This window comes from Rattus rattus, chromosome 13 (genome assembly GCF_011064425.1).
Source record: "Rattus rattus isolate New Zealand chromosome 13, Rrattus_CSIRO_v1, whole genome shotgun sequence".
NCBI classification, from domain to species: Eukaryota; Metazoa; Chordata; class Mammalia; order Rodentia; family Muridae; genus Rattus; species Rattus rattus.
This window is the reverse complement of record NC_046166.1, coordinates 16568302-16640390: the sequence shown is the minus strand read 5'-3', so window position 1 is coordinate 16640390 and position 72089 is coordinate 16568302.

The following is a 72089-nucleotide window of genomic DNA, read 5'->3' as shown; positions in this document are numbered from 1 at the left end:
TCCAAACCAGGATGACAGTCTAATCATTCAGTCAACTTGCAGAATTTCTATCATAGGCTATGGGTGGGACTTTTTTTTCTGTGAACTTCAGTTCATGTGAAATAATAATTTCCCTAAGCTACATTGCTACTCCAGGCATAAGATATGGAACTGAGTTTGAATGTGCTTGACTCCAAAGCCAATGGTTTTTCCTTAATGAGGACATTCTCTCCTTTCTCAGTCCTACAGCAGCCATCACAGGAGCCTCACCACTCACATCTATAACCTCCCTAAGCTAACTGCCCATGGACAAACCTGAGCTATACAAAAAGGAAATACCAGCCTTGCAATGGGAATAAGAAAGTCTGCCTGTCATGCCAGGGAAGTGTGGTGACCCCCCCCCAAAAATAGACAGCAGCCAATCTGATGTAACTTACAGCAGGGTCTTTATTCTATTCGAGCTAGCCTGCCCATTCCCCCATCGCACTGCTCTCATGCAGGATGGTTTTGGTGCTGGGGGAACCCCAGATATCTATTGGGGCAAGCAGCAAATGGGGATAAGTGTGCAAGCATGTAATTGGAAAGCCACTGTGACCTTTAACAGAATTGGCTGGTGCTGATTGTGTATCCTAAACTGAATTTCTGCTTCTCTCTCCATTGGTGGTCATTAGGCAAGGAGCAGGATTGTAACCTAGGGGTGCAGGTTTGTTGGGGGAATAACCTGGAGACTCTGGTCTTGTTGAGGATGAAACCTAGAGACACTGGTCTTGTTGGGGATTATCCTAGAGACTGGAGTTAGGCTCGGGTTTTGTTGATGGGGGCAACTTGGAAACTATCAGCCTGTTAGTTTACCTGAATTCAAACTTAGGTGAGGTTCTCTGAAATGGAGTCTAAACTTATGTATTTGAATAATTAATGCCTAGTTGGTGGTAATGTATGGAGAGTTTTAGGAGATGTGGTCTTGTGGGAGGATGTATATCACTTTAATCGTTCAAGACTCACTATCTCCAGTTGTTTTCTCTGCTTTGTGTTCAGGGTTCAAGATATGAACTCAGTTTACTATCCCTGCTTCAATGCCTGCTGTTTGATAATATGGCTGATCTGCCATCACAGACTCTGATCACCCTGAAAATGTAATTCCAAATCCACCTATCCTTCAATATTTTGTCTTGGTCATGGTGCTCTGTCACAGCAACAGAAAGGTAGCTATTACATCTGCTGCAGCTGATTTTCCTTCTCAGGACAGTAAGTGACCCACAGGAACAAACTGCATTTGAACCAAGGAAAACCTAGGGCAGTGAAAACTACTACCAATTATTGTTTATGATGTAGTGAGTGGAATAATTTTCTTGCATATTATGCAACTTTCTTATCTTTCGAACTGAGTAGTTGAATTCCATTTTCTCCAACAAGTTCTTCCAAATGTAAAAGGCCATATGACTTTGGAGAACATTGAATTTGAATCTATACATAGGAGAACTCCCATTAGATTTAAAGAATTCAGACAAAAAGGTAAAGTGAAGCCACGGGATGGGGCAGCAAGGCTACACTGCCTATGATATTGATGATGTCTAACATGCTGGGATTAGACTTGTCTACCTAGGACTGGTTTAGAGAGCTGTGGAGTGACCCTGGAATGGTATAGATCTTACCTCCTCTCACCGTGATGAAGATTGCAGAGCTGCAATTTTAGAGGAGCCAATTAAATCAACAAGGTAAGGGAAGAGAAATGGAGAAAGCCTAACATCACAGAGTGCAAGATTCCAAGCAAGAACATGAAGAGTGGGAAAACACTGGCTTCTCACTACTTCGTGTCTGCTCAAATAAGAAATGTCAAACTGTAGACACAGCCCCTTCCACAACATTTTCTGGTTTCAGAGACAAGGGGCCATGGAGGAGAGACGGGTGAGAAGACGAGGGGAAAGCACCAGGTACCAGGCAGGTTGGGGGAAAGGGTCCACAAGGTTCCTCTGCCATATCAGAACTAAACACAGTGGACTCAAAGGCTGCTGAGAAAAGCCAAAGTAAGCACAGCCAAATCCTAAAGGGCTGCAAAGATTCACTGCAGCAGACAGAAAGAACCATGAGTTATTTCCAAACTGATATCCGGCTCTGTCCAAGAAGGCTTGGGGGTTTTATTTAGGAACCTATATGCGTTCACACGGAGCTCAACCAATCCCTAACCATGCTCGGGTGAGGAGTATGTTCCTGAATTTGCCTACTTTAAGTCTATACTCTAAGAAGAAAAGAGGAGACAAATTTGGGGGCATGCTTAACCTTCAGATACTGGCATGAGTATTTAAACAGTGGTTCTCGACCTTCCCAAGGGCTGCGTTGTTACTTCGTAAATGTACTTTGGCTACTGTTATGATTCACAATGTGAATAGTTTTGGAGATAGGCTGACAAAGGGGCTGTAAACCAGAGATTGAGAAGTACTGGTTTCAAAGGTGGAAAGGCTGAACAGGAAGTGGACATGCTTGGCTTGCATTGTTAGGATATACCTGAATTAGGAAGGGACACTTGAAGGTGCATTAATGTAGGAATTTGCTCCTGTTGCTTAGCCACAATGGCAAACAAAGTAGTCCTGAAGACTCCTGCATAAGACCTCAGATACAAAGACATAAGGCCTCAGATGAAAAGACCTAGGAATGAAAGCATACACACACACACACACACACACACACACACACACACACACACACACACAGATAGATATAGATGTAGATGTAGATGTAGATAGATATAGATATAGATATAGATATGGATATGGATATAGATATAGATATAGATATAGATATAGATATAGATATAGGTATAGGTATAGGTATAGATATAGATATAGATATAGATATAGATATGAGAAGGTGGGGAACAGCCCAAAGAACCTGTTCCCATCACTTGGCTCCATGCATACCAAGTCTAATACAGAGAGCAGCTGACTTTCATGATGTTACAGTAAAGAACCACTGTAATTCCTAGGCCAGGAGTAGTTTTAACCAGGAACTACACTCCTCAAAGCCAACACTGTTGAGCTGTCAGAGAGAGGACAAAACAAACAAACCCACAATTGTCTTCCCTTCTTCTCACATGAAGTTCATACCCAAGGAACTTGCTTTGTTCAAAGAGGCCTATTTTGTCTCCTTTTGTATTCATTTTACTGTGTGTCCTCACCAAATTCCTACTTCTTCCTCGGCAATTCTGTCATGGTTTCAAACTTATTTAATACAGGGTAAGAGCTATATAAAATTTGCTAGTCCTGCCCTTTTCTGAAGAGAAGAGGAGGAGTGGACAGAAAGCTGGAAAGTGGGTGTTAGGGTAAGGGCTGTGAGGAGAAGATATAGGGGGGACTGTGGTGGGAATGGAAATAAATACATAGCTAGATATATAAATAGATAAATAAATACTAATTGCTTTTAAAAATTAATGATCCAGATTGTTTCTGTAAGTTTTTAGTTTCTAGTGTTTTAGTTACTGAATGTTGAAATGAAATAATCTGTGCATAACGAGAATTACTTAATTCCATGAGACTGGATTCTTATGAAGTTTAATTACAATGTGCCTATGTGTGATATGGCATGGGGACATGAGTGGCTACAGGAATTGTTTATGCATTGACAGAGATTACTCAACAACTCATACATACCCTTTCTATGTATGTTCCTCATGTCTCTGATCATTGGAATCTTAGTATTTTATCTTGAATCTAGAATAATATCTGGGCCATCATGGTTACTTATTTTAAATTTTATGAATGAAATAATGAAGAAAATTGCCATTATATGAAATATCTCTTAGTAAAGTTAAATATTTAAACTTCCTCCATGGTAAACTGATAAATATGTATTTTATGTTCACGCTGCATGTTTAAACACTGGGAAAACAAGATCAATTGTTCTCCTGTGGCAAAGTATACTCAACTATTAGCCTTCTGTCTTTGTTCTGCCCCACAGTTACCTGGTAACAACCAGATATGCCTGACACTATAAAAGGGGCTCCTTGCCCCCTCCTCACTCTCTTGCTTTCTTGCTCTTACCCTCTTCCCCCTTTGCCCCTTCTCTACCCACTCCCTCCCCTCTTCTCCTCACATGGTCATGGCTGGCCTCTATTCCTCTTCTCTCTCTCTCTCTCTCTCTCTCTCTCTCTCTCTCTCTCTCTCTCTCTCTCTCTGCCTTTCCCTGCCTTACTACCCTCTTAACTCCTCTCCCCATGCCATAAATAAACTCTATTCTATACTATACCATCATGTGGCTGGTCCCTCAGGGGAAAGGTATGTCTTAGCATGGGCCCGCTGAGGCACCTCCTTTCTCCATACCTCACCACACCTCCATAGAACACATACCCCCTCCTCTCTTTATCTTCATATAAACACATCACTAATCAAGGGCAGGAAGACAAATTATTACCTCCAGTCACCTCACAGGTGGCCTGGAGCCCTCACTAGAACCCCAGTTGTTACTACAAAGCTCCTATCCTAAGGTCAAAGATTTCTCTCCTGAATTGAACTCTCCACAAGTTTCCTTGAATCTTTCAAACTCGATTCAACTTTTGGACTTAACATATTCATGTGTGTCATCATCCTGCTATATCAATTTAAGGAGGACCTCCACTTTGATATTTGATTGGATTCCTAGCCCAAGATCTGTCTGGTGATTTCTGGTTCCTTTTGCTTGTCTACAACAAGGAATCTGGTGAATAAGACAGCATCTACTGTTTTTCGTAGCAGTTTTCCACATTGTTCTCCTACTGTGAATTCCCAATTAACCCTGTGAATTTAAAACACAGGAACCAGTCCTTGTCTGAATTCCCATAACTCAATAAATCTGAATAAATGTGATTTAATTATGGATCTGCTTGTGTTCTTCTTTTCTCTGTTAACAGTAAAAAGGAAGGCACGGACTTCTCTTTCCCATGAATAATAATTTCTCAGTTTGTCTTATTATAAAAACACATACTCAAAGAGAGCTATGAGTATGTATTTGAAGGTGATGAATTGTACAACACTTATTGTTGAACTGTCCCAGAACTGAGATATGTTCTATAAAGTTTTTTTATTTTATATTTTAATGAAGGGAAATCGATTCTTTGAGCATCTATTCTGCTTTACCTTATGTTGTTTTAGACTCTCTGAGTCCTCGTATTAAGCTCTGTTATTGGGCTTTTGTTCATGGAGTTCGCGGTGGGAAGCCTGATACTTACTGTTTCAAAATTAAGTCTATAATTTCACCAAGAGATTTTGAGGCTGTTTTGAAAACCGTGCTTCGTGCTACTGAATCATGATTACATCTCTTAGATTTAGTTTAGAAAGTTAAAGGGAAAATAAATTGCACCATTTAGTGCAAAGTATTTTCTGTCACCATTGTGTATTTCCCATTACTTATATATTAACCATGGTTACCTAGAATTCTATTTCCAACTCCTAGTTACTTTAACAAAATTCCTGTTGGATTTGCAAGGTCTCTCTTCACTAAGTAGAGACGTAAGCTAATGCTCAGGTTTCGTAAAAGCTCTGTAGACTATAAACTCGATATTGCTGAGCTGTGGGGACATATTTCTACCATTATTGGATAAAGTCAAAAAGAATCTATAACTTTAATAATAACCGATTTTAATAACACTAAAAACATTTTAAAAGTTTCTAAACTTGTCTATATAGTTTTAAAATTGATTTCCATGTGATTTTATGTCTGTAAGCCATTTTGAAATTAATTCATTTTTTTGAGACAGGGTCTTACTTTGTATTCCTGCCTGGCCTAGAACTCACTATGTAGACCAGGCTATCCTGGAACCCATAAAATTCTTAGTTCTTTTTGCCTTTGACTGAAAAGTGCTAGAACCAAAGGTGTGTGCTTGTACCATTATCTACCATATACAAATATATGTGATTTATTTTTATTGTTTTTAGTCTCTTTTGGTGTGTGTGTGTGTGTGTGTGTGTGTGTGTGTGTGTGTGTGTATGTGTCTATATGTATCTGTGTATATGTGAGTACAGGTGGCCACAAATGTTTCTGTGAACCTGGAATTAAAGGTAGTTTTGATCAATTTGATGTGGGTACTGGGAAGTGAACTCATGCCTTCCCAAGAGAAGGAAGCACACGCTCTCATAGCTGAGACAGCTTTTCATCCAAGAATTGATAACTCTTAGAGAGACTATTTACAATTATTTTTGTAAATTTTGTGTGTCCTCAGTTATACAGTCTTCAGATAGCAATTTTTTTCATCCCTTCTTTCCAGAGTCTTTGATACTTATTTCTCATTCTTGATGCTACTTTGCTTTCCTGAGACGTCACATTGTGAATAGATGCTAAATTATATAGAAATATTTTTTAAACCTGATGAGATTATTTTTCTCTCTTAATACAAAAAATTTGACTGATTTGATTTTCAATGTTAAGTAAACCCAGCTTGGTGTCAAATATTATTTCTTTAAAATACAATGTAATTGTGTGACAAGGTTTACTTAATATTGCATATACTCTGAGCAAATTTTTTATTCATTTTCCTTGATTACAGCATGGAGTTTTATTATCAAGCTTCCCCTGACTGAATACAGTTATTTTTTACTACCTTTAGAGATTTCCGTAATAGAATAGTCTAGAAAAAGGAAGTAGAAACAATGTTTGGCAGACCTGATAGGCCTGTTGTACACAGTAACTGTCAGCATGCAAAAACAAAAAAAAAACCAAAAAACCAAAAAAACAAAACAAAAGAAAACAAACAAAAACAAAACAAAACAAAAAACCTGCATAAGATAAAGTCAGTCAAAAGTTTGGTGGGAAGACTAACAAGGTCCTACCTCTCAGCTGAACAACCATTGGCAGTTGATAGAATGGAACATTGGTTCTGCTCAGTGAGGTTCTCTGTAGAACTTTGGTTCCAGTGGATGTCTGGATACCTGGATACCAGTTGACCCAATTGAATCTGTTAACTTTTAAAAGAACAGTGCATGAATCTGGGAGATTCTGGGAGAATCTCACAAAATGGGTCTGGGAAGACTTTTAGGGGAGGAGGAGGGAAGTGGATTTTAGTCAAAATGCTATGAACACATGTATGAAAGTCACAAAGAACAAATAAAAATGTGTTTAAAAAGAGGTTTTTGTGTTACTTCATAGTATTATTTCATAGTATGGTTTTGATAAAAAAAACCACCTTTATATGGGATATTTCTTTGTAGGAAATTTTTAAAATATCTTACTAGATACAGTTTTTCTGCTTTTATATTCATTCATCAGATCAGCGAATGGTAAGAGCCCTGGCTTTTAGTTTAGATTAGTTTTACTAGCCATCAAACATCTTATAATGTAGGTGGATCCTTCAAATACTATTAACGATGAATAATTAATTATATGTTGCATGCAGTCACTTGTTATAGTGAAAGAAAACTGGGCTTTTTCTATGGTTCTCATCATAAGCTTCTAAGCCATAAGCTGTCTGAATTTATTAATAATGAGCCTGAGTTTATGTTGATATGATGAATCTGAGTATCTTTTTCAAAATGGAGGGGGAATTGCGAGATTAAAAGAATTTTCTAGTGAGAAGGAAGACGTTGGACTGTTGAGCTCGAGCACCATTGGGATTTGATAAGTCATTCATTCCTCTGTAAAGGAATTGTCATTGTGACAACTTGGTGATGGATACATGAGGTACATGCAGGGTAATATGTCCAGGGAAAGCAGGGGAGTTCTGCTTCCACTCTTCATCATCTTATCCCATGCATCTGTTCTACATGGCTGTTCCTGAGACGCATCTTAGGACCTGGTGAAATGTTCCCTTAAGTCTTAAGAATGAACTACCACTCAGCTATTAAAAACAATGACTTCAGGAAATTTGCAGGCAAATGAATGGAACTAGAAAATATCCTGAGTGAGGTAGCCCAGTCAAAGAAGAACATACATGGTGTGTGTTCACTGATAAGTGGATATTAGGCAAAAAGCTTGGAATACCCATGATATAACTCACCAATCCTATGAAAAAGGAAGACTAAAGTATGGATGCTTCAGTCCTTCTTAGAAGGTGGGACAAAATACTCACAGGAGGTAGAGGGTGGGAGGGACTTGGGAAGAAAAGAGGAGGGGGAGGGAAAAGGGGGAAGGATCAGAGGTATGGGAGGAGATGGGGATGATATACAGAGGGTCAGGAAACTAAACAGAGGTGTGTAGCAATGGGAGATGGAGAACTAGGGGTAGCCACCAGAAAGTCCCAGATGCCAGGAAAGAAAGAGGCTCCTTGGACCTCAAGGGGATGAGATTAGCTAACGCCCAACAAGGGGAAGAAGAAACTGTAGAGAGCATATCCAGAGGTTAGACAAGGTCCCCAGGTTGAAGGATTGGGCCACCCACTCATCTCCAAATGTTTAACTCAGAATTGCCCCTGTCTAAAGGAAATACAGGGACAAAGCGGGGAACAGACAGTAAAGGAAAGGCCATCCAGAGACTGTCCCACTTAGGGATCCATTCCATACACAGACACCAAACCCAGACACCATTGCTAATGCCGTGAAGTGATTGCTGACAGGATTCTGATATAGCTGTGTCTTGAGAGGCTCTCCCAGAGCCTGACAAATACAGAGGCTAATGCTCGCAGCCAACCATTGGACTGAGCACGGGGACCCCAATGGAGGAGCTAGGAAAAGGACTGAAGGAGCCGAAGGGGTTTGCAACCCCATAGGAAGAACAATAACAACCAACCAGACTCCCTGGAACTCCCAGGAACAAAACAACCAACCAATGAATACACATGGAGGAACCCATGGCTCCAGCCACATTTGTATCAGAGAATGGCCTTTTCTGGTATCAGTGGGAAGGGAGGCCCCTGGTCCTGGGACAGCTTGATGCCCCAGCATAGGAGAATGCCAGGTAGTGAGGTGGGAGTAGGTGAGCAGCGCAAGGGGAAGGAGATAGGGGGTTTGTGGAAGGGAAAGGGAATAACATTTGAAATGTAAATAAACAAAATATCCAATAAAAAGGAGTGAATTTATAGAATTACTCCACTGACAGCGCTGTCATATGAAATTCCAAACTCTAACTATTCCTGCAGCAGTGCAGGTAAACTAGTACTCCCTTTCTGACTGGAATAGGAGCTGGACCATCCTGATGAGCCTCCTTCATTAACCTCTAAGATCTGTCTAAATTTAGGTATTTGGTCTCTGAATTGAATTAAATTATTGGATACCTAGTGGTGGTTAGTGAGAGAAAAGATTTCTCAAAGTAACAACTTTTAAATGTTATATGGACACACGATTAAATAGCAATATTGTTCTCTGTTCTGTCTTCTATGAGACTATGTCAAACATTCAGAAAGTTTTTCTCTGCTCAAATTGTGTACCTGTGACACTGCAGACAGCAAGTGACGTTCAGATGACAATCTGCATCATATCCTAACTGAATGAATATCATTTATGTTATGTCCCACCCAGTTGCTATATCTGCATTCATTGATCATTTTTGCCAGATTACATATGCACCCCTGAGGTCAAAGACAGTGTTGACAAAGCTTTACTGTTTGTCAAGGAGCATAACAGTATTCCAGAATATAAGCAAGAGATGTGTGTCAGTTGATGAGAATAATGTCAGGTTCTGTAATGGAAAATAACGATTTATATTGCTGTCCTATTTAACCAGTCTTGAATTATACTTTATCCCTCAGCACATGATGCACTCTAGGGTTCTCAGATTTTCCTGTCTTTTTATGCCAAATGAGGTTGATGGTATTCTGTTGATGCTGAGTTGAAGGGAGAGGAAAGTTATACATCAGATAGCCTCGGTCAAGTTACATAGCCTCCCAGAAACTCAAGTTCTTCAGCTGTCAGATATGACATGGTCTAGCAGCATAAATTCTATGAGTTGTACTTAGAGAAAGTGAAAATCCTCACATAAATATAAATAACTGTTATCCGGTAGGCATTAAATATGCCTGTATTTCTCCTTTGGGAAGATAATAGTTCTTGCTATTAGTGTGAACTGTGCTGAAGGTATTATTTAAGTAATCCATTACCACTGATTTTGTTTTTGTTTTATTGCATACTCACAACTCTATTTAGTTGTAGAAACTCATTCAAAAATATTAATTTTTTTAAATGTAAGCCCCAATGATTTGCTTGTAAAGTGTTCCTAGGAGGGCAGAACTTAAAGCTAATCCGCACCATCAGTATTTGGAGTTTTTTTCTCTTTATCTGCATACAAAAGAGACACAACAGGCAACATTATAAAGATCAAGCCAGGAAATGTCATTCTGTTATTTTGGAGAGACAGAAGTGCTTAGGGAAGAGTCAGGTAGTAATGGACTTTCAGAAGGCTGAAATTACCAATAGTGGTTGGAATTTTACATTTATGTTTTAGACTCTAAATTCTAAGTTACAAAAACAAATATATGCTATTTAAGATAGGGGACACTGGGAGGCAGTGATTATATATTTGAGATTATTAGTGTTCAACATTACTTTCATCAGGACTTGCAGACCGCTAGTAAGTTTATGATTTAACTCTATAAAATAGAGCTTCAAAATGTGGGAATATCACCTGAAAGATTACCATTTGATTTTACAGTAAAGAGCATATGTATGACTATGTACAAACACACACACACACACACGCACACACACACACACCACACACACACACACACACACACACATACACACATACACACACATACCACACACACAAACACACACACACACACCACACACACAAACACACACACACACCTTAGTCAGTCATTGCTTTGAAGAGCTATCATGAGCGCGATGACTCATGAAAGAAAGCATTTCATTGGGGCTGGTTTACAGCTCAGAGGTTTAGTTCATTATCAGCATAGCAGGAAGTGTGGCAGCACACAGGTAGACATGGTGTTGGAGAGGTAGCAGATAATTTTACATCTGGGTCCATAGACAGTAGGAAGGGAAAGTGCCACTGGTCCTAGCTTGAGCATCTGAAATCCCCAGAGACATATCTTCTCCAAGGCATTAACATTTATAGGCCTTCAAGTCACTACACACACATACACAGTCACACAGACACACAGACACACAGACACACACACACGCACGCACGCACGCACGTGACGTACCCTACATTTATATATGTTAACAGGCTAAGAAGGTATCAAAACCAAAACTACAAAGTATAAATCACTAGCAGCATACAAACATTAAAATGTTAAGAGCAGGAAAAGTAAGTCTTCCACAGAGAAGAGCACACCAATTGGTTACCTAATACTCAGTGGACAACCTTGAAACATATACATAAAAATAACATACAGACTGAGCAGATTGAATTTATATATGCATGACTATAGGTATTCATGCATGCATGTGTGTGTGTGTGTGTGTGTGTGTGTGTGTGTGTGACAATAATTTCTAACAGGCATGAATCTGAAAGAATGCAAAGGTTTTGTGGGAGGGTTTGGAGACTATAAAGTGAGAGGAGAAATGATGTAATTATTATATAGTCTCAAAACATCTAGAAACTTTTTACTACAGCAAAAGTTTGCTAACACTTACTCTCCAATATTCTGAGTAAAATTTTTCAAAAAGGCATCTACTTAGCATCATTTAAATATTACCATATTTGGGTTTATATGTGGTACTAGTAATTGATCAGAAGTGCCAGTAAATACATCAAAATTAATTATTATTTTTTGTCCTCTCTGTAACAATATTCTAATACTTAAACATCCAATAAACATATATTTGTACTGTTTTGAAACTTAGTCTATTATATTTCTTGCCTTCCTTGAAGTTATCTTCTGCTTAAGATTCATTATACTCTACTATATGATTTCGCTACCTTAAATTTTCTCTTACTATTGAGACAAAAGTGAGTGTTTTATGTATCTTTAGGTTATTCACACTTTAATTTTAATGGCATTGTGAAATTTAGCTGCAACACTAGGCATTAAGTTTATCATGAAATCTGGTTGATGTCACCAGATGATGCTAAAAGAAATTCTGCTCTGTGCCTAGTAAAGCTAGGGTCCTAGTTTTAATTTTATTTCTTAATACTGGATATCTAAGTTCCTGTGTCATTCATTCTAGGGACATGCTTTACTATTGAGTTGTAGCTGAAGCTCTCTTGTTAAACTGAAGACAGAGCAATATTAACTTACTATAGCTGGTCGTGAATTCACTTTAAAGCTCAGACAGAGATAGATCTTAATTCTCTTACCTCAGCCTCCCGAGTAGCAGGACTGATTACAGTTAGGCATCACCAGACCCAAGTACAAATTTGATTTTTATTAAATGTTTTGTCTATATATGTTGATAGATTTATAAAAAGTTCACTTATTTTTAATTCTATTATATTTTATTAATAGGAGAATTATCTAAACTTATTTAGAGTTTTAAATAATCCTTTTGTAGCTCAAATGTGTTCAGCTGGGCTCAGGCTTATAAGCCTTTTTTCATGAGCCCGATTATTTTATTTTATTAGTCATAAAATTTTTACTGTGGATCTCATCTTCTGGCTAGGATATTCATGTGTTTTTATGTAGTATTACACAGCAGAAGCAAATTCTTATTAAGATACATAAACTTATTTCAGTCTAATTTCATATATTTTTAAATAGCATCATTCTTATTTTGAAGCATTTATTTTTTTCTTTTCATGTATATCAAGTTCTTTAGCTATCTTATATTTGTGTTACTTGATTTCAGTGTGCATTTCAAAGGCTGCATGTATTGTTCACATGATCAGCGTGGTCTTAAGCTTTATATCTCAGTGCAGTATCAATGCAGTACATACATCCTTTCCTGAAACAAAACAGTGTTTGTGCTGAACATCTTCGCAACAGCCATGGCTCTTTGGCACTGTTTTAATCTCACTGACAGGACAGCAGTCCACAGCAAGCTTTCACAGCGTTACCTCTGCTCTATACCCAAGGCCAGTCACTCACTGATATGAACAGATCTGAGCGATACAATCTGAAGTACTAAGAGGGCTGTCGTCTGGACACTGAGGACGAGCGGTCCAGAGACTGCACACGTGTGAGACAGGGGAATCCTGAAGCAAGATTTATGGGACTCAGGCTTCTATCTGGTGGAAGTCAGTCTTCCTGAGGTTGGTTCACTGTTAACTCCACCATTGACAATTTGAGCAGCAGAAAGATGAGCAGATGTCATGTACTGGCTTAGAAGAAGATCTGTTCAAATCCACTTGTCTGATGGAAACAATTTCATGGTAGCGGAGACACTGGAGGCTGTAGAAAAAGTAGTAATTGGAGGGAGAGTGAACTGAGCATAGGAGAATGGCAGCCTTAATTGAGAGCAAAAAAGAGAAGCAGATTGGGCGGGAGGGCTGGCTCCAGCTAAACTAGGATATTCATGTGTTTTTATGTAGTATTACACAGCAGAAGCAAATTCTTAAGATACATAAACTTATTTCAGTCTAATTTCATATATTTTTAAATAGCATCATTCTTATTTTGAAGCTAAAACCAACTAAACTTGGGCTAAAACTAGTTCCCACTTTTGCAAAACATTTAACCCACATGTGGCTCATGTACTCATCTGTAACTCTGGTTCCAGGAGATAGGATATCCTCTTCTTGTCTCTGATAAAGTAGGCACAAATGTTGAATATAAACACACATACGGGCAAAATACTTATACACATAAAATTTTTAAAATAAATCTTTTTTAAAAAAGATAAGAAGAATTGAATTTTTTTCAAGTATGGTGATATCCCTGATATGGCTTTATAGAGCATAAGATTTGTGTGTGGGGGAGATGGGGGTTTGGAGGAGGTATTACAAGGTTCATAGCACACCATTTTAAAAATAGTATACAAGCATTAGCTATGATTATGCATATAGTTTTTATAGATCTAATGTTTATAATGGTCAAAAAGTAGAAATAATTCGAGTGTGGCCTGTCAGCCTAATTTTGCCTCCTAAGGCAGATTTCTTTGAAGAAAATGAGAATGGGACATTTACTTGGTTACAATGCAGCATTTGCAACGTGGAGGAAGGGAATCAAGAGTTCAAGGTCTGCTTTGGCTCTGTGGTATGTTTGAGGCCAGTCTGAGCTTCCTGAGACCTGTCCCCAGAAAGTTCAAAGCAAATCTTTCTGACTTCACTTGTCACCAGTGTTCTCTCACTAATTCCTCTCCGGAATTACCACATCCCTACAAAGCATGCAGAGGCACCCCATCCCAAAAACTTTCCCTTACATGGTATTTATATTCCCTTTTTTCTTTACAAAAATTGCTAGGGTGTCTTTTCATTTCCCTGCGATTTACTGAACGTAAACCTGTCAACAGAATTTCTTTGATCACCTTTTCTGAAATTGCCATCTCCGTCAACACAAAGTTCGTTTCATAAATTGCTTTCAGAGTAGTAGAATGTATTCTCTTCCCCAACTATGGGCTATATTAGTCTAGGGAAAAAGTAATCCAAACCTCATACAAAACACTGTAAGTCCTTAAGTGCTGGTGCTACAGTCTCCCACCCGATGTAGGCAGCAGGTAATCTAATTATTCATAGAAAGCAGCACTGTGAATAATTTAACAAGTGTTTGCCTTCGAGAAAATATTGAATTCGCAGCATTTTGCAAATAATTCAATAAACAAGAACAAATACTACAATACTTACTTTTAAGGAAAAATGTGGAGACCTAAAAGAAAGCTCCTGCTTTTCTACACTCTAGTCTCTTACTCCCCCTGGAGCTAATCAAAGGAATGCACAAGTGCTGGGGTTTTATGATTAGCAGATATGATAAAAGGATTCAAGTCAATTTTCCTGCTGTTGGTTGTAGTACATAAGCGCTGGGATTGACCGTCCTGTGCAGTATTTGATGGAGTACAGGGCGCGGCATCTAACTGTGTACTAATCTAGGTGTTGTTGAGAAAATGATCTGTAGTCGTGCTTTACAGTTACGTTCAGTTCTTAAGTAAAGATTATCCTCGAAAATCCAGACGGCACAATTCCAATGAGCTGTGAAGCCTCAGGAGGGGAAACTGAAGATTTCCTGAGGAAGAATGACTCTCTCTGAGCTCCTTCCCAGAGGTTTCCAGCTTCCTCTAAGGGGCTTGCATTTGTCTGTTGCTGCAAAGGAAAGCTTTGTAGAAGTCAACCTTCTCTCTCTCTCTCTCTCTCTCTCTCTCTCTCTCTCTCTCTCTCTCTCTCTCTCTCTCACCTTCTCTCACTGTGCGTGTGTCTGTCTATGAGTCTGTATCTGTGTGTTCATATTTCATGTGTCTACTAAATATATGTGTGTATGCATGTGTGTCAACCTCTCTCTGTGTGCATGCTTGTGTATGCTCATATTCTATGTTTGCTAAGTGTGTGTGTGTGTGTGTGTGTGTGTGTGTAGACACATACATTCATGTGAAGTTAAGACTTTCCCAAGAAAAAATGGTGTGTATACCAAATAAAATCTTCATTTTTAAAAAAAAGTATGCATACCTATGGGTTTGTGTATTTTCAAAATTTATTTTTTTATGTGTATTTGTGAGAATGTATGCCACATGCGTTCATTAAGGTGCACCACTGAGAGTCTTATATGCCTTGGATCAGTGGCTACAGAAAATTGTTAAGACCTGTAGATACTGGCAAGGTAAGGGACCTTCAGAAGAGTGGGTGGTCTCTTAGTATCTGTACTATCTGCCCAGCATCCATACTGATGCATGATGCATTTTCATTTGTAAATATATGTATATATATATATATATATATATATGTGTGTGTGTGTGTGTGTGTGAATAAATATTTCATCTGTGAATATATATGTATGTATATATATGGTTTGTAAATGCTTAGCCCAGAGAGTGGCACTATTAGGGGGTTTGTTCTTGTTGAAATAGGTGTGTCACTGTGGGTGTGGGCTTAAGACCCTTATCCTAGCTGCCTAGAAGTCAGTCTTCCACTAGCAGCCTTCAGATGAAGATGCAGAACTTTCAGCTCTGCCTGCACCATGCCTGACTGGACTCTGTCCTGTTCCCACCTTGATGATGCTGGACTGATCCTCTGACCTGTAAACTAGCCCCAATTGAATGCTGTTCTTTATAAGACTTGCTTTGGTCATGGTGTCTGTTCGCCTAAGACAGAAGTTGGTACCGGGGACTGGAGTATTGCAGTGATAGGCCTGCAATACATATATTTATATCTTTGTTTAAAAGTCAAACTTTCCCTACTATCAAAAAACCGCTATCAAAAATGGCTAAGGGAGTTTATAAGGAGGAATTCTGACCTGGTGAAGTGACATCTCAGGTAAAAGAACTTGCCACCAAGCTTCAGTTCCTTCTCTGTCACCCACATGATGGGAAGACAGAACTCTCACAAATTGTCCTTTGACCTTTACATATGTGCTATTGTACATACACACACACACACACACACACACACACACATTTATACATATGCTTACACACATGCATGTACACGCACAAAACACGTACAGACATGTAAAGTAAATAAAATGGCTTTAAAGGTTTATAAAGTAACATTTAAATTAAGAATTGTTCTCCAGCTTCCTGATCAGATAACCCTGAAAAATAAAAAAAAAGCCTCTTGGGAAATGATAGATTTGCATATATATATATGCATATATTTATACAGTGCATATATATATATCTTTATACAGTGCATATATATATATATATATATCCTTCTACAATGTTTCAGAGACCACACTATATGCTTGATTATGTTATATAAAAATTAATTCTTTTACAAAGTATACAGTATTGTTCCATAGAGATGGACATGCTAGACAAGAATAAAGGAAGCATCCCATATACAGTGAACTTGCAGAGGTATCAAGCAAATATGCATGGGGATCTACTAGCTCCCTTTGTTAGGGGTATGTTTTAGACATGTTACTACGATTTCCATTAATTGTAACAAGCGTCTGAGATAATCAACTTGAAAAAAAGTCAAGGTTCATTTATCCTCACAGTTTTGGAGGTTTCAGTCTTTGGTTAGTTTCTTTCTGTTGTTTGTGAGCACAAGGTAAGGCATGGCATCATGAAAGAGGACACATGGTAGAGGAAAGCTTCAAATTTATGAGAGCTGGGACATAAAAGGATAAAAAGGAAGAGCCACGATTCCAATATTCCTTTCAAAGCCACGCTTCCATGTGAACAGAAGACCTCCTATTAAGCCCACCTCTTGAAGGTCCTGATATCTTCCAAGGTCACCATAACCTGGGACAATCTTTTTATACAGGAGCATTCAGGGAGCATATCCAATCCCTAGCACACACCATGTGAAACTGGGTTTCCTCATTCTGAAATGAGAATGACAAGACCTCTCATTCTCCTTCATGGTCATCACCATGATGAGTTATCATGTAAAAAACTCTGCCATTTGTCAGACACATTGAGTAAAGGTTCAGCAAGCATCTGCTAGCTCAGGTTTCTAGACATGAAGACCTTGAACAACGACCTGTGGTTTTCTGTGTTTCTGCTGGCTTCCTTGCTAGGCCCATCTTGGATCACAGTGGGCACACAAAAGAGCCAAGTGCCTCAGTGTCCTCAGTTTTCCTTTTACCATCAGAAACAATAACTTTCCTTATTTCAAATGGCTAAGGGAGTTTATGAGGAGGAGTTATGTCTCTCACTATTTCTCAAACTTTTTAAATATCTTTTTCTAAAAAGAGGCTTCTAAGAATGAATGCTTTACTATTTTGTAAAAACACATTATCAGGCTCATGAAAAAGACATTTTGTTGGACTGATATAGAGTTCTGTAATGATTGGTTAAAACAAAGAGGAACTAATCTATCACTGTTAGGTCCTAATGAATTACATTTTTCTTATTTATTATCCAACACATGCAGTCAGATTTTATCTATGAAATAGTTGGTGATTATTTTTTACTCACATTCCTCTGAAGGGTAAAAAAAAAAAAGTCTATCAATAAAAAGTAGCTTCTCGATTGTGCTCCACCCACCCACAACACCCACACGCTCTTCGAAGGGAGGGGCTGCGTTGGTTGTGAAAGGACAGCACGTAGGGCCTGCGAAAGCATGCCTTTAGACAAATACTTCATATCATCTCTAGAAAGTGAAAGCAAATGAGAATGCAGTCAGTTCTATGTGGAGAGAAAGAAGTAGATTAGCATCTTACAGCATTAACTTGTAGGGTCCTCAACCTTCCTCATGCTGCAATCCTTTAATACAGTTACTCACGTTATGTAATAAGAAGTTTATTCCATTGCTACTTCATAACAGTCACGTTGCTACTGTTATTAATTGTAATGTAAATATCTCACATGCAGCTCTTATGGAAGTCATGACCCAGGGAAGGGAAGTTGGTGATCTGATTTGTGTTTAATTTCCTGGCTTTTAGCTGTTATTTCCAATTCACTGAAGTTCTAAGGACTCTCAGAAGAATTTCATACTGAGCCTCAGGCCTTGTCCCTGCTTCACAGTCACCTGACAAAGGGAATATACACTTTCTTCATGTAGAGACATCTTGGCATTAGCCAAGGGGATAACTTATTGTGCTATGGACTGGAATGCTATACATGATTCAGGATGGCTAGTTTGATGCCTCAGTGGGACATAGCATTCATTTGATTTTCCACTTTCTAAAAGTAAAGATAAGTAACATGATGGGAAGTTTTCAGTGAGATGTGAGAAATATTTAAGGAAAAGGAAGGCAGCATGTTAGGTATTTGTATTATTTAAAAAAATGTTTAAACGGTTGCAATCAAATTAATCCAATTGTCAAAGCCAGGTCTTGTGCTGTGTGAACCAGAGGTCTCTTCAAGAATTAGTTACTTCATCCACACACTAGTGAGCATCATTTATTCCCTGACTGTTCTAAAAATTAAGAAGTGAACCAGCTTCCAAGGGTGAGCCCTATTACCTAACTCAGGCCCGAGAGTTACAGTCACACCAATGATACCTTTAGTGGAAATTGGGGCATATCATATCCATGAACATAACCCATAGCCACTCACCTGATAGAAGAAAATGTGAAATAATTTTTCTTTTTCAATTCATAACTAAAGGTGTTTGTGTGACAGAGCTTAAGGCCTGATCTACTGAAGAATGACAGTCATTCCAGACTTGAGCCTATTTCTATATAGTCCCTTGTCACCAATGCATTGTGTGTCATACCTTCAAAATAAACAGAGAATCTGGTTACTTGTTTCTACCTACATTAAACTTCTCCATGCCAACCCATCACTATCTCTTAAATACAAAGCAGCTCAATTTATAAAGAACACACACACACACACACACACACACACACACACACACACACACGAAGCTCCAAGTCCATTATCTGGTATGTGGTCATAACAAAATAAATTTGTTATAAAATAAGATGTTTTGTAGAAGGATGTATGTACACACATGCACATACACAAATACACACTCACACACATATATGTGTATGTGAGAGTGAGTATATGTGCTAGTGTGTGTATCTGTGTGAGTGTATGTATGTGTGTGTTATGTATGTGCATGTATAAATGTGTGTATGAGTGTGTATGAGTGTATGTATGTGTGTGAGTTGTGTATGTGTGTGTATATGTATGAGTATATGTGTGATTGTGTATGTAAGTGTGTGCATGTATATGTGATTGTGTGTATATGTGTGTGTGTATGAGTATGTGTGTGATTATGTATGTAAGTGTGTGCATGTATATGTGAGTGTGTGTATATATGTATGTGTCTAGAGCCTCATATGTGCTATGTAAATGTTCTATGACATACCTATGTCCTCGCTCCTTTTTCCTTTTTGTGACATGGTCTTATTAAGTTGCTGGAATTGCCTGTATACTCACTCTTTTGACCAAAAGCAAGACTTGAATTTGCAATACCCTATCATCAGCCTTCAAGTAGCTACTATTATGGTCCTGTGTCTCCAGATCCACTTAGTCCAAACTACTTTCCTTGTTTTCTTCATATGAAGGTAAAGTCTTAAATATTTTTTCAGTTTCCAGAGATGTCCTCTGGCTAATGGGAAGAGCTGGCCATCATTGTATGAGAAAATAGTCTGTATTCTCTGAGGAAAAGAACTTCTGTAGAAATAAATAAATAAATAAATAAATAAATAAATAAATATTGACTGTGTAATAGAACAAATATTTCCTGTTGAAAGTATTTCTTGTGTTGTTCGTAAAATGAACTGCTTTTTATTCTAATGTTATTTTAGAAACTGTGCTTGTAAATTCCACAGACTCTCACACAGGAGAGCGCTCTTCATTGCTTCTGCTAGAGAAATCCTGAAGCACACAACACTTTATATTCAGATGCTGAGTCCCAGTTGACAGTCTGGAGTAATGCAGCTTTCAGCATCCATCTCAAGAGATTAGCCAATTGTCGGAAACCTGTGATTGTTGAATAAAACGCTGCTATCCATGTGCTCAAATTGTTACCTGCTAGAAAGATTTTCCCCCTATGCCATGGCTTATAAAATTCTTCCAGACAAAAACTCTAATAAGAACCTTTCTCTGTTACCTCCTCTCCTTAACTTAACCAAGTCTCCTTTCTGCCAGTCATCATCTACCTCATTTATGTCTTTAGAGCTCATAGTGAGTAAGTCCAAATTAATCAACTGATTACGAATTCTTTAATTCTGTGCAGCATATCTCATTCGTCTCAGTTCCCTTAAGGAGAGCTGAGCACCCGACTCCTGGGGCTGTCCTATCATTATCAGGTAGGTGTTCAATACAGGCAGTTCTACATTGTTTCAGTGCCTCTGGGAAGTTTCTAGAAAAGACTAAGTTTCATTCATTAAATATATGAATTACTTGCAAGATGACTAGGACTCTGCCTGGTCATCCCCTGAGAAACTCACATATTTATTGCTTCAATGTTCTCTCAGTGTTTCATTGAGAAATTAACACACACACACACACACACACACACACACACCCCAAAATATTTATCAATTCTCCTTCTTGGTTCTATAACTATACAGAGTATGGGGTCACTATCTCATTCATTCATTAATTCATGTAATAAATTGTATGCTTCTTTTGTGTCAGTTATTGTCACAAATCCTAGTAAAAATAAAAGTCTCCTGGGTTGTATATAGTAAAGGTCAAGTAACATTAGATACTCTAGAAGAAACTAAAGAAGTGAAAGATATTCATATGGAAGCAAATCTGCTGTTGTATATTACAGTAGTGTCATTTCTTTACCAATGCTGTGCGCTCTGTGAGTGCTTTAAAGCAAACAGGCAACCAACGATAAGAAAAAGTTCAAAGCAGTGATGAGGGAGTGTAAAATGTCCCACAGAAGATAAGTTTATGATATGTGCAGAACAACAAGGTAGCTGGTCTGACTAGAGAGAAATGCTGAAGAACTGGGTCTCAGAGTAAAGGTTATATGGTCAGTGAGGGGCAGGGAATAAAGGTCCTATAGCCCAGAGTAAAGGGTTGCCCTTATTCGGAACATAATGAGAAGCTACTAAGAAAACCTTGCACTAATTTTCAAGGACCCATTGGTTTCTATAATGAAACTAAGGCCTACAGATGAACTCTGGGTCAAGGAAGCTTTGAATAAGGCTTCTTCAATGGTACAGCTATTGTTCAGCTAAGGCACAGTTAAGGTTACATTGACAGGATCTAGTTACGTAGGGCTGTAGTATTATCTACTTTGGATTTTAAAAATTAAGGTTAAAAGGGCAGAGCCCTAGGCTGACGGTCAGTGGTCTAGAGCCTAGATGTTATGCACGAGGCTCTGGGTTCCACTCCCACCTAGACGACAAGAAGAGAGATAGCTAAGAAGAAAACAGAAAAGAAGGAGATTTGCATTTTTGTCTGCATCAAGTTAGAAGCACCAGGAAGTATATTGGTCTGAGTATTATTTCCATGAGAACACTTAGAGCAAGGTTTAGAAAAAGCAGGAGCTCAGGTTTCCCCCACAGGGATTCTCATTCAATGTCTTGGGAGTAAAGGGTAGATATTGGCAGGATCAATAAACTTTTTATATAAAATATTTGTATTTATTCATATGAAAATTTCATACACACACACACACACACAATGCATTTAATCACATTTTGACATGTCCTCTCTCCATTTCTTTCTGGATCCCACCCCAAAATATTTCCTTCCAAGTTCACATTATATATTTTTTTTTATTCTTCTCTCATCATACATACCAAACTCAGTTTTCCAACCACAGTTTTCCCCTCTCACACAAACATCTCCTACCCTCTTCTTCCTATCTTCCCCAGATCTGCATCCTCCCTGCCTCCCCTCATAAAAGAGCAGGCCTTGCAGGAACATCAACCATGCCCTGCATAAGATCTCAACAAGCTACAGTAAGACTAGGCACATATCATATCAAGGCTGGACGGGGGGAAATCATTAGGGAGGAAAGGGTCCCACAAATGGACAAAAGAATCAGAGATAGCTCCCTCTCTCACTGTTAAGATTTCCACAAGAACACCAAGCAACTCAGGCACAGCATGTAGGTAGAAGACCTAGGTCAGATCCCCACAGGTTTCTTGAGCTTTCAAATCCCTGTAAGTCCCAAGCAGACCATTGATTCTGAAGGCCATTTTCTCTTGGTATGTCCCTGAGCTCTCTGGTTCCTCCAATCCTTTCTCCCTTCTTCAACAAGGCTCCCAAGCTCCACCTAAGCTCTGTTTGACTGTGAGGCTCTACACCTGCCTCTTATCAGTTATTGGATAAAGTCTCTCTGGACTCTTCGATGACTGCCGCTTCTGGAAGGTTCTGGTCCCAGTACATTCTACAAGCAGAACAAACTAGAGGTTGAAGATTTTGTGGTGGGCTGGTGCTCCAATCTCTCCACTTGAGGTCTTGCCTGGTTACAGAGATGGCCAGTTCAGGCTCTGTGTCCTCCATTACTAAGAGTCTTGGGAGGATCACTTTCTTAGGTTCTATGGAATTTCCATTGCATTATGTTCTACCTGCCTTTCAAATGCCCCCAATTCCAGTCATTTCTCCTACTGTTTTCACTTCCTCACTCTACCTGATTCCAGGTTGAGAACAGAAGGATCTCTAAAGTCCAGCTATTTCTAGGTTCACTATTCATTCATGAGGGCAATGTTCTTACCCAGAAAACTGCATTGCCACCCCCAACCAAATCTATGTTCAGAGCTTGAAGTGATTTGCTGTCATCCCTTTCTTCTCTAAGTTTGTGAAATGCTAAGGGTGTGTGAGGGTAACAGTAGAAAGATAAATATTGTAAAACCAACAGGAAGGATGATCTTGACATGGGGCAAGTACTCTCTGCAACAACTCTGGGCCTTTATGCTGTGGCCCTAACTGAGCTCGTCTATGGTGGCTCACAGTTCTTCATTGCTATGTATCTGCACATCTCAGTGCTAGCTGGAGAGCTAGATGATCCAAATCGCAGTCTTGCCCTGTGAACTCAGAAGCTGAGATGTAGTGTACATAGTGGGAACTGCCTGTGAATACACAATCCACATTGTAGCTGTGACATACACCACCGAAGCAGAGTGTACACTACCTCCCCAGGGCTCACTGACTTTGCTTATCTTTCATTGATACATGTACTTTTACTCTTTTAACACAGTAATTTAATATTTTCTTTTCTATACAGTCATTATAATAAGAGGTTATTGTTTTTGGAGCTTCTTCTCCTCATAAATGCAGTAAATTTCTATAGTCTACCTATTTACAATACTACATATTTTTTTATTCATGACAATTTAAAGTATACAAAAATATAGGCTATGATATAGGTTTTCCTCTAGATGAATTGCAGACAGCTGAAGTGTACCTGTTAGTCCCCTGTAAATGTTTCAAAAGTGTCTCTTCTTCACTTCCACTTTTATACTAGCTGACTTCACCATTTTGTGTTTTGGAATTTGGCAAAAGCAGTACCAACTAGACTATTCTATTGTACATATACACATTAGAGAAGGTGCTAATTATCCAAAAGCCATGTAGGGACACAAAAATATTAGGCTATTAAATATAGCAGGTAGCTGTCAGGAACCTAACACCATGTGGAAGTGTTACACAAATGGTGCTTGATCAAAAATAGTCTATATAGATGTGGTGATTCACTTTGTTATGTTATTGCACATAATATGTGGAATACACTTTCAGCATAGAAACTCATACTGCCATTTTTAAATATGAAAAAACCTTAACAGATTTCATGATTTCTGTGTTGTCTACTCAGTAACTAAAAGAGATTTAACTTTATAAAATCATGTTATTTTAACAATATTTGGCAAATTAAAGAGTAATTAGTAAATATGTTAAATTAACAACTCATTGCTGCTCCCCAGAGTTATCACCCTACAACCTTGAAATATGCAAGTTATCAAAGCAACGAAGTGCTTCCCTTTACCTTGAGGGAATAGAGAACATCTAATTTACCTAAGCCTGCTCACTTATTTAGTACCAAATTAATATTGATGAATAGCCAATGTAATTCTATGCTTTGCTAGAACTTTTCTTAGATTACATATCAGCTGGCTCATGGTTTGCTTTAATAGATACTTTCAAAGTTAAGTTCAGGGATTTCACCAAGTTCAGAAAGAAGAATGACAATTGGGTGTCTGCTACTTTGCAGAATATTTGCAAGAAGTTACAATGTATACAATAAAACTGGTAATATGTCTCTCTGCATGGCCCTCTGCTGCTCTTAACCTTTTTGTTGCTATAAGTGACAGAATCTAAGGTGAAATTGTTGACACAAATGTTTTACCGTTTCATTATATGAATAAATGAAATGTTTTCCCAGGTATTGGTAATTCAGGATGGTGGTCTGCAGGAATAGGCACCCTACCATGGAGAAAGAAGAGTGCCACTATATTAATAGCCCAGATGTGGTTTCCAAAGTCCACTTTCTGCCACATACAGACATGTAAAACTTTCCCCTGTGTTAGCTGGGGTTATTTAATGGATTTACCATCTAAATGCCATCTTGGAGTCAGATCATTCATGAGTCTCACCAAAGGTGGGAAAAGTGAAATAGAGCCAACTATGTGCAATGACTGTCAGTACCAGACACACTGTGGACAGTAACTAGTGACTGGTGGTCTTTGCACTGCAAGTGCTGGTCTGTGCATTTGCATTCAGTATTTTGTTGAAGATCAGAGGTCAAAGCACATATACTTTACCACTGCGCTGTGCATCCCTAGTTACTGTTAAATGTAGTTTGTTACTCTAAGGTTTTATCACTATTCAGTCTCTTACAGCCATGTAAAAAGGGCAGACTTTATGCACAGACAGAAGGTTCCAATTTTTATTTCTGAGTAATATATTATTCCAGTGAGTTAAAGTTTTTTTAAAATTTACTGCCTACTCTGGGGAAAATACATAAGCAGCATTAGATGATGTCCTAGCAAGGGTAAGAGACACTTTTATTTCATATTCCAATAATTTTTAAATGACCATCAAATATCATACATTATTTCCTTGTGCTGTAAGATAAATTCCTACTTTAGAAATGTAAGACTTAACATATTAAATATAAAGGAAATATCCATTTAAAGAAACGAAATATAAGACTGTAAAAAAAAATAAAAGTACTAATCAGAATCAGTGGAGCAAAGTAATTGATTTTCTATGAAATTAAGAGTACAACAATTTCTCCTAAAAGAATTGACCAGGTTTGTTGAAAGATTTTACATCATTTATTATCCTAAATATTATATTGAACTATTTATCCAAGCCTTCATGACATTTGCAATGCTCTAGTTCTACATCTTTTTCCTAAATTATTTTATTAATTTATTTATTCACTTACATTACAATTGCAGCCTCCCTCTCCTCCCAGTCCCCCCTCACATGGCCCTTCCCCCAACTCTGCCTCCCTTTCATCTCAGAGAGGGAAGGTCACCCTTCCCAGGGAACCAACCTACCCTGGCATCTCAAGTCACTGCAGGACTTGAGGTTCATGTAAGCTTAATGTTTTTTTCAAAACCAACTTTTAATGATTGCTCTTAATGTTTTAACCTCCCTTCTAGCTCACCACCCACCAGAGACAGTGGAAAAGAAATGATATTAGGGAAATGGACCTGTTTAGAAATGAGTCTTTGCTGCAGATCCCACCTGTATTGTCAGGAAATCAGCAAACACTTCACAGATACACCAGCAGTCCAGTTCAGTAGTGTCCAGAGAGAAACAGCAGTGGCATGGCCTAGCAGGAATAGCCAGGCCTCAACCAAATCAGCACAAGTCAGCAAGAAGGACCAACACCAACAGTAATGGCAGGAAAAGTTCTCAGCTGTGCTACTCTTAGTGAAGCAAAGATCACCAAATATGTGAGACCAACAAGTATTGCACAGGTACCTTTATGGCAAACCCTGCTAAGCTCGTCTCACAGTCTGTGGAGTCCTACTCATACTCCCACAAAGCATCATGTGTCCTCCATGGGTCTTGTCTTACCACATTGAGAGAACCTGCCCACCTGGTTTCATCTCTTAGAGATAGTTCTCTTCACTCACCAGCCTAGGTGGGATGATTGCCAAACGCTCTTTCAGGTTCTCTTCACCATAGACAGAGGCTAGGAAACTGGTTCCTGGCCTGATGGGGGAACTCACCTTTAACCCACCCAGATCAATACAGATAAAGAGAGAGGAGAAACTTTTTTTTTTGGTCTTTTTATTTGACATTTATTTTTTTCTATCTTTATTAAATTGGGTATTTCTTATTTACATTTCAAATGTTATTCTCTTTCCTGGTTTCCAGGCCAACACCCCCCAACCCCTCCCTGTCCCCTTCTCTATGGGTGTTCCCCTTCCCATCCTCCCCCCATTACCGCTCTCCCCCCAAAAATCCTGTTCATTGGGGGTCCACCTTGGCAGGACCAAGGGCTTTCCCTTCCACTGGTGTCCTTACTAGGCTATTCATTGCTACCTATGAGGTTGGAGCCCAGGGTCAGTCCATGTATAGTCTTTGGCTAGTGGCTTAGTCCCTGGAAGCTCTGGTTGCTTGGCATTGCTGTTCATATGGGGTCTCAAGACTTTTCAATATGCCAGACTCTGTTGGCAGGTCTCAAAGGGGCTGGGAGACAGCCGCTAATTTGGCCAAAGATAACTAAAAGCAGTAATAACTCTAGCTATCAGGCAGCACCAGATATTAAAAGGGAAACAACAACAACCACAACAACAAAAACAACAACAACAAACCAAACTTAACCAAACCAAACAAAAAAACTCCAAAAGGGTTCAGGAACTAGGAGGAAAGAGTTTTAAGAGTGAAAGCCACACATTCTCAGTCTGGCAAAGATCTTATTGGTAGCCATGGCCAAAACAGAGGACTGTAGAAGACATCTGAAGCAATTGGTTTCTAGAAACCAATGTGCTTAAACATGTTCGGCTTAAGCTTCATGTTCTCTATGAGACCGGTCCCACTTTAGCCAGGAGCAGCATGAAAAGGCCCCTATGTTAGCACACCCATTGGCCTGAAGGTCAACAGGATTGCAGCATGGATCCATGGATCCATCACACATGGACCAGCAGGAGGAAGCTCAGCCTCAGGACTCCTATCTACCACTGTTAGGGTCCCTACCCAAGCCCAAAGGACAACATAAGAACTGGACAGTGACAACTCCGACCCCCTCTAGATTATGATGGTCCAATCCATCCAGGTCACCAATACATCCAGACCTGAGTTAACTGAGTTATAAAGACATAGCCCTGTTACTAGCTACTTTTATGAGATTATATATCCTATCACTCCCTCCATAACAAAGCCTATGAGTTCCAGAAAGCCCCATTATTGGGTCTTCTAGTTACCAGAGAAAGGAAGGGGGATGAGAGACCAGATCTTTTGGGTTCAGACTCCATCTTAGAGACCCCAACTTAAGGTTGAAACAAGTTAGCTATCAGACCAGTACCTAGCACCAATTTTCAGGCTACCCCTCAACGAAACCTGTGTCTAGCACCGGTTTCCATGTTATTGCCCAACAAATTTGCACCTCCAGGTTACAAGCCTGCCCCTGATATTTCACTTCCTAACAGTGAACCATCAGAATAAACATAGAAGTGAAGTTTATGGCTTGGCTCCCAGCACCAGCTAATTATGTTAAAGGTCATGATTGTCCCTCAGTCAAATGTATACCAGGTTAGAAACCCACTTCTTGTCTTTGTACACACTTGCCTAAAGCTAAACTCAGGCCTCCACTTTCCTGCTGTGCCAAGGTTGGCCAGGAGCCCAAGCTCGAGCTTGAATAATGAGGCTCTAATCCAATTGTATTGGAATTGGCTCCTTGGTGGTCTTTTGTAGTTCGTGAATATTTCTTGGCACAACAACACGTGTTGCCTCAGTACGTGAGTCTGTTGCAACTGACATCACTCTGCCAATCAGCCTAAGTCCGAGAAATCAGCAAAAAACCAGGCATATCACCTGACGTATTTTATCATATTTCTCTATGTGGAGACCCAAAGAATGGATCTCAACTATGCAATGTAAGGCAGACCAATACATGTATGCCATTAGTGAAGAATCCTTCATCATATGTCCTTTCATGTGCTTGCTTTAGCAGAACATCCTTTCACCTGTGTCTACTTCAGCAAAAACATTCCTTCACATATCTACTTTAGCAAAACATCCTTTTCTCTCGTATCTGCTTCAGGAAAACACTCCTTCATGTGTTTGCCCCAGCAAAACACCAACCAACACATCTGACTTTCCAAATAACCCTTAAGTTTCCATTTCAGGTGCCTGCTCAACCACTGAGGCCAAACAAGACAGGACAATTAGGGGACCAGGACTCACAGGCAGGCAACAGAGTTTGAGTAAAACCCTATTCCAGTTGTTGGGGGACCTGCATAAAGACCAAGCTGAACATTTGCTACATATGTTCTGGGCTGTGGGTCCAGCCCTTGAATGCTCTTTGGTGAGTAGTTCAGTCTTGGAGCCCCCAAGGATCCAGGTTAGTTGACTGTGTCTGTCTTCTTGTAGAGTCACTACCCTCTCTGAGTTCCTTTATCCTTCCCCCAAGTCTTCAACAAGACATCCTGAGCTCTGTCTAATGATTGGCTGTGAATCTCTGCATCTGTTTTTGTCAGCTGCTGGGTGGGATCTCTCAGAAGACAGTTCTGGTAGGCTGCCTGTGATTCCAGGCTGACAAATACAAACATACCCTGAGGCTATGAAGGGTGTTGAAGGAGGAAGGCAGGCCAGCAGTGGGTATGGATAGATCTTCAGAGGACAGCTGGGCACATCTCCCCTAACATTTACAGGGGTTGCTTCATTTATGTCTGTCTCACATAGAGCACCTGTGTATCTAAGAAAGAAGTGACAAATATAGCTGTCAACTGTGTCTTCACATGTTGCATCGTTGTGACAAGGCTTTGACCAACAAAGAGGCATCGTGGTCTCACAGTGTGTTCCTGAGAATTCACTTCCCATGCAGTCACTGTGGTAGTTGTTACCTTCATTCACACATAGACCTCCATGGAGACATGTCTGATTGGCACATTTAGCAAAGTTGGGTTCACAGTGGTCTACAAAGAACCCAGGTGCACCGTAAAAGAAGTAAACCTCAAAGAGCATCCTGAATGTGACACCATGTAAACAGGTCTGGGCTCCACATTTACCAATTTCCCACTCACAGTTCATACCAGAATATTCTTCAGGACAGACACACATGCAAATTCCTATCTCATTGAGGCATAGACCCCTATTCATGTAGGGATCTTAAACATATTCATTCACTTCCAAGTCACAATACATGCATTTGTATCCGGGCACACAAAAGCAGAAGCCTTTGATTCAATCCTAGCAATGGCTAGAAGCACACTCATTGTGATCTGTTTCACGGGACCTTCTAGCATATCCAGCAAAGTAGATACAGACAGGGTGCTCAGGGTCCTATGGCAGGTGCCTCCATGTTGGCAGGTATTCTCTCCTTTCCTTATATTCTTTTTCTTTCTTTTACCATATAATTTTTTTTCTCCATCTTTATTAACTTGGGTATTTCTTATTTATATTTCAATTGTTATTCCCATTCCAGGTTTCCAGGCCAACATCCCCCTAACCCCTCCATCTCCCCTTCTATATAGGTGTTCCCCTCTCCATCCTCCCCACATTACCACCCTCCCCCCAACAAACACGTTCACTGGGGGTTCAGTCTTGGCAGCACCAAGGGCTTCCCCTTCCACTGGTGCCCTTACTAGGCTATTCATTGCTACCTATGAGGTTGGAGCCCAGGGTCAGTCCATGTATAGTCTTTGGGTAGTGGCTTAGTCCCTGGAAGCTCTGGTTGGTTGGCTTTGTTGTGTATATGTGGTCTCAAGCCCCTTCAAGCTCTTTCAGTCCTTTCTCTGATTCCTTCAACGGGGGTTCTCAGTTCAGTGGTTTGCTGCTGGCATTCGCCTGTGTATTTGCTTTTCTTATATTCTTACCAAAATCATCAACTGCCCGTAACACTGACTTTCTTCCAGAGAAAGAGGAAAGGCACCGAGGAGCTCCACTGCATTAATGAAGAGGCATTCAACTTCAACACTAAGCTAAATTTTGGTTTCATGATTCTCTGCTGTATGGAGTTGATATTTGGCATCATATCATGGATTCGGACATGGTTTTCTACATAAAAAGAACTAATATAATAAGTATATTTCAGGCAAGTTTAGTGGATTGATATATGCAGTAGGTTTCTAGATTGTCCAACAATAGCTGTCACTCAATGAAGAGGTTAAGGTTCAAGTAACTGCTCAATCTATAGGACTGAATGTCTCCACTCTTCCACTCTGGTGCTGAAAGCCTAGAGGATTCCTGGAGAGCTGTTGGCCTTAAGTCCATATGGAAAGCCCTTAGAAATTGGTTGTAATACCACTGAAGAAATGCCCTAGCAAAAGAATAGAGAAACTTACCAATGGCAATGTTGTCAAGTAGGCAAAAAAGCAAACTTTTCTTTTTCTATACCCTTTTGTCTGGGTGCCACCCAGACAACTCAGAGTGCCACCTACTTTTAGAGTGAATCTTCGTGCTTCAGATAATTTGACTCATAAATTTTCTCATTAGAATTTCCAGCAACTTGGATTTTAATGGATTCCAGAAGCAGTCAACTTGATATCCAAGATCAATCACAACATGTAACTTTTCCTTCCTTGATAGCAGCATTAGCTGTGCATTTTCCCCAAATTGGGGCACCTCAATATATCTCCATATATTGTCCAATGTCCTCTAAAGCAGAAAATAAACTGATCCTGTACAGAATCAATGAGTTATAGAATGTTAATGGACTCGACATGAAGAAAGGCTGCAGTTCACTTGCATGCTACATTATCCTACTCCACTGAACTGCTCAGGTAAGTAATTCTTCCCCGGACCTAACACAGGCTGGGTTCAAGTCCCCAGACGGAACATCCTCGATGGGCTAATTGACCTGTTTTCATTTCCTTAGGTCATTCTTTGTTTTGTTAAGAATATATGTCCTAGTAACTAAAATGTTTTTTGTCATTTTGTGTCTCTGCGTATTTTTTCCATGTGTATGTCTGTACACCACATGTGTACAAACCCCATAGAGGCAGAAGAGCAGGGTCAGATCTCCTCTACCTGGAGTTACAGATGGTTGGGAACTGTCACATCTGTGCTGGGAATCAAACTCAGGACCTCTAGAAGAGCAATGAGCACATGTCACCACTGGACCACACTTCCAGTTCCCTCTGTCAATTTTTAAAAAGAGATTACACTGAAAGATTTACTGTAAGTCATATAAAGTGCAATTATCAGATAAAAAGTACCTAGATGTTGCCCCATCTCCTGACTCCCAAAAGTCCAGAATATGCAGGATCTGACTAGCAGACAAGACAGTAAAATACCACAGCACTTTCTTTAGTGCATTACTTTTATATTTACACAGCCCAGTGGCTTCCACAGAACAACAGAAAAGAACAAAGAAACTTTGTATCAAAAGACACAGTAGTTGGCACATAAGGAAATAGCAGTTTTAGCTATTCTCTAGCCTTTAAGCATAGGTACACATACATGTACACACAGGAACACACACGCCCACAATCCAAGTCACATTTTCTAGGACTACTTATCTTATGGATGCAGTTCTTCTTATGACATTATCTACTCTGTTTGCCACACTGGAAAGAAATTGTCAATAGTCTACAATGAAATAACATTCTCTGAAAATATGTTTTCATCCATAATCCCAAGTTTCATGTTTTTCCAAATTATAACCTGCTATTGTTCCAGCCCTTCATGTTCTGCAAACGACCACTTGGCTTGCTCTGCTATACAATGGTTAAACATATCTAGCCCCCTGAGTTTTAGAGCAAGAGGATAATTAAAATTATGACATAGATCTTGAAGTCAAAGAGAATTTCCTGGAGACTAGCAAGCTGAAGTCACTTTCCACTACAATTTAGAGCAGCTCACATGGCTTTTCTGAAAGCCACTAGCTCAAGAAAAGCACAAAGGGACCCTGCTCCTTCCAGCTGTCTAAGGAGACACTGCTCTTTACACACAGTTCTTTGCAGCTGCTTGATCAACACTTAATTCCTCCTTGGGAAAGGCAATGTTAGAAATTCCGATCTGCAAACCTGAGACCTACACAGTAAAAAGCCATCACTTGTCACGCACCACTGAGGCCACAGGTGAGCAGAAACTCAGGAAGGCCAGTCAAAGGTAAGTAAGTAGTAAGGACCATCTGGAAAGGCTTTGGATGGTATCCAGAAGAAATAGGTCCCATGTGGGGCAACTTAGTAGGGTGTAGAACAGATGCATATCACACCGAGTGTTTGTGCTTGAGGAGCACAGCTGTCTTTCTAATGACCTTTTGTTGCTGATTGCTAAACTTATCTGCAATCAATTCTAAAATGCTTTCTTAAAAGTCTCAAGAACTCCCTTGGTGAATTGCAATCTAAGTAGGATTTCCCTCTAACTGATGTATAGGGCATTGCTCTCTTCCTCCTGAGAAACTGCTCTGTCACAGCCTTGAAATGCATAGGAAGCAGGGGGTGCCACTGAAATCACCTCACTACTTTTCTCCCTTTAGCAAATCAGTCCCATTCTTAGGTCATTTGAAAAATCAACAGGTTGTGAGGCTTCGGTATGGTGGGGAGAACCAATAAATGCCCAGTTATTTAATTTAGTGCTACTCATTTCCCTCACAGAAAAGGCATTTTGACATCAGTCTTGATATGTTCTTTGTTCCCCCCAGGAGAGAATACTTCTAACCACTTAGAAAGACTTCTTGGGTTGATCTGATACCAACATAGATTTGCAAAAACATTTTAGGCTCAATTTCACATGTATGACCTCATTTCTGCCTGAAGCCAACAGTTGCTCATAGGTTAGCATTGTTTTCCTCCTCCTCCTCCTCCTCCTCCTCCTCCTCCTCCTCCTCCTCCTCCTCCTCCTCCTCCTCCTCCTCCTTATTATTATTTTCTGATTTACAAAAGGTGAGAACATAAGGCTCAGAGTGTGAATTACCTTTCATTGGGAAAATATCATCAGACAACAGGACCTGCAGCCAAACAATGGCATCTACTCGCTACACCTTTTATTCCTTATCGCAAAGGTCAGTGGGAAGAAGCAGTTATTTTCCAGGTGTTTCTATTCACCTATAAAATAACGACGCACTATGTTAATTGACAAGAAGCAGGTTTCCTGAGACACCACGGCTGTTTGTTGTTGCTGGCTTCAGGGCTATTTATTTTTTTCAGCTGATGGAACTTTGGTAATAGAGTATCGTAATGACACCAAGGTCCTGAAAAGTGGGAAATAAACAAATAACTTTTCCAAGGACAGGCTCCTGTTCTGTAATGGAAGGCAGGCAGCATACAGGAACAGAGTGAGGTGGCACAGTCTTGTCGGGCCCCTGGTGTGTTAATCCAATTCTCTCTGCTGTCTCTAGACTCAAAGTGAGGATATAAATATATCACCCTTGCCAGCGTGGAAGTGGGAGGCAAACACACAAGCGAGAACAAGATAAGAATCAGAAACAGAGAATCACAAGGATACGATGTCAGGCAAAGAACAATTTTAGGAAAGGACAAGAGGATTTTTATTTATAAATGTGATGAATTCTGAGCACACAGAGGCCTGTCACATGTAGTATACGGTAACAGGATCCCTGAACACTTAATGGCATTCATTTTATTATCGTTTTTGCTCTAGTGGAAAATGACACACTAAACTGATCAATGGAAGGCGACAGTTTTGTCAAGATGTTTACAGATTTTTTTTTTTTTTTTGGAATTGAATAATGTGAAATAGTCTTTCAGTTTTCTGTTGACTGTTACATTATCTGACTTCTGTTGAATGCTTTAAACTTCTATAATTCACGCCCTGGTTCAGACAGGGAATTAAGAGAAGCATATTAATTATCAGTGGACAATTTAAATTCTTAGGTATATGTTGTGTTCGTTGCCATAGACATTACAAGAATTTTTCAATATTTTATTTTAATTTTTAACCAATTAATTTTTAATTAATTTATTTAATTATTTTACTTAATTTAAATTATATACATGGCCCATTGAGAACAAATAGCTAAGAACAGGAGACTATAGTTATTCAGAGCAATGGGACATATAAAAATCTAAGGGCAAGAAAAATATCAAAAAAGTCTTTTATATTTTTCCTTAATAGTATAATGATTGATCCAAATTAAATTACACTAAATCCCCAGATAAAATGTATGTGCTAACCTCTTCCACAGAAAAATAGAAGTAAGGAAGAGAACAATGTCTAGAGTAGCAATTCTCAATCTGTGGGTCATGACTCCATTGAGGTTAAGGTGGTGGGAAGCCAGGTGGCAGGATAATGACCTTTTCACAGGAGCTACATACTATATTTTCTGCATATCAAATATTCACATTAAATCCATAGCAGTAGCACAATTACAGTTATGAAGTAGCAACGAAATAATGTTATGGCTGGGGATCACCACGGCATGAGGAACTGAATTAAAGGGTGGCAGTATAAGGAAGGTCAAGCACCACTGGTGTAATCTTTGCAATTTCATTTGTTGCTGTCATAGCCTGTGGGGGCAGCACCAGCACCACCTGGCTGATCTAATTCTTATTTATGTGTGTACACATGTGTGTATAGTACATGTCTATGAGTGCCTGTGCAGAATAGAAAACTGTGTGTCATTCATTTGAAGCTGAACTCATAATTCCTTTTGAGCTGCCTGATGAGGATGATGGGGAGTAACTTGGGTCTTCTGGAAGAGCAACAAGTGCTCTTAACCATGGGGACATTTTTTCCAAATCTCAAGCAGAGGTTTTAGGAGGCATATTGATTTCTTTTTCTAAAAAACAAAAGTCTGTTCTTATTTTGACCTGGTTAATGAAAAGGTAGAAAGAACAATAACAACAAAAATATTTCCAGTCACATATATGTACAGAAATTTAGAGTTGAAAATCATTGAAGTGTGCCTTAAGTAATGAGTCTTTAGCAATGAATAGGCATTGGATAAGCATGTTCAACTCATGTGAGAAATTGTGAAATACAAAGGTTTAATAATAAATGTTAGGGTTAAACTATTTGTGTTACATATGAAATTTGTGACAACAGGCTAATGAGTGAGATATTTTGAATTATATATGTGGCTTTCTGAGTATATAGAACTGTCAGTCTTTCATTTCAAATGCCAGATCTTTACTTTGCACACATGACTAAGGCATTGTATACAACCCAAGCAGAAATGAAAAAGTAGAAAACTTTCACTCTGAAGAATATTCTGAGCAATGAGGCATGGGTTCAGGGTGTTACTTTTGGAGATAATGCCATTAAACATTGAGAGGGGAGAGAAGAAGTGAGACAGGACATTGAAAGAAGCTGGACAATGGGTAAATTACTGGATGTCGCTGTGATGGTCAACCAGAGCTTGATAAAAATGAAGAACTCAGCAGGATACTGTATGGTGATAGTCCTGACTCAGAACTATTACTAAGAGGCATGAATTCAATTCCAGCTAAGGAGTATGGTGAATGGAACTCCACCCACCATTTCTTTGAATCACTTATACCACAGTTCGTTAACATAGATGAATTGGGGCAGATACACAATGTGCTGTAATTCTCTTTTAAAATAAAATAGCAGAGAAAATGGCAAACATTTATACAGGATGATGGTGGGCATTTAAAGGTATGTGCGTTCCATATTGTCCCTGATATATCTTTGTCTTTTCTTTCTGTGCTTGAAAGAAGGGAGGGATAACTTTTTAAAACTATAAAAATCTTTTTTAGTTTATACCAAAACCTGTACTGAATAGAATTGGGTTTATATTGTCTATAGATTCAAGTTTGTAAATGTCACAAGTAGAGAGCATTCCGCCTAAAACCCTGAAAAACAAAATAATACTTACACACTGAGTAAAATCTCCCAAGGCAAATACTATCTTTACATAAATCACTGATTTTTATCATATATTCACATTTTAATAAATGATTCTAAATAGAATTATCACTTCATGAAAACAATCATAGAGATCCATTACATGACAGAAAAGACAAAGAGCAAACAAAAATAAACCAGATATTTAACCCATGAGAGAAGTCAATTTTTATCAGTAAACAAGGAAATATTCAATAAGATATAAACAGCAAACAGAAGACATTGCAGCCAAATTCTCAGACTGTAAAATACAATTGAAAGATGGAATAACAAAGCTAAGGGGAAATTGTTGAAAATCAAGGATCAAGCACAGAAACAGAACCCAAGTCTTAGACTTTGACCCATAGTGCCAAGACTTTAAGACATCATCCTGAGTGAGGTAACCCAAACACAAAAAAAACTTACTTATAAATGGAGATTAGCCCCAAAGCTCGGATTACCCAACATTCAATACAAGGACGACATGAAGCTCAAGAAGAAAGATGACTAAAGTGCAGATGCTTCAGTCTGTCTTAGAAGGAGGAACAAAAATATTCATTGGAGGAGATGTGGAGACAAAGTTTGGAGCAGAAATGGAAGGAGTGATTATTCAGAGCCTTACAAAACTGGGGATCCATCCCATATGCAGACACCACACCTAGACAATATTGCTGATGCCAAGTAGTGTATGCTGACAGGAGACTGATATAGCTGTCTCCTGAGAGGCTCTGCCAGAGCAAGACAAATACAGAGGCATATGCTTGCAGCCAACCTTTGAACTGAGAATGAGGTCCCCAAAGGCGGAGTTAGAGAAAGGATTGAAGGAGCTGAAGGGATTTGCAACCCTATAAGAACAATAACACCAATGAAACAGAGTTCCCAGGGACTAAACCACTACCCAAAGAGTACACATGGATAGACCCATGGTTTCAGCTGCATATGTAATACGATACCATTGTTGGGCACCAATCAGAGGAGAAGTCCTTGGCCCTGCTGAGGCTCAATGCCCCAGTGTAGGGGGATGTCAGGACAAGGAGGCAGGAAGGGGTGGGTGGGGAGCACCCTAATAGAAGAAAGGGAGGAGTGATGGTATAGGGGTTTATGGACAGGAAACCAGAAAATGGGATAACATTTGAAATGTAAATAAAAAAAATCCAATTTTAAAAAACAGACATCAAGTAACAAAAGAGTTCAGGTGCAGATCAGCTTATAAAATAATGACTGTATATTTCAATATATACTCTGAGGATTTGAAAAAATTTTTAACGAATTCACTAGCTGCACCCAATCATTTAGTCTATCTGATGAACACGATCCTGACTGTCAGAGTCTAGGGTTCTTGGAACTTACCTACCTGTACATAAATTAGGAAGGTTTCTTTGGTCCTCCCAAATCCAAATTTTTCACTGAATCCAGTAGGTCTCTACTTGAAGCAAGAGGATATTTTTGTTCAAGACAGGAAGCTGACTGCTATTTGTGTCTTTTCTTCTTCAGCAGTAGCCAGATAGTAGGATATACTCCCTGTGTTATCCCTTTCTCTTGGTGTCTAATTATTATTTTCCTATAGAGTACCTTCACCTTCCACCTCGTCCAGTCCCTTCCCACACACCAACTCTGTCAAGCCTCACATGTGTAGGCTACTCTTCAGGTTTAGGCTTTAAAATAAGATGAGGAAGACAAGGGTACACACTTGGATGGAAATTATGTTTTCAAACCACCTTTGCCATTTTACCATTTTTTTCCCCTATTGCTCAAGCTTTTAGATAAAGAGAGAAAAATAGAAGACAAACCAATGTATGAAAATATCAGACAAATTAAAATTCAAGACATGGAGAAATATAAGAACAAATACAAACAAAAATCCCTTTTAATTGTAAAAATAAGCAAAATTGAGAATGGGTTAGAAATGATCAGTATATGTGCACCTAAAAGCAAATCAGAGTTCTTATCAATTCAATTTCACTACAAAACATTACTGAACAACCTGGAATGGGTGCCTACTTTTGAGTGTAGAGGCAGGGGAAGGAGAATCTGAAATCCAAGGCTAGCCAGAGCTACTCAGTAAGAAGCTCACCTAGTCATCTAAAACTGGAGTGTTGTGCAGACAGATATATAGCAGTTGCCTATGTACCAAGCCCTAGATCTATTCCTCAGTGCCACAAAATATAGAAACACACAAGAAGGAAGCTCCCAAATAAAAACTCATTAAGAATGACACACACATAAGCTACAACACATTCCTAAAGGGAATGTAGAATTACAAATCCAAAAATAAATGCAGTTATAATAATGACAATAAAAACTAGTATTTTGGAATTATAAGGAAAATATGTCATCAAAATCAATGTGATGCAATTAAAGCAAATGTTATTTTAAATTTCTATATTCATTATATTTTAGATTCATATTTTAAGCTTTAAATTTAAATTTAATCTTACTATGAACATGGTAAGTTTTTCTAATAGAAAACTCATGGTAGAAAAAAGCAAACTAAGAAATTTAAGAAGGATTAATTGGTAAAATATTTGTTAAAAGATGTTAATTAGAAAATTAATGAAGTAGAAAATAGAACAAAAAAAACCCCCACAAATTACCAACTTCTTAAAAAATATAAGATATATCAAATGAAAAGGGAATAATTAAGATTTTAAAATAAAATACAACAAAAATAAAAAATACTAAAACTGCTATGTATGGAATTATAATTCCAATACTAGAAGAGCAGAAGCAGAGTTGGAAGTTCAAGACTAGCCTGGGCTATGTAGTGAAAGACTTTCTTAAAAGTAAGAAGTAAGGGGAATGAAACTCAGTGTGTAGAGTTCGTATTTACCATGCCGTAAGGTTCTCGTCTGATTCTGCAATACTATATAAACCAGAAACAGTGGTCCAAGCCCTTGGTTCTACTACTTAGGAGGGGGGAGAGCTAGGGTTGATGCAAGATGATCAAGGATTCAAAATTATCCTCAACTACATAGTGATTTTAAGACCAGCTGATCTATATAAGTGTTTGCCTCCCCACAGTTCCCTATACCCAGATCCCATGGGGGAGAGAGCTGGACTCTAAGAAGTGCAGACAATCCTGCGAACACAGGGAAGACCACCACTTCTGCTCACATTCCTGGCCCAAGAGGAACCCGCCTGGAGCTCTCTGCACACAGGAACCTAGGAGCAGTCAGGGACAGGATCCTTCCAGTCTCTGATTGCACCCAGAGCTGAAAGTCAGTTTTTAGGAGTGCTGATGCACCTGAGAGTAGAGGTTAAGATCACTAATTCTGCTCTGAGGGACCCACTAGAGCCCTCTGGACACAGAAACACAGAAACCATCTGGGACAGGATCCTTCCAGTTTCTGCCTGCACCCAGAGGTGACCCTGTGCCAGAGCTCTCAGTACCCTGATCTCCTGGGAAGACAGCAGGTCTCTCAGAAGTGCAGAGAATCCTAAGAGCACAGGGGAGACCACCACTTTTGCTCACATCATTGGCCCAAGAGGAACCCACCAGGAGCCCTCTGGACATAGCAGTTGAGGAGCAGTCTGGGACAGGATCCAACCATTTCCCATCTATGCCCAAATCTGACCCTCTGATACATATCTTTATACCCAGATTCCACAGGGAGAAAGTCAGTCTCCAGGACTGATGACACACAGGCTTACAGGAGGGTCAGCCACTGTCAAAGACAGCAAGTCCAGTTAACACCAGAGATAACCAGATGGCCAGAGGCAAGCATAGAAACTAAGCAACAGAACCCAGAATACTTGGCATCACCAGAGTCCAGCTCTCCCAGCAAAGCAAATGCTGGATATCCCAACACACAGGCAAAGCAAGATTTGGATTTAAATATAACATCTCATGATGATGATAGAGGACTTTAAGAAGGAAATAAATAGTTCCCTTAAAGAAATACAGGACAACATAGGTAAACAAGTAGAGGCCCTTAAAGAGGAAACACAAAAATCCCTTAAAGAATTACAGGAAAACACCACAAAACAGATGAAGGAATTGAACAAAACCATCCAGGATTGAAAAATGGAAATAGAAAAATACAGAAATCACAAAAGAAGACAACTCTGGAGACAGGAAACTTAGGATCAGGAGTCACAGAAGCAAGCAGCACCAACAGAATATAAGAGATAGAAGAGAGAATCTAAGAGGCAGAAGATACCTTAGAAAACATTGACACAACTGACAAAGAAAATGTAAAATGCGAAAAGCTTCTAACACAAAACATCCAGGAAATCCATGACACAATGAGAAGATCAAACCTAAGGATAATAGCTATAGAAGAGAGTGAAGACTCCCAACTTGAAGGGCCAGTAAATATCTTCAACAAAATCATAGAAGATAACTTCCTTAACCTAAAGAAAGAGATGCCCATAAACATATAAGAAGGCTACAGAACCCCAAATACATTGGACCAGAAAAGAAAGTCCTCCTGTCATATAATAGTCAAAACACCAAATGCACAAAACAAAGAAAGAATTTTAGAAGCAGTAAGGGAAAAAGGCCAAGTAACATATAAAGGTAGACCTATCAGAATTATAGGAGACTTCTCACCAGAACTTATGAAAGCCAGAAGATCCTGGGCAGAGTTCATACAGACCCTAAGAGAACACAAATGCCAGCCCAGGTTACTATATCTATATCTACTATACGAAAACTGTCAATTAACATATATGGAAAAAACAAGATATTCCATGACAAAACCAAATTTACACAATATCTTTCCACAAATCCAGCCATACAAAGGGTAATAGATGGGAAAATTCAACACAAAGAAGGAAACTACACCCTAGAAAAAGCAAGAAAATAATCTCCTTGCAATGAAACCAAAAGAAGAGAGACACAAAAACATAATTCTACCTCTAACAACAAAAATAACAGGAAGCAACAATCTCTATTCCTTAATATATCTTAACATCAATGCACTCAATTCCCCAATAAAAAGACATAGACTAACAGACTGGATACATAAAGAGGAGACAGCATTTCGTTGCATACAGGAAACACATTCAGTGACAAAGACAGACAATACCTCAGAGTAAAAGGCTGGAAAACACATTTACAAGCAAATGGTCCCAAGAAACAAGGTGGAGTAGCCATTTTAATATAGAATAAAATCAACTTTCAGCCAAAACTTCTCGAAAGAGATAAAGGAACACACTTCATATTCATCAAAGAAAAAATTCATCAAGATAAACTCTCAATCCTGAATATCTATTCTCCAAATGTAAGGACACCTCCATTCGTAAAAGAAACCTTATTAAAGCTCAAAGTACACATTGCACCTCACACAATAACAGTAAAAGATTTCAACACCCCTCTCTTAGCAATGGACAAGTCATGGAAAAAGAAATTAAACAGAGACATAGAGTAACTAACGGAAAATTTGATCCAAATGAATTTATTTTATATATATATATATATATATATATATATATATATATATAAAACATTTCATCCTAAACCAAAAGAATATACCTTGATTTCAGCACCTCGTGGTACGTCTCAAAAACTGACCGTATAATCAGTCACAAAACAGGCCTCAAGAGATACAAGAAGATTGAAATAATCCCATGCATCCTATCAGATCATTACAGACAAAGGCTGTCTTCAACAACAACAAAAATGACAGAAAACACACATACACATGGAAGCTGAACAATGCTCTCAATGAGAACTTGATCAAGGAAGAAATAAAGAAAGAATTAAAGACTTTTTCGAATTTAGTGAAAATGAAAGCACGACATACTCAAAATTATGGGAAACAGTGAAAGCAGGGCTAAGAGGAAAACTCATTGTTCTGAGTGACTCCAAAACAAAACCAGAGAAAGCATACAATAACAGCATGACAGCACACTTAACAGCTCTATAAAAAAGGAAGCAAACACACCTAAGAGGAGTAGATGGCAGGAAATAATCAAATTCTGGGCTGAAATCAACTGAGTAGAAACAAAAAGAACTATACAAAGAATCAAAAAAACAAAAACAAAAAAACAAAAAAAGATGGTTCTTTGAGAAAATCAACAAGATAAATAAACCCTTAGCCAGAATAACCAGAGGGCACAGTGAAAGTATCCAAATTAACAAAATCTGAAATGAAAAGAGAGACATAACAACAGTCTGAGGAAATTCAAACAATCATGAGATCCTACTGCAAAAGCCTATAATCAGCAAAAGTAGAAAATCTTGATGAAGTGGTTTTCTAGACAGAAACTAGGTAACAAAGTTAAATCAGGATCGGATAAACCATATAAACAGTCTCTTAACTCTTAAAGAAATAGAAGAAGTTGTTAAAAGTCTCCCAGTCAAAAAAAGCCCAGGACCAGATGGGCTTGGTGCAATATTTGATCAGGCCCTCATAGAAGACCTAATACCAATACTGTCCAAACTATTCCATAAAATAGATACAAAGGGAATACTACCCGATTCCTTCTATGAAGCCACAATTATGCTTACACCTTAACCACACAACGACTCCACAAAGAAAGAGAGCTTCAGACCAATTTCCTTCATGAGTACTGATATTCAAAATATTCAATAAAATTCTCACAAACTGAATCCAAGAACACATCAAAATGCTCATTCATCATGATCATCCCAGGGATGCAGGGATGGTTCAATAGAAGGAAATGCTTCAACCAAGTCCAGTATATAAACAAACTCAAAGAAAAAAAACACATGAACATCTCATTAGATGCTGAGAAAGCATTTGACAAAATTCAACAACCCTTCATGTTAAAAGTCTTGAAAGATTAGGAGGTCAAGGCCCATACCTAAACATAGTAAAAGCCATATACAGCAAAGCAGTAGCCAACATCAAATTAAATGTTGAAACAATCCCAGGGTCTAGACAAGGCGGCCCACTCTCTCTCGATTGAATATAGTACTCCAAGTCGTAGCCAGAGCAATCAGACAACAAAAGAAGGCAAAAGAGATAGAAATTGGGAGGAAAGAAGCCAAAATATCTGTTTGCAAATGATATGATAATACACTTAAATGACCCCAAAAATATCCACCGGAGAACTGCTAAGCCTGTTAACTTCAGCAAAACGGTTGGATAGAAAATTAACTCAAATCAGTAGCCTTCTTCCACTCAAAGGTAAACAGGCTGAGAAAGAAATTAGGGAAAAAACACCCTTCACAATAGTCCCAAATAACATAAAACTGCTTGGTGTGTTGTTGTAAAAATTAAAATAAAAAAAGTATCGGTGGTTTTTACCCCGCTAGGTCCACAGCACAGTGCCCCAAGATATCTTCTAGATATCTTGCGGAAACACATCCCAACTCCACAGCAGCCCAGTGTCTCCAGCCACCACACACTTTCCTACACTCAAACCGTCACATAAAAGAACACACAACACAATAATCTTTGACCCAATTGGTAAGATATAATTGCCCACTTAAACATACAAAGCCCAGTACCATCCATCCCTTAAGAACATTAATAACAACCTGTAAATACACAGAGTAGATTCTTAACTTCAGCCTCCATAATCCTGCCACGGCTTCTCTCCCTCTCCCTCCTGTCTCCTCCTTTCCATTCCAGTCTCCTCCTCTTCCTTCAAACTTCTCTCCCGCCCATCCTTCCTGCTCCTCCAATGACTGGCCTCCTTCTATCCTGAACCTGCCTCACCTGTATTTTACAAACTCAATGGGGAGAAGGTTCTGGTGAAATCACCTGATTCCTGAGTACTTGACTAGGCAGCTGTCCTTGGGGCAGTGGAAGTAGCATCAAAATACAGATAACTCCAGGGCGAACCACAACATTGGTGTGAGTCTAACCAAACAAGTGAAAGTTCTCAATGACAAGAACTTCTAGTCTCTGAAGAAAGAAAAGGAATAAGATCTCAGAAGATGGAAAGATCACCCATGGTCCTGGATTGGCAGGATTGATATAGTAAAAATAGCCATCTTGTCAAAAGCAATCTATAGATTCAATGCAATCCCCATTAAACTTCCAACTCAATTCTTCATAGAATTAGAAAGAGCAATTTGCAAATTCATTTGGAATAACAAAACACTCAGGATAATGAAAACTATCCTCAATAATAAAAGAACTTCAGGGGGAATCACTATCCCTGACCTCAAGCAGTATTACAGAGCAATAATGATAAAAACTGATATTTTTACAAAGACTGGCAGGTAGAACAATAGAATAGAAATGAAGACCCAGAAATGAACCCACACACCTATGGTTACTTGACCTTTGACAAAGGAGCTAAAACCCTTACCCAGTGGGAAAAGATAGCATTTTCACAAATGGGACTAGTTCAACTGGAGGTCAGCATGTAGAAGAATGGAAATCAACCCATCCTTATCATCCTGTACAAAGCTCAAGTCCACATGTATCAAGGACCCCCACATAAAACCAGGTAAACTCAGCTAATACCAGAAAAAGTGGGGAAGAATGTGAGCATTGGAGAAAATTTTCTGAACAGAACACCTTATGGCTTATGCTCCAAGATCAGGAATGAAGATTGGGACTTCATAAAACTGCAAAGTTTCTATAAGGCAAAGGACACTGTCATTAGGATAAAACAGCAACCAACAGACTGAAATAAGATCCTGAGTATACAATAAGAACTTCAAGCCTCTGAAGAAAGAAATTGAAGAAGATCTCAGAAGATGGAAAGATATCCCATGCTCATGGATTGGCAGGATTAATATAGTAAAAATAGCCATTTTACCAAAAGTGATCTACAGATTCAATGCAATCACCATCAAAATGCCAATCCAATTCTTCAGAGAGTTAGACAGAACAATTTGCAAATTCATCTGGCATAACAAAAAACCCAGGATAGCTAAAACTATCCTCAACAATAAAAGGACTTCTGGGGGAATCACTATCCCTGAACTCAAGCAGTATTACAGAGCAATAGTGATAAAAACTGCATGGTATTGGTACAGAGACAGACAGACAGACCAATGGAACAGAATTGAAGACCCAGAAATGAACCCACACAACTATGGTCACTTGATTTTTGACAAAGGAGCCAAAACCATCCAATGGAAAAAAGACAGCATTTTCAGCAAATGGTGCTGGTTCAACTGGAGATCAACATGTAGAAGAATGCAGATCAATCCATGCTTATCACCCTGTACAAAGCTTAAGTCCAAGTCGATCAAGGACCTCCACATCAAACCAGATACACTCAAACTAATAGAAGAAAAAGTGGGGAAGCATCTCGAACACATGGACACTGAAGAAAATTTCCTGAACAAAACACCAATGGCTTATGCTCTAAGATCAAGAATCGACAAATGGGATCTCATAAAACTGCAAAGCTTCTGTAAGGCAAAGGACACTGTGATTAGGACAAAACGACAACCAACAGATTGGGAAAAGATCTTTACCAATCTTATAACAGATAGAGGGCTTATCCCAAAATATACAAAGAACTCAAGAAGTTGGACTGCAGAGAGACAAATAACCCTATTAAAAATGGGGTTCAGAGCTAAACAAAGAATTCACAGCTGAGGAATGCCGAATGGCTGAGAAACACCTAAAGAAATGTTCAACATCTTTAGTCATAAGGGAAATGCAAATCAAAACAACCCTGAGATTTCACCTCACACCAGTGAGAATGGTTAAGATCAAAAACTCAGGTGACAGCAAATGCTGGCGAGGATGTGGAGAAAGAGGAACACTCCTCCATTGTTGGTGGGATTGCAGACTGGTACAACCATTCTTGAAATCAGTCTGGAGGTTCCTCAGAAAATTGGACATTGAACTACCTGAGGATCCAGCTATACCTCTCTTGGGCATATACCCAAAAGATGCCCCAACATATAACAAAGACACATGCTCCACTATGTTCAAAGCAGCCACATTTATAATAGCCAGAAGCTGGAAAGAACCCAGATGCCCTTCAACAGAGGAATGGATACAGAAAATGTGGTACATCTACACAATGGAATATTACTCAGCTATCAAAAACAATGACTTTATGAAATTCGTAGGCAAATGGTTGGAACTGGAAAATATCATCCTGAGTGAGGTAACCCAATCACCGAAAAACACACATGGTATGCACTCATTGATAAGTGGCTATTAGACCAAATGCCTGATTAACCTAGATGCACAGAACACATGAAACTCAAGAAGGATGACCAAAATGCAAATGCTTCACTCCTTCTTTAAAAGGGGAACAAGAATACCCTTGGCAGGGAATACGGAGGCAAAGTTTAGAACAGAGGCAGAAGGAACACCCATTCAGAGCCTGCCCCACATGTGGCCCATACATATATAGCCATCCAATTAGATAAGATGGATGATGCAAAAAAATGCAGGCCGACAGGAGCCGGATGTAGATCTCTCCTGAGAGACACAGCCAGAATGCAGCAAATACATAGGCGATTGCCAGCGGCAAACCACTGAACTGAGAACTGGAAGAGCTTGAAGGGCTCGAGACCCCATATGAACAACAATGCCAACCAACCAGAGCTTCCAGGGACTAAGCCACTACCAAAGACTATACATGGACTGACCCTGGGCTCCAACCTCATAGGTAGCAATGAATAAGCGTAGTAAGGGCACCAGTGGAAGAGGAAGCCCTTGGTCCTGCCAAGACTGAACACCTAGTGAATGTGATTGTTGGTGGGAGAGTGGTAATGGGGGGAAGATGGGGAGGGGAACACCCATATAGAAGGGGAGGTGTAGGGGTTAGGGGAATGTTGGCCCGGAAACCGGAAAGGGGAATAACAATCGAAATGTAAATAAGAAATACTCAAGTTAATAAGGATTAAAAAAAAAGAGAGAAAGAAAGAAGGAAGATCTTTACTGATCCTACATCTGATAGAGAGTTAATAGGCAATATATATAAAGAATTCAAAGGTTATTCTCTAGTGAGTTAAAAAACACTGTCAAAAATGTGGTACAGAGCTAAATAAAGACTTCTCAGTTGAGGAATATCTAATCACTGCAAATCCTAAAGAAATGCCCAACATTTCTTTGGCATTTCAAATGTTCAGGGAAATGCTAATGAAAATAACCCTGAGATTCCACCTCACACCAATCAGAATGGCTAAGATGAAACAATCAGGTGACAACAGATACTGTAGAGGATGTGGAGAAAGAGGAACACTCCACCATTGTTGGTGGGATTACAATCTGGTACAACCACTCTGGAAATCAGTCTGGAGGTTTCTCAGAAAATTGGACATAGTACTACCTGAGGACTCAGATATACCACTCCTGAGCATATACCCAAAAGTTGCTCCAACATATAACAAGGACACATGCCCCACTGTGTTCACAGAAGCATTATTTATAATAGCCATAGGTGGAAAGTGCTCAGACATCCTTCAACAAAGGAATGGATATAGAAAACTTGGTACATTTACACAATGGAGTACTACTCACTTATTGATAACAATAACTTCATGAAATTCTTTGGCAAATAGATGGAATTAGAAAATGTCATCCTAAGTGAGGTAACCCAATCACAATAAACACACATAGCATAAACTCACTAATAAGTGGATATTAGCCCAAAAGCTCAGATTACACAAGATTCAATTCACAGACCAAATGAAACTCAAGAAGAAGGATGACTAAAGTGTGGATGCTACACTTCTTCTTAGAAGAGGGAACAAAAATATTCATAGGAGGAGATACGGAAACAAAGTTCAGAGATGGAATAAATGGTTATTCAGAGCCTAAAAAACTGGGGATCCATCCCATATGCAGACACCAAACCTAGACAATATTGCTGATGCCAAGAAGTGCATGTTGACAGGAGCCTGATATAGCTGTCTCCTGAGAGGCTCTGCCAGAGCGTGACAAATACAGAGGCAGATGTATGCAGCCAACCATTGAAGTGAGAATGGGGTCCCCATTGGAGGAGTTAGAGAAAGGATTGAAGGAGCTGAAGGGGTTTGCAACCCCATAAGAACAACAATACCAACCAAGCAGAGCTCACCGGGACTAAACCACCATCCAAAGGGGAAACATGGACAGACCCATGGCTCCAGCTGCATTTGTAGCAGAGGATGGCCTTTTTGGGCACCAATGGGAGTAGAAGCACTTGGTCCTACCAAATGTGGGCCCACCAGTGTAGGGGAATTTCAGGGCAGGGAGGCAGGTAGGAGTAGGTGGATGGGTAGGGGAATAACCTCACAGAAGAAGGGGTTATGTCACAGAAGATGGGATGGGGGGCTTATGGACCAGAAACTGAGAAAACGGATTACATTTGATATGTAAATTAAAAAATCCAATAAAAAGTAAGGAATTGTTTCAGATTCTAAAGATATTATAAAGTTGTTATTGTCATTTTAAAATTAGGTAGGCATTGTGGATAAAATAAAATATTATTTTAAAAATATTTTACAAAAATACCGAAAATAAAAATTGCTCTATAGCTATTAAGTAGATTAGAGAAGTTCTCTAGTTTCATTCATGAGTTTTTTAAGCATTTAAAAGGTATAACACCAACCTTGGATAAACTATTTCAGCAAAGGGAAACTATTTTCCAAGTTATTTTTGACCTAGAACAGCTCTTATATCAAAGCGTTTTAGAAGAATATGGAAAAGATTGGCATTTCAGAATTTTAATTGAAGTCATACATTCAAAGATCCACTGAAAATATTAATAAACACAATTGCGAATTGCATAAGAAGAACTATAAGATGATAAATAAGTTATACTCTAGTTCAAAGTTGGCTCTACAATTAAAAGGAAATATTATGGTTTGCTACTTCAAAATATAAAAGAAGAATACACATACACAAGCATACGTGTACACTCATACTTCAGTACAGATTTGTATAAAGCATGATTAGTGGAATGTGTTCTCAATCTAATAGAGTAGATTGCTGACTGACCTGAAGCTTTCACTGAAATCTGTGCTGAGCAAGATGGGCTGGACAGTGAAAATGGAACAATTATTAAAGGTGCATATAGTTCTCAGAGTTCATATTCCCCATTTCACCAATCTTCCTTTAATCTTAGAAAACATTAGGGACAGATAGAATAAGTAGAAGAAAGGAAGAAAGAATGAATGTGTGGACAGAAAGAAAGAAAAAAAGAAAGGAAGGAAGAAAGGAAGGAAGGAAGGAAGGAAGGAAGGAAGGAAGGAAGGAAGGAAGGGGAGGAAGGAGGGAAGAAAGAAGGAAGACAAGGACTGGAAAGCAATACATCATCATATTAAGGAATTCTTCTAATTTTCATCTATGATCATAAGTGTTAAGTTTGTCATTTACAATTAGATAAAACATACAGATACTGCACTTGGTCTAAGCCTATTAATAGATTTTGGAAAGGAAAGACAAAACAAGAAACAGATTTTTCTGAGTAAGCTTTGGAATTTTGTTCTCTTTTTATACTGGCTTTTATTTTGTGTTCAATTTTCTATCTCTTGAACATTTTACATCTATTTTCCTTTATCTTATTGTATTACACAGTAATTCCTATATCTAGATGTGACAATATTTGATGAAAGCTGTTTCCATAATTTAATTTGAGGTAGCACCAGAAAGCTCCAAGGAGCTAATTACTAAGTTTAAAACAATATTGAAAGTAACATGACCCCACACATAAACACGATGATATTGAAACAGAATGTGTCTCCACTGTAATTGTGTTTCGTTCAATTCTCCTGACCAGGATCATACTTTCTGGCTTTACTCTGTGGATTTCGACCAGTCCTGTCTAAGTCACATCAGTTGTGAATTCACAATGGAAACGTCCACTCCAGCAAGACTTCATTTGAGCTGGCCTAAGGGAAACCAGCCTTTTCACAAAAAGTTGCAGGAACTGGTTGAATCCTTCTAGTCTGTTCTCTTTGGAAGCCCAATGGGAAGACTCTCACTTGCATCTAATAAGGGGAAATCTTTGTTTGTGATCTTGTCATGGCAATCCAAGAGATAAGTAGACTTAATTTGGCAGCAATTGTGTGTGTTGGTTGAAAGGATCCTGCTTCATCTGTAATTTATTAGTTAAGTTTCTATAGCCCTCCTGTAAGGAACCTGTTGCTAAAAGGAATAAGAAGCATTGACTGAAAAGGACACTGATGGCTCATTTTCTACCAACTTGGTGGTTTGGGTATAAAATCTAAATAAGCCCCTAGAACGGAATAAGTACAAATACTAAAATTAAAAATGGAAGCACAAAAGATATAATGCCAGTATAAAATTTTGTCTCTATGTGCTAACAGTGAGAGTTTGGAAGTATACTAAAAATAAAAAGACCTGAAAGTTGTCCTGTACCACATGCCCTTTATGACAATTGCATGCACACACACACACACAAACACACGAAATAAAATGCGTATGTCGATATACAAGAAAACTGACAGTCTTGTTTAAAAATTAATTTTTAAAAAGGCAACATCTTTATATATTAAAAACTAGCCAATGGTCTGGAGAGACAGTTCTATAAGACCTCTCCTACATGCCTTGGGCACTCAAACGGTGCCCATACATACATTCAGGCAAACATTTATACACATAAAAGAAAAATAAAACTTAAAAGACGATCTCTTCCCGAAACTACAAAACATTGCTAGGAGAAATCAAAGAACCTAAAAATAGAAATAGAGAGTGTGTCCATAGAATGGAAGGGTAGACACTCTTTCCACGTTGACCTCAATTACTTTCTGCCCCAAGATAGGAATGTCCCCATCCCAGTGTAACAATTGTCTGTAGCAAAATCTGATAATGCTATAGCAGCTAGTTGTCTTCCAAAGATAAATCCTAACTTATCATATCCTATTCACTCCATTTAATTTTTAATTCAAGATTATTTAAATATTTTCCATTTCTCACTTCTCACATGTATATATGTATATGGATATATATGTATGTATATATATATATATCACTACCTTTCATATGGATAGAAAATATACATCTCACTATATATATGTATATATATATATGAAGCAATATATACACTATATATATATGAAACATGAAGCAATGATCTACACATTGGAGGATAGGCTAGAGTTCATGTCAGTCGTAGAATACTCACCTAGCATGTGCAAGTTCTTGGGTTTGATTCAGCACCAGAGAAAGACATAAGCACTAATTAAAAGAAGTCAAGAGCAGCATCTTATACACAAATGCAGAAACATCTCCAGTCAGTGACGCAGCTAGTTGGATATGGTGCCAGACTGCCAAGGTAAAATAATAACAAACTAATAACCAAATAATAAATCACAACATTCTTAAATATTCCCAATTAAAATTATGGCACACTTTTGATAAATCGACAGTTCAAAATGTATAGGAAATTCAAAGGCTTTACCACGGTTAAAATAATTTCATAAAAAGGAAAGTTAAAAGACTCAAGGCAGAATTAGATGAACAGTTTAAAAAGATGCAGAACAGAGAGAAGAAATAGTTTCACAGATGTAAGTTCACTATGTCTTTGAAAAGTTTCTGAGGTATCTTAGTAATAAGAGGAAGGTCAACCTTTCAGAATACGCTGCCAGAATCACAAGCTACATATATGGAAAAACACCCTGACATGTATGTTACATGGCATGCAACAATCAGTTCAAACTGACCATGTAAACATGAACATAGAAAGAGTGAATGCAAGACAACAGCATGGGTGAGAAGTTTTGTGACCTGGGGTAAGCGTTATTCCCTAATTGTAACAGGAAACATCAAAGAAAAACATTCACAAATTGGACCATTAAAATCACATAGTACCTTTGAGCAGCACTATGACCAAACAAAAGGCGAGGCTGAAGAGTTTGTGAAGCTAACTGGTACATTGCTAGCATCACCTCCATTGTAAAGGTGCATAGGTGCAGGAAGCGGATCTATTTATGTACCAGCCTTACTTATGAATATAACATATAGATGAAATATCCAAAATCCAATTAAAGGAAGGAAAACCTGAGCAGGGACTTCACAAAACAAGATTCTCCAAAAGCACATGGCACAATACTCCAACTAATTAATCATGAAGGGAAACTAAAACGAGTCCTGGCATGACACCCCACCCTCATTAGATTGGTTATAACGAATACTCTAATTATTAGCAAAGACATGAAGCAAATGGGATACCCATGCTTCTCTGATTAGAATTTAAAATGGTCCAATCATTCTGTAAAACATTAGTACTTTCTTTCAAAGCTTGATATGTGCTTATGATACACATCTGTAATTTCACTTGGGAATTTTCTCAAGTAAAATGAAAACAGATTTGACAAACAGCCCCGAAATAGGGTGTTTCTAGGCCAGGAACCTACTTATGTGTTCATGAACAATATAGTAGATTTAAAAATTACATATCATGTTTATGAAGTAGAGTAAAACTCAGTAGTGAAAGGTAAGAGATTAGTAAGGCAGTAGTCTCCCATAATCACCTGGAATGCATTCGAAGATCAATATCTATAGTATCCATGTAGGGCCAACCCTAACTGCTTGTCCTTCTATATACATACACATGTATACCTATCATATATACTTTCTATTTGTAAATATTATACATACAGCAAGGGAGAAAAATAGTAATTAACAATAACAAAATAATCTTATAAAACATACTTGATATGGTTTGAACTTGAAATGTCTCCCACCGGTTCAAGTGTTGAACACCATTTTGGGAAGTGGAAGCTTCAGGGCTTAGGACCCAGCTAAAAGAAGAGTATGTTGCTTTTGAAGGGTCTATCGGACCCTTTTCTTTCTCTATGCTTTCTGCTCAGAACAAACACCCATGTGCCACAGACCCCATGATGTTCAGCCTTGTTTAAGCTCCAACTAGTACAATACATTGAGCTAAGATGGATGCCAGCACTGTGGGGGGAACTCATGTACTCAGCAAGGGACCATCTTGTTTTTATTTTTTTAGCAGGAATTTACCAGTCTCAGAAAAACTATCTGCACTCTCATTGACATAGGCACCCATCACTGGACTCTATTTTGTAGAGGTCGCACCAGCTCCAAAGAGTGCTTCACCCAGGACACAACTTGCAGAAGAGAACATTTGGAGGATAATAGAAAGCCACAAGATCCTTAGTCCTTATTGCATCTGTACAACAATGCCTATTCCTTTGATATGTTTCCTTTTACTATAGGGGACATTTTTTTGGTAACTCAAATATTAACATTTTGTGTATATGTATATGTATGAATATTTGTGTGCCAAGGTATAATGTATGTAGGTCAGAAGATTATTTTTGGGACTGAATTCATTCTTTTTAGTAGGTGGTAACTGGGGTTCAAATTCAAGTTGTAAGAGTTATTGACAAATGCCTTATCCATTGAGCATCTCATTGGCTTCTTGTCTGGAATTCTATGACCTATGAAAGTGCCTCCTGCTTTTCTTTTGGAAGCTCACTAGGAAGCGTTCATTATTTTCATGTTTCACTACTGTACTTTCACTCCATTGCAATTATAGAATTTTTACACACACACACACACACACACACACACAAACATACACACACATGGGTGCACACACACAGTCACCATAAATAAAAGGCTATTGAAGACAAGAAAAGGCTATAATTATTCATGTAGGATTTATTTATTTTCCTCTTCTTAGTCTTAACACAATGCCTGAAAGAGAGGATTAAATGCTTATTATTAAATTACTTATGAAAAACATACAATGAATTTCTATTTTTTGAAACATCTATAAAATCGCTGTATATCCATTACAGGGATCTGTAGCAATTTAACTCACAAGACATATCTGATCACCTACTATGTGGCAGTTAAATATTGGGAGTAGACAAGCAATTAGAGAATTGCTTGGCTTAATATACTCTAAGTCTAGTAAGAGGATGACATTTGAACAGGTAATTAAAATAAATGTGTTAAATGTCATAATGTAGTCATGAACAAAATGTTATAGAAATGCAAATGAAGGAGAAAATTATTCTGCTCAGTGGGGCTTCCACTAAAGAGCAGCTTTGATGTGACCTCATGAATAAGGAACTGTTGTTTTATTAAGTACTGAAAAATTACTTCAGAGTATCCTTCACCAGTAGTGATTTCCTCAACTTTAGGTCTTGGCTTTGATTTGAGCATACACCCCAGTTTTGGCACACTGTGTGTCAGCCTTTAGTCATGCAGCACTCATTGATTCCCCTGCCCCTGCTTGTGTCAAAAAAGGATTCCCAAAGAGGACTTCAAATTCTCTGTATTTCAGTCTCAGGGTCCTCTTCGTTAGGCAATTAGACTGGTATTGTCAAGCTTGGAACTGTTAAGGATAGACCCCTTCCTTAAAAACATCTTTGGACCTCACCATATTTCTCTGGCAAGACTAACACACTAGCATTTTCTTTCTCCTCTTAAAGGTATAAAGCAGCATACAAAAGGAGGAGATAACAGGATTTGGATGAAGCCTCTCAAGAAAGCTTCTACTTTCTTCTGGACAAAGGCAAACTCTGAGTTCACCTCCTGGTCCTGGGTTAAAACATCAACTGCTAGTTCCCTTTCTAAGAAAATATACTCATACTCCAAGAGGAGTTTTTCTCTACATGGAGTCCATTGACAGTCTTTACTTTAAGGCAATCTTTACTTCATTTGATTTTTAAATCAGAAACAGTAATTTGTTCCTTTCCTTTCTTTTATATCTTTTTAAAATACTAAACCCAATCTGAGCATCTTTTCTAAGACACTCTAGAAATTCACACTCCTTGTCTAAGGCCGCACCCCTTACCACCACATAGCTGTTTCTCACCTCCATTGCTGAATCTGCCTAGTTTCCTGGACCATAATTTAAAAGGCCTGGATCTCACCTTTGCACTTCCCCACCTTATCCCAGGACCAGCTGAAGTTTACAGGTATCTGTTCTGTGATTGGTCTCTTACACTGTAATACACTTGACGATAAGCTCCCTTCTAAGTCCACTTAAAAATTCTTTTATCAATCTGTGAAACTTAGGGATAGACCAACCTTTCTAGTGTCACAGACAAGCAAAATGATGGCATGAAGACTATGTCTCAAGGAAGATGAATGTATTTTAGAGGTGATTAGTAGAAAGAAAATAGAGATCTAAAGTTAAATACAAATTATACATGATTAAGAAAAATCAACCAAGCCTGGTAGTGCACACCTACAATCCTAGCACTTAGGGGTCAGAGGCTAGATGACACAAGTTAAGGCCAATCTGGGTAAGAAGAGAAAGGAAATACCCAATAACAATTTAAGGAATGAAAGAAAACAAGGAACACAAACTCTTATCTTTTAGCACATTTTACTTTGTTATAACGTGAAACTGGGAATTTGTAAAACAGGTTCTGTTTGGGCCATCATTTTGGTGTCTGGAAAGTCTAAAACCATGGATGTAATCAGGTGCACATCTCCTGCCTTTCCTAAAACATTGTAGCACAAAGGGAAATAGCTGTCTGCACAGTGGGTGAGCATATGACAGATCCTACTCCATAGGAACCTACTCACAGAAGAGGGTATTTGCTTCGAGGAGTTAACAATAATGATTCCTTAGGACGGAGCCCAAGTGACCTCATTATGTTCTCCCTGAGCTCTCAGAACACTGTGCCCCGCACTGAGCCAAGTTTACAGCCCATGGACCTTTGGGAGCTGTTAAACAACACTCAAACTGCACCATCAGATAACAAAACGCATCAAGCTACGAAAGAAGTCAGATACTGAGAGTAACGAAATATTTTCCTTTGTACTGGCAATTATCAAACCTATAAAGCCTTAAATATCATGCAATAATCTTAGGAAAAAAATTTATGTGCTCTGACATTATAAATATTTGTTTTCATTTCATTTTTAAATGTATGAAAACAAAATATGACAAACCTTCAGGTTCTATTCTTTTCTCCTACCATCCATCCTCCTCATTCCTACTTCTGGTTCAGTTTGTTAAAAAGAGGATCAGAAAGAAGAAAGAAAATCTCTTACTGCAACTCTTTCCTGCCTAGTAAATGTGCAACAAGATAAATGGATCAGCTTTGAAACTGGCCCCCTCTTGTCCTAAATCTCCACCTAGTGAGAAAGCCTTTCTACCAGTCTCAAGGCATATTCCATTTTAGAATGGGTCTCAGCAGGGTCAGGCCGAGTCTGGTAATGACACACTGGCAGGTCTTAATCTTCAGAGCTTGCCTTAGCTTGTTTCTGCCTTCACCCTAGGGAATTTATTCCACATACTTTGTAGACCGGCATCACATTGTCGTGGACTGCGATATGTAGCTAACGCTTATACACACTCATTTATGCACAAATTGCTTGGAGAAAAACTCACTGTGATATTTTGAAACAGAAATAGAGACAAGAACAACAAGCAGGAAATTTTCCTACAAATGCACCCTCTAAAGCCTTCAGGGAATTCCATTTCCATTTATAAAGCAGAAAAGGGTTGGATAGCGCTCCAGAAACCTAACAGGTGTTTTCCCAGGCTAGATGAATGGGGAGGCACAATGAATTCACAAAAGTAATAAAAACTTAAATGCTCGATGTTCCCCTCCCTCAGCCAGCCAAAGTGCCTGTTTCTCTTCTCATCATTTCCTCTTACAGCAGAAATCGAAGATAAATTTACAAAATGGCACAACCTTCGTCAGCAGCAACCATAAGATCACAGGAGGTGAACCACTGGGATGGGTCCATGCAGGAGTAGCTCCCTCCCTGTGTTTTTTTCTGAGGTTACTTACCATCGGCCTCATTGTCGATGGGCACAGAGTTCCCACTTGGTTAAGACAACTACAGGGAACACTCCAACATGGGCTGAACACTGTGATGTCCTATTAATAGAGACATGTTATTAATTTGTACCTTCTCCTGCAGGCACTGATTTTCTGCTCTTGAGTTAAGGAAAGGAAATATGACCAGCAGAGCTGACATAACCTTTGGCACAGGCCTGACCTGGAGAGGTTTTTCCTCTTGTCCTGCTCATTCACTAACTGCCCGGCTTCTCCCTTAGCTCTATGCAGGCTGTGAGATCACGCGAGATCCCCAAGACTCAGTTCACTCCTCCCTGTCTCTGAACGCACCGGTATTATATGTTGTGCCTGGCATGGTTCTCAGAACATAACAGAAAAGAAGTAGACAAGATCCCTGTTGTTAGTGGAGATAATACTGAAAGAGGCTGACAGGAGAGGCACCACGGTCAGCACTGGCTTTGCCTAAACTTTCTCTAAAATGGGTATTATCAAGTTTCCCAGTTTGACCCATCCTTATAACTCATATTAATTTAATAAACATCACTTAAATATCGTATTTTCAGAGTTGAATTCATTATTAAAATCTTATCAATTTTGTCAAGAAGTTGGACCTATTGAGAAAAATAGAAAAAAGAAAAAAATTATTTGCATAAGTTGTAATTTTCAATTTAAAAAAAATTATTTTTCTATTTCATATTTTTGTTTTGTCACCTGTGATGTTTTTGACTGCTTCACTGTTGCTCTGAAATGGACATGGAAACATTTCTTTCCATGTACTTGAATATGGAAAAGTCCTGAAAATTTTCTTTTCAAATTGTAATTTTTTTTAAAATAATGATTTGAACTAGCCTAACAAAATAAAACACCCCCTACCAACAGCAAGGAACACTCACTGACAGTTGAAAGGTTTAAAATTACTCCTGTGGACTAGTGGAAGGGATAACAACAACAACGGAGAATGTCTATAATCAAACTATGCTGTGCTATATTTCTATGAAACCATAAAGAAGATATGAAAATGTTAAAATGAATTAAAAAAAAACTCTGAAAAAATATTACTTTCATGGACTCCTGGTAAATTTTAACACATAAAAGGAATGTGAACTTTTGATCATTCACACTTTTTTTGTTACACATATAATAATCCTGGATAAATAAGACTATACCCAGAGGTATTAAGAACTAAAATCTGGAAGTGTCACATGTGGTGAAGCTTCGGTCTTATTTAATCACAACCTAGTAACTTTCGAAGGTACAGAAACTTCGGACAGTCCAGTAAACAAGGTTAGGTAATTGAGATTAAATGAATTTATAATATTTATGAATATCCCAAAGTAAACAATAAATGCAGCTTCAATTCACTTCTAAAGAATCCACAGTCTATTGACATCACATGTAATTATGATGAGAAAACCTGAAATCAACAATTGAAGGAAATTTTTGAATCTATAGCTGGTAAACTGAACAAACCATACTGTGGGTCATTCTAGGCTTTCAAGAACAAAGTAAAATGTGAAGAATAAAATATTTACTTTTATAGATGTGGAAATCATTTGACTTGTAGCAAAAGAAAAGCACAGAGAAACCTCATCATTAAATTCAGTCAATACTAAGAAAGGTAACCCCGTAGCATTTGGAGTAATCAATTCCAGAAGACTGAAAAGGAATGACTTTCATCATGTATTTTGTTTCTTCTTCAAAAAATAGAAAGGAATAAAGGGAAAGACTTGGTGTAACTCAAAATAACAGAAGCAGAGCAATACAAGTGATACACAAAACCAGTGTTCGGACCTTATAAAGGATGCTAAGGACAGCATAGAAACACCTAGGAAGGACAAAGCCAACAGACTTGAAAGGCAACCCGTGAACGAGAAATGGAGCTGAAACAATTCAGAATGAGCGCCACCGGAAATAATAACCACATATTCATGTCAACACATTTCCATAGGCATTAAAAATAATTGTACTTTAACTAAACCGCAGGAAATCATAACAACATTAAAACTCATAAGATACGGAAGCTAAACACATTTATGACATAGTTTTAATAACCATAGGGAATGAAGTTCAGGATTCATTAAAGATTATTGTTTCCATGTATTCCATTGTCCAAGATTTCTACTTGGGCTTGAAAGCATTACAGGGTTTTGTACTGTATAAAGGAAGATAGTGTCTTAACTAGGTTCACTCAATTCTGATACAGTTACTAACATGTGTCTTCTAATGTAATATGTTTCTCTTCTATGCAGTGCTGTCAGAGGACCCACAAAAGCACTTATGCTAGATATAATGCTCAGAAGTTTTGATATGTAATTGTGGAATCAATCTCTCAGGTTTTAGAAAAGTTATGAATAGTAAGCATCTACTATTTTACCGTGAAATTAATCCATTTACCACAGTTTCCTCTCTGATTTTTTTCTCATCATATTTTTGGCCACATATGTTTCTAAATTACACATGTATTGGAAAAAAAAAACCTGCGCAGAAGCTTCTCACATCCATGAAATCCTGCTTATTAGTTGTTGGACTTCGTTACTGCACTGCTGTTATCGCAGTACCTCTCACAGTCCTTGAGCGGGTCTACTCATTTCTCTCTGTGTTTCCACAGTAGACAGTTTTGCTGTGTGTGGTAGTGTCCACCTGTAACTCCCACACTGTGGAGGTAGGAAGCTGAGGCTGTCTGGCTAGTCTCAGGTTGTGAATGTGAGCTTGCCCTGGTCTCTAAAAACAACAATAAAATTGTAACTTTTATATCAAGGTCTTCCATGTATTTTTAATTGAATCTCATACCAGGTGAAAGACATTGATTTAGTCGCATTATTCTCCTGGTTACTCTTAGTTTTCTTGTACCCTGTGCTGAAGAGGCTGCCTTCTGTTGAACATATGCTTTTGATGTCTTTGTCAGAAGTAAGGAGGCTTTATTTCCTGGTTTTATTGATGTGTGTGTTCATTTTTTGTGACAGTTCCATGCTGTTCTTTATTATGTCTCTGTCGAATAAGTTGAAATCAGGTTTTGTATATATCAAGCATTATTCTTTTTTGCTCTGGATTGCTGTGCTATCCAGGTCATTTTCTTTGCATGGGATTTTTTTTTAGTATGGTTGAGCTCTGTGAACTGTATCATTGGAATCTTAGTAAGTTATTACTTTGAGTCTGTCCATCACCTTTGGAATCACGGTCACTCTTATATGAATTCTTTCAGTCCATAAGTGGAAGGAGTTGTCCCTTTTTTTCTTCTTCAGTTTCTCACTTCAGTATTTAAAAGGTTTTCATCTTAAGAGATTTTATTTGCTTTGACTCATTCTGAGGTCTATATCTTTTTGCAAATATTGTGAATAGGATTGTTTTCCACATTGAGAGTGCTTTTGTGGAATCCCCAGTGTTTCTTACGTGTATACTCATATTGTCTACTGCAAATGAAGATCATTTAAACTTTTCTTTCCCTATTTCTTTCCATTTTATTTCTCTTTTTGTTTTAGCTAGGACGTCGAGGACTCAAGAATGGATAAAGAGAGCAAACTGAATAGTTACTGATTTTTATTGAAATGCTTTGAGTTTTCCTCATTTTGTATATTGTTGGCTATCAAATTATCATGTGACCTTTATTATGTTGTTTTGTTTTCCTTCTAGTCTTATTTTCAGGTCTTTTATTATGAAGGGTCATTGGACTCTTTTCAAAGGACATTAGTTCATCCATTGAAATGATCATGTGATCACTGAGATTACTAACTCATAGAATTAAATTAATTGATTTGAAGATTCAATACCTTGCATGTATGTATTCAGTGAACTTTAGTTGGCCCTTTTGAATGATAGTTTTGATGTATAATTATATACAATGCATTTAAATCATATTTACCCTAAATTCTCACCACCAACTCTTCCAATCTCTCTATCAAATCCTCTTCTAAACTTTATTTTCTCCTTTTAAAAAACTTCCTGAATCTAATTGATGTTACGCATACATATGTTCATACATGTCAAGCCACCCACTAGAGCATGGTCAACCCATCAGGGACCATGCAAGGAAAACTTACTCTCTCTTAGGAATCATCAAATGTCAATTGCTTTTGGCAAGAGGAGAGGATTCTTGTGCTCTTTCTCCCATAAATAGTAATGGTGCTATGGGTTCTTAAGTGAGAAAGTTCTGTTTTGTTTAAAAGATATGGTTACAATTCCCCCTTACTTCCAACTCTGACACTCTTTTATCTCCCTCTTCCAGGTCACACATGTCAATCTTAGTAGTAGAACACAGGTGACATGAAGGTGATGGAAATAATGAGGGAAGTTTTAAGTCAGGGGCAGAGAAGGGTGAGAGGATGTTGGGAGGCAGGATAACCAACACTGAGGATATTTGTAAAAGCTGTTTAGAAATCTACATTTTTATAAGATTCCTATAAACATAAAACACTTTAAATGGAATTACCTCAGTAATTTTATTATATATATGTATTCTTGACTACTTTTAATAGGAGTGTAATATTGCTAAGAAATACACGTCTTTATATTCTAATATTCTAGTGTGTCTACATTGTCTTCAAACTCTCATAGTCTCTCCATTATTTGATACATCGATGAAGCTTTCCATTGTAGTCTTAATGGTTGCACTTTTCATCTTGAATATTACATTTTGATGTTTTCTTTAAGTATTTATTTATCTCTATTTAAATCTACCTTTATATTGTGTGTTGATTTTTTTCTTTCATTCACATGGATTATCTTTTAACTCATATGAAAGTTTGTGCCTTCCTTCTTTTGTGTGAACTAGGTATAGTCATTTTTGAATAGCTTTGTTTGGACAACATCTCGTTCAGCCATTACTGTGAGGTAACTTTTAGAGGAGTTGTTTTCTTGGTTTTGTGTGTGTGTGTGTGTGTGTGTGTGTGTGTGTGTGTGTGTGTGTGTGTGCGCGCACGCGCATGCCTGTGCACATACATGTGTATTATGTGTGTGTTTTACATTGGGGTTTCATTAATTTTTTTCAAACCACTTTCCAGGGAATGCTTTCCAGGGACCAATTGGAACTAATTGGTAGCAGGGTTTCAGTCACATTTTTCTTAACTAGTCTGTGTCTGCAACTTAGTAGCAGACCTTCAGTTCATGTGAACTCTGGATAGAACATAAGTTTCAGATGCAGATGCAACAACAGATACACTTACCACAAAAATACACTAATAGTCAATTAGAAAAGTATGCTCTTCCAAATGAAACCGTTTTTAAATGTATATAATGTGGATATTTCTGTGTGTGCTGAGATCGGACTTACATGTAGTAATACATGAGAAGAACGGAAGTAGATTAAGAATAGTGATTAGTATTAGAATAGTAAAGAAAAATGCAGCCTGGGGGGGGAAATAAAAGGAGAAATTGCAGGGGTGAAATGAAGGTCCGAAGTAGCTCCTGTTAGGAAAACTGAGAAGATGAAGAGTAAGATGAATGGGATAAGTCAACCTAAAATAGTTCCAGCTCTAAGGAGCCAGAAGCAGAGACAAATCTAACTTCCAACTTACCTGTGTCCTTTAGGCAAATCTATCAAAAGGAATAAGAAAAGAAAGAGACCCGAGCAGGGCACAGTGAGTAGGCTCAAATGGTGTTAGGCATTAACCGGGAGACCATAAAAGTGAAGAGCTGGGTTATGGTTCTGACTCCAAATTTGGTAGTGGTGCGAGTTTCAGTTTCCTCTCACTGTCCTTCTTCCCTGTCTCCCCGAGGCCAATCACGTCAGTCAGCAGTCATACAGATTGAATTCCGAATTCTAGTTATGCCTGTATAACCACCCTGAGATCGCGGCATGCATTCCGAGCTCGTGTTAGTGCTCTGCTCCACACTATGGCTCAGAAGAGACTTCTACCACACTGAACCCTGCCCAGTTACGGCTCAAAGTCACCTCTGTCCACCCTGTATTCAACCCTCAAGGTCTCGTTATCCAAGGCTTCAGAGTTTGGCCCCTTGACAGTTATTTCGGACTCCTGAAGTGTGCAGTTCAGACGGAGGTAGTTTTCTCTATGTCACCATGCTGTGGACTAAGAGGGTTCTTATGAAAACCATTTTTGTCACCACTCCCCATGGAAGAAAAAGTTTTCAGGAGAACTCTGTGCTTTTGTCTCCTCCCTGCCATATCATTTCATTTTTTTTTTTTAAAATGATTTAATTTATTATATATGAGTACACTGTAGCTGTCTTCAGACAGGCCAGTAGAGGGCATCAGATATCATTATAGATGGTTGTGAGCCACCATGTGGTTGCTGGGATTTGAACTCAGAACCTCTGGAAGAGCAGTTAGTGCCCTTAGTTACTGAGCCATCTCTCAAGCCCCATATCATTTTTAAAATGCCTTATTACTTAAAGCACCAGGCAGATCTACTCTTGTTCTGAGGCAATGGTGCTGACAATCTTGTACCGTTCACCCAACAAGTTCTTGCCATTCACCAAACAAGGCTCAACTCTCCAAGATGGATTATAACTTTTTGCGTCTGTCCTGTTTTGCAGTTATTATTAGTTTTACTTTACTTTGCTACTGAAACTTAAAGATTTTATTCTCATCTATAAATTATGATACTAGTATTTCAGCTATAATTGATCTTTCTCCCAAAGAATTTAACAAATTTTTTACCTATTTGTTATTTAACTCACTCTTTAAAAAAAAAGCTATCCCTAATATTGAAATATTTTACTTCTATTTATAGTTTCAGAGATTTTTATCATAATATGAAACTTTAATTAACAGTTCGATTTTTGTCTACTGAGATGCTCATGTACTTTATGATCTTACCTGAATGTGTGTGCAGAATTCTTCACATGTGTTGATGAACTTCACCTACCTTAGTTTTGGAGGCTTGAGATTACAGATGAATAAGAGGGGTGATGGGGCCAAGACAGATAATATGGCTGAGGACTACTAGACTACAGTATAGTGTGATCTCACTGAAAGTAAGACTCCGAATCTCTGGGTGTATTCAGAATTCCCCAAATTTGGTCCAGATGAAAGGGTGAACAGTGTCTTCCCAACCCTCTTTTCTAAGGGGAAGCACTCAATGTACTTCCACATAAACAGATTCTGTAAAAAGAAGGTTACAGACTAGTTAGCACAACAAGAATATTTAGAGTGCAAAGTCAGAATTACCTCACCACCAACAGTGTCCCCACGGTTTTTCAAATTCTCTTACTGTAGTGTTTTCAACTCCCAAACCTTTGAAACTCCATCCATATCTTATGGAGCTGGAAGTTGAAGGTATTCTGGCAAGGAATGTTTGGGATTAGAGCTATGTTTTTTCATTTTAAATCTATGTTTTTAAATGAAATTTAAGATTACAATTATAAAACTATCCCTCCCCCACTCTTCTTTTAACTCATGGCCTCTTTTTAAATGAACTATTACATACATATAATATGTATGTAGTATTTACAGAGGATCATGATGAATCAAAATGCAGAGTTGTAGAGACCAACGTTTACAACAATCCCTAAACCCAATACTCAGGGATCACAGCAGAAAAAGGAGTGGACAGGATTGTAAGAACCACAAAATTGGCGATTTTATGTGCGATTGTCTTTTCTGGGAATACCAAAAGCTACATACCCATAAAATATGTCTTAATGAAAATAGAATTCTAATATTTCCTTCTCCCTTTCCTCTCTTCAGTCCCCCTACCCCACCATCTTTCAAATCCTCCCCTCCTATAACCCCCCACTTTCAAATTGATAGCCTCTTCTTCTTTGATTATTCTGATATAGGAAGTACACAAAATTCTGGTGGTTTTTCTTGACTTCTTTCTGCCTGATTTGATGATAATATCCTAGAACCTACGAAACTCTCAATATTTTTCTTCATCTGCTGTAAAAATGCTCTTCATTAAATGTACACTTTTCTATGCCATGTGTCCCCTCATTCCATCTTCTCCATAAAAACTAGCAGTTATCAGCAGATCCCGGCTGCCAACAGAAACTGGAAATGCAAACTATCTAAGGTTCATTAGCTGCAGCTGCCAGGCATTCAGTAAATACCTGTCAATTTAACTTTGTTCAGTGGCTCTCAACACGTCAGATGTAGAGGGAAAAACTGGAGCAATGGAATTTTAACTTAGACATCATTGATGTATTATACAGTTGCTTTGAGATACTCTGAAATTTCAGCTGACTGTGGATAGTGTGACTTAAAATGGATAAATAGAAGCCCATAGACATTATTAAAAAAATGTAGCCTTTCATATACATCTTGAAAATTCAATGATAATATTTTCATTTCATTTACTGATTTCATTATTCATGTTATATCATATCAATTTTACTGCATAGCTTTGAGAAAACCACTCATTACAGTATCAATTAAACATGTTAGATTTAAAAATGGACTACACAGAGCTCTTAGGGATCAAACCGCCAACCAAACGGTATACATGGAGCGATCCATGGCTCCAACTACATATATAGCAAAGGATGCTCTTATCTGGCATCATTGAGATGAGACATCCTTGGTCCTGTGGAGGCCTGATTCCTGAGCATAGAGGGATGCTAGAGCAGTGAGGCAGGAGTATGTGGGTGGATGGAGGAGCATCTTCATAGAAGCAAAGAGGAGAGGAGATGTAACTGGGAGTTTAAGGAAGAGAACCTGGGAAGAGGGACATCATTTGAAATGTAAACAAATAAAATGATTAATAACAAAAGCTGAAAAATGTAGATCCCAATGAACAACAGTAAACAAAATTCAATAATCTGTTTTGAATAAATTTCATTTTTTAATGATTATGTATGTATATATTGATAGAGTATATGCACATGTACGCAGATGCGCATGGAGATCAGAAGAGGGCAGTGGATCTCCCAGGATCTATAATTATAAGAGAGTGTGAGGCACAGATTTAGACGGTGGAAACCAACTTGGATCTGGCATGAGAACAGTATTCATTTAACCACTGACATGATAGCGATATTCTCTTCTGACCCAATACTGGTTTGCCTACAGCTAAAAGAAGCATCGTGAATGTTCCAGATGATTATTTTGAAAAGCATTAAGTATATACATTAAAAACTCTTAATCCGTGTTTGTTACTGATACTCTAATTACTTAGCATACAATGAATTCCAAAACTTAATTACTGAAATTAGCTTCCACATTTATTAAACCTATTTAGAAGTACTTAGTCACTAAGTTTATTTATAATCATTAATTATTACCTTAACTCCCAGAAATCTCTCATTAAAAATAATCAGTGTCTTACAGAGATTTAACATTTAACAACATTTTTAATAGCAAGACATTCAGAATCGTTCTTAAAATCTAAGCGCAAAGATGAATCATACTCATTATTATCTGATAGAATTTCACATTGTTCATTTCTGTTTTTAAAAATTATTTTAGGTATTTTAAAAGATTTCATTAATAAGCATGAGTGGATCTCTAATCGACAGCAAAACAAAAGAGAAAATACATTTCATGGGTCATACAAATATCTTAAAATGAGCTTCAAAAATGCTACTTTATTCCTGAATTGATTGCGTGGTATCTGAGTGTTTTCATTATGATGAAGGCACATGTGGTTTTGTTTGTTTGTTTGTTTTTTAATGGTAGCTCCTGTGTACTATAGCCTGGTCTCAAACTCAGAATCCTTCTTTTTATCCTATCGAGGATTAGAGATACAAGTTTAATGAGATATGCTACTACAGTGAGTTACTGATGATCAATGACATGATCTCACTCATTGTGTATATACTTGAGATAAGTTTTAATATTTTTCTGAAAATGACATTGAAAGAAAGTGAGCATCTGCCTGGAATGTTACCACAAGTTTGCAATCAACATTGACATTGAGTAAAGACAGCAGTGAGTTCAGAGACAGCCCTGGTGATAGAGAAAGACTGTGTCATGTCACTTCCTCAACCCCAAACAAACACACGAAGTCATTTTTTTTTCTAATAAAAAATCAAGCAGTTGGGCTGGACACATAGCTCAGTTGACAGAGTGTTTGCTTCGCATGCACGAGAATTTAGGTATGATCGCTTACAATACATAAACTTGGTACATGTCTTAGCAGGAGGCAGAGGCAGCAGATCACAAGTCCGAGTCCATCCCTGACTACATACCAAGTTTGACAACAACCTGGGATATAAAGACCTTTTATTACCGAACAAACACAAATGGTTTATGATTTTTTTAATCCTGAAAAGAACTATTCAAGTTAATATATTAAGTTCAATATCTAAAATATTACGTGTTATTTTTAAAAGAATAATTTCTCAAAACAAAACCAGGAGTAGAGTGAAGGACTGGGAAATGGTTGTTGTAGTCACCAACTTTTCATAGTGATTGGTAATCAACTCCCATTTTAAGAAGAAAAAACACGGAAAACATTTCATTGCTCCATATGCCAGAAAAATTCTAAATAACTGAAATATTTTTATAAAAGAAAATCAGTAAAAAAAAAAATAAGTAAACTGAAGGGTTAAACTTTTATGATAATAGCATTTAAAGCTTTATTTTACAAGAGGAGTAGTCAGTCAGAAATGGGAGGAGGTAGACATCATGATATTTTAACCTGATCACCTTACATGCTATACTAGTTATTTTTATTATATTTTGTGATGGTATTTTATCATTGTGGAGCCCAGGCGGGCTTTAATTTGTAATTTTCCTGTCTTAGCCTCTCAATTACTGAAATTATAAGCATGTTCCACCACACTCAGCCTTGGCATTGACTTCTGATAAAAGAATAAGTGGGGAAAAAAGTAAAAATATTTACCCCAGTGAAATATCACAGACACATAAGAGAGAGAAGTTTGTTAAAAACTCGCTGATAACCAACACATCTAGACTGTACACTTTAAGGAAAATATGAATTGCCTAACCTTTCATAGCTTCCCAATTGGAAATTTATATTCGTGTTGTAGCATTATTTACTTACTTTATATACTTTTACATTATAACAAATTTCAAACACATCTGAAATCCTATGATCCCATGGGAGCACAATTCTGTAAATGTGAACAATGTCTTAAGTCATTTAGATTCTTATTACTCTTTAGATACATAAAAGAAATACCAGAGAGGAGCCATATAGGCTTCAGGTTTATGGGAAATATTTCTGCTTTCACAGTTCTTTTAAAACCCACGAAAGAACTCATACTGTAGAGACACCCCATGAATGTCAAGAATGCAGTAAATTCTTCAGTAGTTTTGATTCCGTCTGTGTGTGTGTGTGTGTGAGTGTGTGAAACTACCCTGGAGAGAAGCCCTGTGAGGCCAATGATGTAGGAAAGCATCGTGCTTTGGCAGTTGTTTCAGTCCCTTTCAAAGGATGAAAGCAGAAAATGTAGTGAGTGTGGTAGAGCCTCACACATTTGGCAGCCTTTCCAGCCCACTAACGCTCTCACCCTGATGGGAAACAGTACATGTGTGGGAAGCAATCTGTTTATTCAGTGGATTTATCTAACAATGCTTTGGTATATAATTTTCATCTACTGAACCGTTCTTTATTAAATGAGAAAATGAAAAGGTTTAATGATATGATACATGTGGTTTATGATCAGATATAAAAAGAGAAAAGTCAAAATATCCCATGAATTCTTCCTAGACACAGGACAGGGTGACAGGAAGGGAAGGTGAAGCAGGATGGAAGAACAGAAAATTTTGGTGTGGGAGGACCTGAGAAGGGAAATGAGATCCCCATCCTCTTGAAATTTGCTGGCAGAAAGGCAAGAAACATGGTACAATTAATCACTACCTAAGGCCTTTCTGCTAATATCACCAGAAGCCTCATTTACAGGGGCCTGACACAGACTAAATCCTTTCTTGTGCAGTTCAGTGGCTTTGCAGTTCTAGCCAGGACCAGTTCTTTCCTCTTGGTGGAAACAATAAAATGTACGTGGGGTGTGACATTCCAATTAACCCAGAGTGTCAGAGTTAATCTAGGTGGGAGGTATACTACCTGGCTACGATCCTGTCCCTCAGAGTGCAGATGTATCTAATTCTGTGCATATGCGAGCAAATGGATGAATTCTGAGAATATCATCCTGAGTGAGGAAACCCAGAACCTAAAGGACATGCACAGTATGTGTTCACTTATAAGTAGATCTTAGCCATAAAATACAGGATGCCCTTTCTACATTTCACAGACCCAAGGAGGCTGGATAGGAAGGATGGTAAAAGCAAGAATGCTTGAGTCTCACTTAGAAAGGGGGTTGGAATGGTCCTGGAAGGTAGAGGGAGGAAACTGGGTAGCAGAGGGGATCTAAAGAGAAGTGGGGTTAGGCTTGAATGTAGGAAGGGGCGGGGCATGGTGGTGGCTGGATGGCCATGAGAATGAACAGAAATCTGCAACCAATAGGAGAGGTGTGGGAGGGAGTAGGGAGAATCTCCAGGAAGAGAAAGAGACCTGGGATTGGGGATGCAACCCAGAAACAATGGCGGGGGGTACCCTTAGCTGCGACTCACAGCACTGGGAACATGCAGCCTGAGGAGGCTGTCTCCTGTAGTCAGGATGGACCCACAAAACTAGCGACCCAAAATGCATCCTGTCTACAGGAAGTTCAGGGGTGGGGGATGGAGCAGAGATTGAGAGAATGGCCAACCAATAACTATCCCAACTTGAGACTCATCCCATAGGCCAGTACCAATCCTTGACACTTTTAATGGTCCTGATATGCTTGTGGACAGGAGTCTAGCATGTCTGTTCTCTGAGAGGCGCCCCCAGCAGCTGATACAGACAGCTGAAGGCACCCGCAGCCAAACAGAGGATGGAGCTTGCGGACTCTCATGGAAGAAGAGGAGGAAGAATTGCAGGCCCCCTAAGGTGACAGGAACAATTAAGTATTTTGTCTTCTTTGCTCACTTTCTCATACGGTCCTGAGTTGATTTCCTTACATCCTTTTCTGCTTATTTGAATACGCCATATGACCATTGCTCATTTTGTAAAGCAGGTCTCTGAAATTTGTGTTTGCTATTTCAGTCAGTGAAAGTAGCAGAAATTCCCTTAAATCTATTGAAAGAAGTTAACATCCAGGCCTAAAAGGCATTTACAACTCTGTAGTGTCATCCGTTGTACAGTAGGACCATGTAGGATGTATTTAGAACCCCAGATATACAACGAAAAGTTACATTTCGTTCTTTTGTTTTTGGTGTCAACAGTTGGTGTACATGTAGGTTTACAACAATTTTCTGCACATATTTTCTTTCTCTGCTGTGTTTTATTTTTCTCTTGTGATGTATATTTCCCTCCGTTTTCTTATTTTCCCTTTATTTATCACTTTTGTTTGCTTCTTTGTTTCATTTCTTGGGACTCTTCTGATAATTTATCTTCACGTAGGGTTATTTAGGGCAATGGTGGTTTGGGGATTTTCCACCTGTGCCTAATACGTTTCAGAGACAGCAGCAACAGGCTAGTAGTGGTGGAAAATGTAGTTAACAGAATTTTTTTTAGAGATAATTATACCAATATTAAAGAAGTAAAATGAGGAAGGGATGGGGAAAGAAGCAAAGAGAAGATAAATATGTGTGGAGAATGATGAAGAAAAAAAAATGTAGGGGATGAACCAGGCTTGAAGTCTTTTATGATGAAGAAGAAGTTAAATCATGATAACTTCACAAAATTCAGAACTTTATATAATAAAATAAATTTTAAAATATTTTTTACCTGAAGAATATGTTTTAATGTTAAAGCCATCACTATGTAATAAATGAAGCACAATAGCTAAGAAAATAAAAGCCATATTCTCAAGATATAGATTAGCAATTGAACATTTCCATCCAAGTTACATAAATAATTCCTAAAATTTCAAAATCTTAAAATCAAGAAACAAGTCTAAAAGGACACAGTCGTGTAATAAGGAAAGTGTTGTGGCCCTTTTTTATTTCTTCTCATTGGGAGCCTAGGTTTTCTCCTCTGCACTGTCATTTAAACCACTCTTGTATTGAATGTGAGTTCAGCAAATCAGGAGTTAAGTTAGTGTGTCCGGCCAAATGAGGATTTCTGTGGAAATAGACTCTGCTAGAATTCCCTTGGCTGAGACACCCCGTGCACACACTTCCACATTCCTGTCCCTTCTACCTCTACCACCACCAACTTAGAATTTTGCCTGTCAGAATTGAGGAATTTTACTTTCCCTGTGAAAGTCTTTCTGTGAATGGGTGGCATGTGGAAGGCCTACCCACTTGAGTTCCATTGTGCACCATCATGATACTGTACTAGGTTCTGTAGAGCAATTTTGCTCATTCTGTGCATTTTCCCTAGGCAATGGGAGGAGAGATAGCAGAGGTAGCAGGGAGCCTTATATCTCCAGGTCTCAGCTTCTAGCTTCCATGTTACCGATTTGCTACACTCTAGTGCTTACTTACTCGAGTCCAAAATGACTTGTCTTACACAAGCCCACTATGTGCCTAGTTATTCCGGTCGCAGGTTGCCTTTCCAAAGCCAGGAGCATGTCAGTCTGTTCTCACACTGTTGCCCATGGAAGAATGATACATGCTACTAATGTCAGCAGATCAGCAAGAGTATCTTTATGGTTGAGCACCACACTAGACCTTCATGGGACAGAAATTCTCAGCTCACCTTGTTTATTCTCTTGTGTCTTTCTGTGTGTGTGTGTGTGTGTGTGTGTGTGTGTGTGTGTAATTCATTTGTTTGATTTATTTGTTTTACATAATCAACATGCTTAAGAGTCTCTACAAGATACTGTGTTAGCTAATATCCCTTCTTTAAAATACAAACAGGTGCTATTCCTTTTTTTATAACATTTGTTTTCTTCTTTTTATTGGATATTTTTTATTTACATTTCAAATGTTATTCCCTTTCCTGGTTTCCTGGACATAAGCCCTCTATGCCATCACCCATCCCTTCTTTTATGAGGGTGTTCCCCCTTCCCAACCACTCCCCCTACCCACCCTCCAGACATTCCCCTGCACTGGATAGTCCAACCTTGGCAGGATCAAGGTTTTCTCCTCCCATTGGTGCCCAAGGCTATACTCTGCTCCATATGCACTTGGAGTCATGAGTCTGCCCATGTGTAGTCTTTGGGTAGTAGATTAGTCCCTGGTAGCTCTGGTTCATTGGATTGTTGTTCTTCTGTGATTGCAAGCCCCTTCAGCTCTTTTGATCCTTTCTCTAATTCCTCCAACAGGGATCCCATTTTCAGTTCAATGGTTTGCTGCTAGCATTGGCCACTGTATTTGATGTGCTCTCACTGATCCTCTCAGGAGACAGCTATATCAGACTGCTGTCAGCATGTATTTCATCAATCCTATCTAGTTTTGGTGGCTGTATATAAATGGGCTGTATACCCAGGTGAGGCAGACTCTGAATGCCCATTCCTTCAGCTTCAGCTCCTAACTTTGTCACCATATG